The sequence below is a fragment of the Anser cygnoides genome, unplaced genomic scaffold, assembly GCF_040182565.1.
Source record: "Anser cygnoides isolate HZ-2024a breed goose unplaced genomic scaffold, Taihu_goose_T2T_genome scaffold_45_1, whole genome shotgun sequence".
NCBI classification, from domain to species: Eukaryota; Metazoa; Chordata; class Aves; order Anseriformes; family Anatidae; genus Anser; species Anser cygnoides.
Window position 1 is genome coordinate 39,284 of NW_027103069.1, and position 72,089 is coordinate 111,372.

Here is a 72,089-nt window from a genome sequence, read left to right on the forward strand (position 1 = left end):
TTTTATACCCAACAGTACTGCCCCGGATGGCACAGTAACTAGAGCATTGCAAGGGCTTACAACCCTTGCCAGTGAATTGGCAGAATAATTGGGAACAGACACTTCCATCACAGGATGTTTGGAATCTTGGTTTGGTAAATGGAAAGGGATGGTAATGTCCATATTTACATCCTTGATTGTAGTAGCAGGAGCTTTGACAGCCATTGGTTGTTGCATTATCCCCTGTGTAAGAGGACTAGTCCAGTGGTTAATTGAAACTGCACTATTGAAACAAATGACCATGGAGCCACCACCTTACTCAGATAAGATGATGATATTAGAGGAGATGGAAAGCAAAGAAAGTGAAGAAGAGGAAGATATCTACCAAAATAGACCTTAGAGAAAAGTTTTGCAAAAATCAACAATTTATAAAGGAGAAAAGGGGGGAATTGTGGGAATAAAAATGTTGTTTTTGCACAGAGTTACATTGTTTAGAGGGAAGGAATGTGGTATTGAGATATGCTTGCAGTGATAAGAAAGCTTAACAGACAACCTTGTAAAATGCAGACAACCAGACTCCTTAGTGCAATTAGGCAGAAATCACGGTGTCAAGTCAAGTCAGATAAGTGAAGAAACATTACCACCTCGAAGAGTAAAAAAGTCAAAAGAAATTTGACTTATAACAGGCCGGCAACTGAAAGCCATGTATTGTTTGTGAAGCATCGGATAGATTGTGAACCTGGATTACCCAGTCAATGGGGAAACAGGGGAGGGTCCCGGTCGTCGAGAAATAAAGTATACAAACTGTACTGTGTGACTAGTAGGTGCGCTCCTGCTTGTGGGATGCCCGCCATTGTAACCACGAATAAAAATGCTACTTCACTGAGATCCTCGCCTGAGCCTATGTTATTGCCTACAGAGTGTTTCTCACAGGACCTCTTGGGAAAGTTTCTCTACAGCCGAGATGTAGGCCCATAGAGAGGAAGAGAGACTTTCTTCGTACTGCTGGAGTTGGATTAGCCGAAGTGCCTTTTGCAGGAGTTGGATCAGATCCAGAGTCATTCTCTTCAACTTGAGGGTGCTGAATAGCGTTTTAGTTTTTGATAAGCACAGGTGTCCTGGTTTCAGCTAGGACAGAGTTAATTTTCCTCCTGGTAGCTGGTAGGGTGCTATGTTTTGGATTTAGGATGAGAAGAGTGTTGATAACACACTGATGTTTTAATTGTTGCAGAGCAGCGCTTACACCAGGCCAAGGACTTTTCAGCTTCTCGCTCTGTCCTGCCAGCGAGCAGGCTAGGGGTGCAGCAGGAGCTGGGAGGGGACAGACCCAGGACAGCTGACCCAAACTGGCCAAAGGGGTATTCCATACCATCCGACGTCATGCTAAACAATATATAGGGGTGGCTGGCCGGGGTGGGGGGACCAGCTGCTCAGGGATGGGCTGGGCATCGGTCAGCGGGTGGAGAGCAATTGCATTCTGCATCACTTGTTTCGTACGCATTAGTGGTAGTACTATTATCATTATTTTTTTTCCCCTGTCCTAATAAACTGTCTCTATCTCAGCTCACAGGCTTCACTTTCCCGTTTCTCTCCCCCATCCCAGAGAGGGAGGGGGGAGGGTGAGCGAACGGCTGTGTGGTGCTTAGCTGCTGGCCCGGTTAAACCACAACAACAGGCCAGGCTGCAGCACGGTGCAGTGAGATTGAACTCTCTGGCGTTGCCAAGGTCCTGGCATATCTTTTTATAACATTCTACCTGTTTTTTATGATTCCACGCTTGGTCAGTTTTGAAGTCCAAAACCACTGGAGGTGACAGCCATAATAGATAACTGCACATATTGTCCCACATGCCTTGCCACCCATATCTATCCTGACTTAGGGCAGATCTGTATGTGATATTCTTAACGAGTTGTTTAACCTTAGACAAACCCAAAAACACATTCAGGAGACATAGCAATAGGAAGTGATAAACAGCAAAAGAGAGGGGTTACATAAAATAACCTTGTGAACAAATAAATAAACTTTGAAAACAATTAAATCAACATTGTTATTGGCAGCTTTTAAGCAAATATATTACTTATAACAAATTATAAACAAATTTGTTTTAACATGCTCTGGTTATCTCTATCATCATCTCAACCCTTCATGCCCTATGTTGGGCACCAAAAAAGACTGTTATGGTTTAACTCAGCAGGCAGCTAAGTACCACATAGCTCTTCACTTGCTCCTCCCCACAGTGGGATGGGGAAGAGAATCAGGGAAAAAAAAAAAAGGTCAAACTCGTGGGTTGAGATAAAGACAGTTTAATAGGAAATAAAAGGGAGGAAAAAATGAATATACAAAGCAAGTGAAGCATAACACATTTGCTCACCATCAGCCAACCTATGCTCAGACTGTCCCCAAGCAATGGCAGCCCCCCTGCTGAAAACCAGGAAATAAGAGAAGTTCATGCATTGTGGTTTCCATTAACAATCTGATGCATTTATTAATGCATTAATGATGCATTAATACAGGTGCATTCCATCATAATTAAATTTTTGTATTAACTTACTTTGTAAATAAAAGAATCAATCAGAAATGTAGCTCTATACATTTTCTGAATGTAATATGTTGCTAAATAATATAGCAAGGTCTGAAACTGGTGCTCTTGGCTGAGGACCATCCCTTAGCTCCTGTGACATTATTTATTTCATAATTCAGTACTATGCACAATTTCCTTTGAAATATCCTATAAACTTATAAAGTGCATTGAGTTTCATACCTGACTAGCACCAGCTGACTAGTGAAGGTCAAAGCTGAGGAAAATAAATAACGGTGACAAATGTACTTGAAAACAAAGGACTCTAGAGTTGCACAAAAGCCATCTTTACTACCTTAAATAATCTTTTTCTAGACACATGAGAAGATTTGATAATATACAGAACAGATTAAGAGCATACATTCTGACAATTTGTTTTCATAGAATAATAGAAACATAGAATGGTTTAGATTAGAAGTGACATGAAAAATCATCTAGTTCTATTGGCAGGGACACCTTCCGCTACACCAGGTAGCTCAAAGCCCCATCTAACCTGGCCTTAAACACTTCCAGGGATGGGGAAGCCACAGCTTCTCTGGGCAACCTGTTCCAGTGCTGCACCACCCTCATAGGAAATAATTCCTTCCTTATATCCAATCTAAATCTACCCTCTTGTAGTTTAAAGCCATTACTCCTTGTCCTATCACTACAGCCCCTGATAAAGAGTCCCTCTCCAGCTTTCTTTTAGGCCCCCTTTAGGTACTGGAATGCTGCTATAAGGTCTCCCTGGAGCCTTCTCTTCTCCAGGCTGAACAACCCCAACTCCCTCAGCCCGTCTTCATAAGAGAGGTGCTCCAGCCCCCTGATCATCTTTGTGTCACTCTATAGCCTTATTTCTTAAGAAATTGCACATATTTTTGGCCCTCTTTACTTGATATATGAAACCAGATTTACAGATATAACCTTATATAGAACAAATATTTGAGACTTGGCTATGTGCAAACTGTAGGTTTATTTTAACATTTTACAGTTGCAGAAAGTAAAGAAAGATCTTGAGATGGTATTGTCAACAACTCAATCAAAGAATAAAAACTGAAAGAAGATCTGGAAAGGTAATAAAGTAATTTGGACTTAAAAATGATGTAAGCTATTTACTACAAATTATTGTTTTGACTGCTTAGAGAAAACTGTATTTATCGATTGTGCAACTTCCTATTTGTCATGTTTCAAAGAGAACAGCGGTGGCATGAAGGACAGAAGTAGATACTGGGTGTTTTTAACGGAATGGAAGAAGAGATGAAAAATGAAGTTGTACCATGTTCTGAAAAAAAGGTATTGCTATAATGTCAAGTTTTTCATATTGCATTTAAATTTCAAGAGAAGCAAGTGAGCAAACTCTTAAAAACATACTACTTGTTTGTCCTAGTTTTGGCTAGGATAGAGTTAATTTTCCTCCTAGTAGGAACTGTGTTTTCGATTTAGGATGAGAATAATGGTGATAACATAGAATCATAGAATCATAGAATATCCCAAGTTGGAAGGGACCCATAAGGATCATCAAGTCCAACTCCTGGCACCGCACAGGTCTACCCAAAATTTTAGACCATGTGACTAAGTGCACAGTCCCATCGCTTCTTAAACTCTGACAGGCTTGGTGCAGTGACTACTTCCCTGGGGAGCCTCTTCCAGTGTGCGACCACCCTCTCGGTGAAGAACCTCTTCCTGATGGCCAGCCTAAACTTCCCCCGCCTCAGCTTGACACTGTTCCCGCGGGTCCTATCACTGGTGATTACGGAGAATAGGTCACCTGCCTCTCCACTCCCCCTCGCGAGGAAGTTGTAGACTGTGATGAGGTCCCCCAACATGCTGATGTTTTAATTGTTGCAGAGCAGTACACTAAGTCAAGGACTTTGCAGCTTCTCACACCTCCCTGTCAGTGAGAAGGCTGGGGGTGCAGCAGGAGCTGGGAGGGGACTGTGAGAAAAATCTCAATAATTTTCTTCAGACAGGATCTTCTGTGAAGCTATTTTGTTCCTGATTGCAATGGCAGGCATCCTGCAAGCAGGAGCGTACAGTAAAAGATTATATATATAAATTTACATAGGGAACTTATATTCCCTATTACCCGACACCTGATTTCTCCCGTTTCCTCATTGGTTGAGTACTACAGGTTCACAACCTACTCAACACTCTTCTATACCATATATGTACAATTTCATTTGACCAACTATTAATTTCTCCTATTCCTTTTTTTTTCCTTCTTCTCTCATGATTAGAGGGCCTGTGATTTTTGTGTTTACTGATTTCGCACTGCTTATCCTGTTTTTCTTAGCTATCCTCCTTATTTTGGAACAGTGGGACCTTCCCCTTATCTGCTTAACATACTCCCCACTGCTATGCTACTGTCATGCCTGCATGATCACTTTTGAGTACGCAAGGTTAGTGGAATTTTCCACTTCAAAAACACTTCCTATTGCAAAAACACAACTTTGTTTCTCCCAGGACAGCTGACCCAAACTGACCAAAGGGGTATTCCATACCATATGACGTCATGCTGAACAATTAATATGGGGTGGCTGGCCAGGGTGGGGGGAACCAGCTGCTCGGGGATAGGCGGGCCATTGGTCAGCAGGTGGTGAGTAATTGCATTATGCATCACTTGTTTTGTACACACTATTATTAGTAGCACTATTATCATTATTATTATTTTTTCCTTTCTTTTCTGTCCTAATAAACAGTCTTTATCTCAACCCACAAGCTTTTACTTTTTTTATTTTCTTTTTCTTCCCCAATTCTCTCCCCCATCCCAGAGAGGGAGGGGAAAGGGTGAGCGAGCAGCTGAGTGATGCTTAGCTCCCGACCGGGTTAAACCACAGCAGTCCTTTTGGCGCACGCCGTGGGGCATGAAGGGTTGAGATAAAGACAGATCTGACCAGAGCGTGTTAAAACAAAATTGTTATAAGCATTAGATCAGTTTAATAGTTGCTATTCACAATGTTGATTGCTTTGATCTCAGGTCTGCTATGCCTGTTTTCCGAACTGAGATTTATAGCACGACTTACTGTATGTGCTCCCTGTCGCGCTGCTTATCCTTTCCAGGGGCTGGTTTAAGATTATTATTTTACTGTACGGTGTAACACTGGCTTATGATATGATAAAATTACTAGTCATGAGACTAATCTGGTATTGTACTCAGCATTGTTGTCAACTCCATATTTTGGAAACCCTACCTCAGAAACTATTAACAATTACACCTGTTGCCTTTTTTCTTCAGGGAGCCAATCTATGGAGGGGATGGGGGAGATGTTTTTATCCCACTTGTTCACTCTCCCTTTCTCCTTCACCCCCCTCTTCTCCTCCAGGCTAGTTACAATAGCTCTTCATAACTTTGAATATTCTTGGGATGTCCAGACCAGCATGTTCTTATTGTTATGTTAATGCACTTCAGGTTTTGTTTAAGGTTAAACAACTACTTAGGAATGTCATCCAGAGATCTGTCCTGAGGCAGGACAGTTATGAGTGGCAGGGAGTGGGGGAGAATATGGGCAGGCATCTAGAGCAGTGGGCACCTCCAATGCTTTGGAAATTCACCCCTGAACAACTGAAAAATTCTAAAAAACTGGTAGAATGCTTGAAAAAGGTGTGTCATCACCCTGGAAGTACCTGACATACAGAAATCACTGCAACGTGCTGGGGCTTGGCCTATGCTTACTGAGCTGCAATTGACTCCACTATAACTCTGGTGACAGACCCTGTGGCCACTCCAACCCCAGAGATTGGCCCTGCGGCCTGACAGGCCCATCAGCCATTATAGCCCCTACGGCCACTCCAATCCCTATGGCGACTCCAACACCTACAACAGGCCCTGTGGCCATTCCAAGCCCTGTGACCACTCCAAGCTCTGCAGCCACTCCAAGACCTATGATGGGCCCTGCAGCCACTCCAAGACCTGAGGCGGGCCCTGCGGCCACTCCAAGACCTGTGACGGGTCCTGCAGTCATTCCAACCCCTGTGACAGGCCCTGCAGCTGTTCCAACCCGTGTTGGAAACAAAACAAACAGTGCCAGCGTCAGTTGTTCCTGTATCCAAGATGAAACAATGGATGAAAAAGTCAGTTTGGATCTCTTTAGCGGAATATTTTCATAGAATAATAAAGGTTGAAAAAGACCTCCAAGGTCATCTGGTCTTAATAATATAATACTTATAACAATTTTGTTTTAACATGCTCTGGTCAGATCTGTTGTTATCTCAACCCTTTTTTTGCCCCACTTTAGGTGCCTATTGGGTGTTTGGGTGACTTGTGGTTTAACCCGGCAAGCAGCAAAGTACCACGCAGCTGTTTGCTCACTTCCCCCCAGGGGGATGGGGGAGAGAACCAGAAAAATGTAAAACTCATGGGCTGACATAAAGACAGTTTAATAGGACAGAAAAGGAAGGGTGTGTTTTTAATATGTTAATGACCCTTAATGAGCAAAAGGTTAACATAGGTCAGTTTGGAATCTTCCTTTAACTGTTTTTCTCCTTATTGTTTTTTACCTTTCATTCCTTATCTCCCTTGCTTCTGCTAGCTCAAGGCTACCAGTCTCCCTGTTTTCTTTAAGGTTTCCTTGTTTTCTCAACTTAAAACTACCATTTCCCCCCTTTGAGACTATGAACCTCACTTTTAGGCTTCATAGTTCTCACTACATAGTTCTTGTCCATTACTGCTAATTTGAGGAAGTACTCTGTTATCCATATCTCATTTTGCTAGCATTACTCGGTGAGGTTTGCATCGGTAGTGGCATTGCTTATGATTTCTAGTGTTGCAGAAATGTTTACTATTGCCCTTTCAAGTTCTATTATTCCCAATGAAGGGATTAAGGCCCTCCACAAAGCATGAAACCAGGTATTTCTGTTTGAAAGGGGATTATAAATGCCTTGATTCTCCTGAGGCGTCATAAAGATAGCCTGTGATCTTAGCCAACTCCTTAAGTCTGAGTGTTATGGAGTCTAACGTCTGGAACTACAATTCCCAGGGCACAAGTCCCATACCATCCAGGAGGAAGTGCTTTTCGTGCTCATGGAACACATAGCAAATATACTCCTCCCAGGGATATCCACCAATGGAGGCCGATAGGTCCACTTCTATTTCCATAATTTTTTATGATAGTGTAATTGGTAGTTTCAACTGTAATAATTGCTTTACATTATCCAGTTAGATTCCAAGAACCTACATACGATCCCTGGGCCACGTTCTCCTTACTTCTATTAACTGAATATACACATGAAAGATTTTCTCTCTGTCCTGGTTTCAGTTAGGACAGAGTTAATTTTCCTCCTAGTAGCTGGTAGGGTGCTATGTTTTGGATTAGGATGAGAAGAGCGCTGATAACATGCTGATGTTTTAATTGTTGCAGAGCAGTGCTTACACCAAGCCAAGGACTTTTCGGCTTCTCGCTCTGTCCTGCCAGCGAGCAGGCTAGGGGTGCAGCAGGAGCTGGGAGGGGACAGACCCAGGACAGCTGACCCAAACTGGCCAAAGGGGTATTCCATACCATCTGACGTCATGCTAAACAATATATAGGGGTGGCTGGCCGGGGTAGGGGGGCCGGCTGCTCGGGGATAGGCTGGGCATCGGTCAACGGGTGGTGAGCAATTGCATTGTGCATCACTTGTTTCGTACACATTATTATTATTAATACTATTATCATTATCACTATTATTATTATTATTATTATTATTTGCCTGTCTTAATAAACTGTCTTTATCTCAACCCACAGGCTTCACTTTCCCGTTTCTCTCCCCCATCCCAGAGAGGGAGGGGGGAGGGTGAGCAAACGGCTGTGTGGTGTTTAGCTGCCAGCCGGGTTAAACCACAACACTCTCTCAATAGGATACACAAGGATAGAGGGAGACTGGGGTGGAGGAGAAATACTAGCATTGCTCGAGTTTGCTAATTGCCACACATCTGTCTTGTTTACAGTGAGTGGTACAGCATAGATAGGAGTTCCCTCATGTGCTGAGGCGGGTACACGGGTACACACACAACAAGATGATATGTCTGCAAAATGGGTTAACTTTAAAGCTAACTGAACTAGAGTTCTGTGTCGAAGCATTGGAACTGTAAGTCAACCCTGTTAAGGAAATTCTAATCAGAACAGAAATCATTTTGTCCTTTTAAACAGCAATTTCAAGTCCTCGGTCGGTTCTACTTGCCACAAAGTCTCTTTTGCTTCTTCTGATGGTAGGTCTTGCTTCTCCTCTTCTGGTGGTGGTGCCTTCACACGAGTGGAGTGAATCCACGATTTGATCCTTTCCACCTTGACTGCAGTGTAGGTGTGGAGCATGACAGTATAGGGTCCTTTCCACTTTTCCTTTAGAGGCTCATCTTTGCACATTCAAATCAGTACCTAGTGTCCAGGTCGGAATGGGTGTACTGGAACATCCAGTGGAATTGGTAGTCACTCCTGTACATATCTGTAGAGAGAGGACAACACAGCAGACAAAGACAGCAAATATTGCCTTACCCAACCTTCCCCTCTTACATGCATTTGACTCCCTTCTGTCACTAATTCATTTACTGGGTATGGTTTGCCATATAACAATTCAGATGGGCTAACTTTTCCTGTAGCTTTGGGGGCTATCCTAATTCTCAACAAAGCTATTGGTAGGGCTTCCAACCACTTCAGTTGAGCTTCCTGGCAAATTTTAGTTAACTGACTTTTTAGTGTTTGATTCATTTTTTCTGCTTGTCCACTCGATTGTGGTCTCCAAGTAGTATGTAAATACCACTTAATCTGTAATGCTCTTGATATTTCTTGAACTACTTGTGATATAAAATGAGATCCACTGTCTGAGGAGAGTACCTCTGGTATTCTAAACCATGGGGTTACTGATTTCAGTAAAGCCTTTATGACCTCCTTAGCTTTATTAGTTTGGCTTGGGAAGGCCTATGGCCATCCAGCGAGTGTGTCCATTGGTACTAGAAGATATCGATATGATCCTTGTCTGAGCAACTCATAAAGGTCCACTTGCCAATACTCCCCAGGTTTCATCCCTTTTATTCTCTCCCCTGGCAGTGGTTTTGGCTGGATCTTGGGGTTGTTGGCACAGCATACAGGACACTTTCGCACTATTTGGTTTGCGATAGTTTGCATTTTTGGTCCAATTGAAAAGCACTTCAGTCTATCCACTATGGCATCAGCACCAAAGTGTGTCCCTTCATGTTAGTCTTTCATTAGCTGTTCACTCAGTTTCTGTTATTAGGATCTGTTCAATGGGATCTCCCTCCCATCTTTTTGCTTTGTACATTAGTTTTTCTGCTAGTTGGAGTTCTTCAGCGGAATATTTTTGTAGAATCATAGAATCATTAGGGTTGGAAAAGACCTCCAAGATCATCTGGTGCAACCATCCCCCTACCACCAATAATACCCACTAAACCATGTCCCTAAGCACCACATCTAACCTTTCCTTAAAAACCTCCAGGGATGGTGACTCCACAACCTCCCTGGGCAAGCCATTCCAATGCCTAACTACTCTTTCTGAGAAGAAATTTCTCCTAATTTCCAACCTGAAGCTCCCCTGGCACAACTTGAGGCCATAACCTCTAGTCCTATCACTAGTTATCTGCGAGAAGAGGCCGAACCCCAGTGGATTAAGTGAAGTCTTTGCGCAGGGGACTAACATACCTTGTAGGTCTCCCAGTGCACTTCTGGCTGCTTCTTTGGCTGTTAAAGTCAGCTTTCCTGTTCCCTATTATTATGTCATGAACTCCAAAGGCCTATTTAGAATCCGTATAGACATTGAGTGCCTTCTCTTCTGCTAATTCCAAGGGCCTAGTCAAGGAAATTAATTCGTTTTTTTTTTGTGCTGAAGTGTTATGGGGTAGTGACTTTGCTTCTACAGTGTCCCAAAGGGTCATGACCACATGTCCTGATTTATGCTGTCCATTTTCCATAAAACTGCTACCATCTGTAAAATACTCAAGATGTACATTTAGTGATTTAGTTCATCCTTAAGGTCAGCTCTACTGGCATACGTGTGCTCAATAATATCCACAAAATCACGTTGGATTTCTCCTGTCTTCTTGGTTAGAAGAAGCATAGCCGGGTTCAGGGTGCTGACCATGGACAGATTTATGTCTCCTTGGTCTACTAACACGGCTTGATATTTAGCCATTCGACTTGGGGATAGCCAGCGGTTTCCTTTGGCTTCCATTACAGCTAGCACTGCATGTGGCATAAATACCATCAAGGGTTGTCCCAGAGTCAGTTTTCTACCCTCTTGGACTAGGAGTGCAGTCAGTGCTACTGCCCTCAAACAAGATTGTTTCCTCTAGCTGTTTGGAAAAGTAGGCCACTGGTGTTTCCCCAGTGTCCGGGTCATTACCCTGGCTGCCACCCCTCTTTGTTCATGAACAAACAACTGTAAAGGTTTTTCCATGTTTGGCAGCCCTAGGGCTGGTGCTGGTATAAGGGCCCTTTTTATATCATCAAATCCCTTTTGGCACTCAGCTGTCCACTCCAACACATTTTCTGGCCCCTTTGTGGCTTCATACAGAAGCTTTGCTATTAGTCGAAAATTGGGGATCCAGATTCGACAAAAACCTGCCATCCCTAGCAATCCTCGCAATTGTTTTTTTGTTTTGGGAACAGCAGTTCAGCATATAGCTTCTTTTCACTCTGAACCTAATGCTCACTGTCCTTGGAAGATATCGAACCCCAGATACTGTATTTTCTGCTGGGCGATCATAGAATCATAGAATGGCCTGGGTTGAAAAGGACCTTAAAGATCATCTAGTTTCAACCCCCCTGCTCTGGGCAGGGTTATAAACCATTAGAGCAGGCTGCCCAGAGCTGCATCCAGCCTGGCCTTGAATGCCTCCAGGGATGGGGCATCCACAGCCTCTCTGGGCAACCTGTTCCAGTGCCTCACCATCCTCTGAGTGAAAAACTTTCTCCTAATATCTAACCTAAATCTCCCCGTCTTAGTTTAAAACCATTCCCCCTTTGTCCTATCACTATCAACACACATAAACAGGCATTCCCCCTCCTGTTTATACGCTCCCTTCAAGTACTGGAAGGCTGCAATGAGGTCTCCCCAGAGCCTTCTCTTCTCCAAGCAAAAGAAGCCCAGTTCCCTCAACCTTTCTTCACAAGAGAGGTGCTCCAGCCCTCTGATCATCTTTGTGGCCCTCCTCTGGACCCATTCTAAGAGCTCCACATCCTTCTTGTGCTGGGGGCCCCAGGCCTGCACGCAGTATTCCAGGTGGGGTCTCACAAGAGCAAAGTAGAGGGGGACAATCACCTCCCTCTCCCTGCTGGCCACCCATTTTTTGATGCAGCCCAGGACATAGTTGGCTTTCCGGGCTGCAAGCACGCACTGCCAGCTCATGTCCAGCTTCTCATCCAGCAGGACCCCCAAGTCCTTTTTTCACCTTGGTTACGGGTGCAACCAACACTGGTACAGTTTGTTTCCCTGGCTCAGCCTTGGGGCCCGTTTTAGGGCTTGGAGTGGCCGCTGGCTCTGTCTCAGAGGTTGAAGTGGCCGCCGGGTCTGTCACTGGGGTTATATTGGCATTGAGTGCAGCTTGGTAAGCATAGGCCAAGCCCCAGCACGTTGCAGTGATTTCTTTATGTCTGGTACTGCCAGGGTGATGACACACCTTTTTCAAGCACTCTACCAGTTTTTTTAGGATTTTTCAGTTGTTCGGGGGTAAATTTCCAAAGCACTGGAGGTGCCCACTGCTCTAGATGCCTGCCCATATCCTCCCACTCTCCCTGCCACTCATAACTGTCCTGCCTCAGGACAGATCTCTGGATGACACTCTTAAGTATTTGTTTAACCTTAGACAAAACCTGAAGTGCATTCAGGAGACATAGCAATGAGAACATGCTGGTCTGAACATCCCAAGGATATTCAAAGTTCTGGAAAGCTACCGTAACTCGCCTGGAGGAGATTAAAGGGAGAGTGAACAAATGGGAAAAAACATCTTCCCCTGACCCCTCCATAGACTGGCTCCCTGAAGAAAAAGCATGAAAGGTGTAATTATTAACAGTTTCTGAGGTAGGGTTCCCAAAGTATGGAGTTGATGACAATGCTGAGTACAAATACCAGATTAGTCTCATGGCCGGTAATTTTATCATATCGTAAGCCAGTGTTACACAGTATAGCAAAATAATAACCCTGCCGACACTGCCGACTCATGTCCAGCTTCTCGTCCAGCAGGACCCCCAAGTTTTTCTCCGCAGGGTTGCTCTCAAGTTCCTCTTCTCCCAGTCTATATAAATACCTGGGATTATGCACTGTGATTATGCAAAACACACTGGCGTTCCTGATGCTGAATGTCAACAAAAGTTGTGGTTAAGTTAGGGCTTCAGTAATAAAATAAGATCTCATTCTAAGGACTATGAGATTGCATCAGTTTTGTATTTTGATTTCAGTGCACAATATACTATAATCTAATTAGTTAGCTTAGTCTTAGTACAGTATGATTCGTTTTTCATTTATAAATGAATCATGCATTTTCCTTTAGGAAAATGTTTCCAAAAGCCATTTTCTTGGCCGTGCTATATGAGTTTTTCTTTCAGGTGAGAAAATCTAGATGCAATTCCCTGTATTGCCTTCACGAGATACTGCAAGGAGCTGCTATTAAGACACGGAGGTAGCCCTTTGTTTCAAGGTATTTTTAGCATTGTTTTGTTTTGTTTTGTTTCCGCCGCCACCCCCACCCCCCACCCCCACAAGGAGGATGGTTATAAGTTTTAAAAGTTTACATTCTCAAACTTCCAGTTTTATAAGGTACTATAAAATATTGACAAAAAGCAAGGAAGCGATAAGCCTATGACACAAACACGTTGAGAATGAGCCAAAAGATAAGAACCTGGGGTAACAAGAGCTTTCAGAGCTCATAACGAGAGGCAAGAACATCTAGCACACAGCTATAGAGCTTACTGTTCCTCCAAAGCTAGCTCAGAACAGCTACTGCTAGTTGCCATTAAATGAAATCACAGAGATCAGCACAGAAATCTGTACTCATTTATTACTGAAATGTTTAAAATGCTTCTCAGTTTTTAATATCTAGATGAAAAAAAGTATTAAAACAGTATAAAAAAAACAGTTTTAAGAAATATTTTTTCTACATTTCAAGGAACCATTTTATACAGAAGCATCACAACAATTACTTTGATATTGTCAGATAAAACTATTTTGAACTTATCCCTCTTTCAGTGATCTTTTCACTCAATTTATCTACTATATTTTCCAAACTTACTGATAACAAGGTGCTTTTTATAACTTTGGAACATGCTGAAGTTTTGGTGTTTTATCTATTGCTACTATCTGTCCAGGATAGGACAAACAGTCTGTTTAAAATGAATGCCTACCCAAGAAGCGATAAAGAACGTTTTAGTATAATTAATCAGTGTTTGCACCAAGCTTAATAATGTAAGACACTATAAATTCTAGCAGGAATTTTATTTTCCACTTTATATATCCAATCCAGAGAAAACCATGTTTTAAAGAAAATTTCATCTCTAAATTAGTTAATTTGCTGCATAACTTGCTGTATATACAACAGTGTAAGAAGTCATTGAGATTTGTTTTTCCAATCATTTTCTGGCTACTGCCCATCGACATAGCCTCAGTGTCCTTAAATCTATGTATTTTGATATACGATTATCCTTATGGTATGCCCAGACTGACCTAGCAGAAGTTGTCAGCCGTCTCGCAAATCACACAGCAGAGTGAACAGCATCTCTACAGTGCTGGGTGTTGTGACTTGAAGCTACAGAGCAGTCAGGGCTTTGCTTAAGATCAGTTTTCTTGTTTCCAGAAAGATCATGACAATTTGATTATTAAAAACAAAAACAAACAAAAAAGTAAAACTTCATTAAATTCAGTCATAAATACTCACCAGCAACATTATAAAGTGAAGGCCTTTGAAAAAGATATCCAAATTGTTTGTAAAATATCTTTCAAACCAAACCCAATGCATCTGAGACGTGATTTCACTCTACACAGAGAATCAAGAACTGTAGAAAATTTTCACAAGTTTTCCATGGAAAACTTGGCTCTTCTTTAGTTAGATATTTTCATCGGCTAACAGATGTTCAGTGAAATGAGTACTCAACATTTTCCTCTCACCTGCAAATGCAGCTTTATTTCTTTTACTTCATGGATCATCGATTCACCTAACAGAGAAATCAATGTCCTATATAAAACAAATCTTAGTAGAAATAACACTAATTTAAAACTTTATTACAGCATACTGTAACAAGCACTAAACTTGAGATTAGCTGTGTCATAATTTGAGTCTCACAGGCCATGCCATCTTTCTCTTGCTTTGCAGCTCTATTAATGTTTTTCTTTTTGTAACAGAGATCAAAGCTAGAGACATCTGAGAAATCTGCAACATGCAGAGAATCACTGGGATGTGCTGCAAAGAGCAGGAGGAGGAAGAAGGAAGGGGGACCTCCAGTTCTTTTGACAATGGCACAGGTGTCCACACCCCATGCTTCTTCAAGGAAAAAGGCATGTAAATGAAATACGCAATTGATATATTTCTGGTCAAAATATAAGGATTCAACATCATCCATGGAACAAATTCTGTTTAAATGTTGCAAATACATCGTGGAATGCTTCCATGATTTACAAATTCTGGCCTCTGAATGTATTACGTGAAAGACAATATGCAATGCAGCAATGTTTGATTTTAAAGTTTCCAAACTTAGAATTTGCTTTAAGCTAGCTCTGTAATCACATTAATACAAATGCATTAAAATAACTAGTGAAGTTAAACTGTTCTTCACATTTGACAGTTTTGCACTAGCAAACAGGTTACTTCTGCAGTTGTGTCGTCCTTCTACGCGGATAAAACTTTTTCTCATCTGAATGTACTTCATTTTGCAAAGCTTTAGGAAGGCAGAAGCGTTTGTTTTTTAAAGTCAAAATATTCTCCTGAAATGTATTTATATTCTTTATTCCCCTCTATCTCTGCTCTAACAGCTTTTAGCTTCTGTTAAGTAAACACAAATGAGGAATCTGGCAAGGCTGACAAAGTCCCTTTCATGCCTTACTCCTATCAATTTTAAAGCAGTAGAATAGAGTACAAAGAGCACCTCCTAAACATCAAGTATTGATCCTGAACTGCAGAAATATTACTAAGTAGAAGCCTGTGACACTTTCTCAGATTAAAACTTGCTAGTCTTTCTTCCATTTAAAAAAAAATCAAGCTTAATGAACTTTCACTGAATTATATAGATAACCTACTGAAGCATCGGTAAAGGCTTCCTCTACCTGCCTGAGACTGATGAGTCTGGGATGAGGCTGAAGTTCTGAAAACTCAGTTTCACAGCCCAAATTACGAGCAGCGCTGGACCTGGCAATCTTCCGGCCCAAGGGTTTCATTCTGTTTCAGACTAAAAGCAATTAAAATAATAATCACACAATAATCACGCTTCTATAATAATAAAGAAGAAGATTTCTGGTGGTTTAAAAACTTCAGTGTTAGACCAATACTGAAGTCCTTCACTTCAAGGCTAGCCATATATGCTTAGCGATCCAATCTATGTGCCTTGCTTTCTTTTTTTTTTTTTTTAATAATGATGCAATTTTCTACTTAATATCAGAAAATTAATTCAAAGATTAATAAAATTCAGCAGTTCTGACTCCTCATTTTTATACAACTATATCCTGTACCTAAAAATTAGAAATTTGCATAATTTCAGACTTTTTCAAACATGGCAATATTATTTGATAATAAGTCTATTTGGTTTTAGCCAAAAATCTCCTACCATAACTGCTTGAATACATCTGCTGGTTGCAGTTGCTTTTCCTCAAGAGAAACTTATTAAACTACAGTAGAAAGAATTAAAGCCTGAATTATACTCAACCTTGGGTGAGAGCAGAATACTTCAGAGAATCACAGAATAATCTAGGTTGGAAGAGACCTCCAAGATCACCTAGTCCAACCTCTGACCTAACACTGACAAGTCCTCCACTAAACCATATCACTAAGCTCTACATCTAAACGTCTCTTAAAGACCTCCAGGGATGGTGACTCAACCACTTCCCTGGGCAGCCCATTCCAATGCCTAACAACCCTTTCAGTAAAGAAGTTCTTCCTAACATCCAACCTAAACCTCCCCTGGCGCAACTTTAGCCCATTCCCCCTCGTCCTGTCACCAGGCACGTGGGAGACCAGACCAACCCCTACCTCTCTACAGCCTCCTTTAAGGTACCTGTAGGGTGCGATAAGGTTGCCCCTGAGCCTCCTCTTCTCCAGACTACACAACCTCAGCTCCCTCAGCTGCTCCTCGTAAGACTTCTTCTCTAGACCCCTCACCAGCTTCTCCTGGCAGAGCTCCGACACTGCACAGGAATGCCCCCACCTTTTTCCTCCTTTCTTCAGCCCTGCTCCTTGGCAAAAAAAAAAAAACAAAAACAAACAAACAAACAAAAAAAACATGCTAGTGCTTCTGTCCAGATAGCTATCAATTGGGGAAAAAGTGCTGGCAAAGAGTCAGGACACACAAGTGAGTTTGCTGCTGGAAAAGGATGAACCTGTCTATGCTGACCTGTATGCTAATCAAAACAGAAATATTTCAGATCATCAAAATTGCTTCTGTACCAATATGCCTCACAGCACAAGTAATGCATCTTCCCCAGATTCACCCCCCTCTGTTCAGATTGTTGTACCATAGCCTCTCTTTTTTTTAACCAATTCAATCTCCCAACTACGAGTGTAATCTTTAAAGTTTCTGCTGATAGAGAAAAGTCTACTTATCTTCAGAGAAGGAGCAGGAGAATAGACGATGGGGAAGGCATTTCTTAGTAGCTACTGATACATCCCAGTCATGAATATCGGTGAGGACACTGGCCTGTGACCACCAGATGAGTTGTGACAATTAATTTTTTGAGGTGAATACCTCTGACAATAAAAACAAGACTAGGAGCATCAACTTGGTGCACGCAAGACACCAAGATTTCTGGTATTTGACATATACTAACAACTCAGTTCTGATAATCAGGTGAAAAACATCTTTGCACATACAACTGTACAAAGATATAGTACAAACTGACAAGCAGCTTCAAACAAATTTTCAGTTAGCAGAATATGGTGCATCATTTCTTGGAAAAGTTTATTGCAGACAAGACAGGGTACTATGTTTGAACTAAAAATATAAGGTAGTCTTCAAATTTAAGGAAAAAACATGAGAAAAGGTTTAGAAGAACCACAGATAAGTATGAAATGAATGAATGGATTACACATGCAGTCTTTTACTCCTATATCATGAGTAAAAACAAATATACACAACTGAATATTTATACACATCTTACGTATCTACACAGACATACAAGGTTCTAGTGCAAGAATAAGTAATCAAAATAAGTATTGAGAATGTAACAATATGTTCAACCATTCCTTTAAAATAAGTGGAAGTACTGTTCTAAGGATCAGTAGTTTTTTTTATTGTAATCCATGAATATCACATGCTGCAGTAAATCATTTGCTTCAAAAAGGTACTGTATCTCCTGAAGTGAGATACACTGTTGACATGTTCTCCTTTGTCTGAACAAATATAAACTAGAGCAGAAACCAAAACCTTCTCCCCAGGTAAGGTAGCCACTAGACCAGAATGACTCAGAGGCAATATTGATATTGAAAGTATCCATGTCAGAAGTGAAATGCAAAGAAAATGCACAGGTTCAAATCCTCTCCAGCAAAGGACGGAAACTAGCCTGTACTTTCAACATCCGGGCTGATGGTTTTGATTCTTGAGCTGATGAGTGAATGTAAGCATTCATATACATGCTCCAATATATGGGTTGAAAACTGCATTGATATTTTGTTAACTGAATTTAGTGTATCTATTTATTTATATTGCTAAAACATCAATTGAGAATACCATGTGTACAACAATATTTTAAGTTACAGAAGTATTCTTCTACAAGCCAGCTTAAGCTTTTCCCCATGTCTCCTCCTTATGATACCCTGTTTACATGGCAACGCACCTTGCAAGTTCTGTGCTAATGAGTGGGTAGGAAGACAAATGCTCAGTTAGGAAGTTTCATATCAAGTTTTACCATTATCTCTCAAAACAAGTTCATACTTCATACACTGAAACACCTGTCCCTACCATGAAGAACAGCTTTTGTAGATTTATCCTCCTCACACCAACCATATTCAGACCCCCCTCCCTTTTTTTTCATTATTCAACTTGTATCCAGATCCCTCTGTTAGCCATTTGCCTTCCATAATATTTAAATGGATACAATGCAATTCTAACATTTCTTTAATAATTCCCAATTTGCATACTGTATGCTCCAATCCTACCATCCTTTTGACAGCATAGCACTCTGCCTGCACCACCAAAAAAAAATCCGCTCATTATGTTGCTAGACATAGCTGTGATCAGATAGACCTGATATTCACTTGTTTAAAACAAAAAGGAAAACCCAAAACAGCAAAGCAAACAAGAGAATATATGATGTTCAAAGATGTTCTAGTTACTGACCTAAATACCCGTTATCTTATTAGTTTTACCTATGCTCTTCTTGTCTCCTTTTCAAGCTATTTTACCCTCTAATGCTCCATCAAGCTTTGCACAGGTAGGACTGAACAAAACCTCTTGTAATGCAGTTACAAGAAGCTCAGCCAAGGGTAGATGTTTGGAACACAAACCAAGCTTCATGGGATGATTTAGTGGTTTTATCCTGCTACGCAGCTGAACTCCACCACAACCACTCTCTCACTCCCCTTCATCAGAGGAAAAGGGGGAGAAAATACAATGGAAAAGACTCAGGGGTTGAGATAAGGACAGGGAGATCACTCAACAATTATTGCCACAGGCAAAACAGACTCAGTGCAGGGAGATTAATGTCATTTATTCCCTATCACTAGGGGACTAGAACAGCGAGAAACTAAAAGCAAACTTAAAACACCTTCCTCCCCATCCACCCTCCTCTACATACTCCCCCCAAGCGGCACAGGGGAATGGGGGTTGCAGTCAATCTGTAATGCTTTGTCACTGCTGCTCCTTCATGGTCACTCTTTTCGCCTGCTCCAATGAAGGGCCCCTCCCACAAGATGCAGTCCTTCCTGAACTGATCCTGCACGGGATTACCACAGGCAGCAGCTCTTCAAGAACTGCTCCAATATGGGTCAGTACAATGGGGTCCATCCATCAGGAAGAAATTGCTCCAACATGGGTCCCCCACAGGCGGCACCTCCTGCCAGATCACCTGCTCCTGCGTGGGCTCCTCTCCAGTGGCTGCAGCTCCGGCCCAGAGTCTGCTCCAGCGGGGGCTTTCCATAGGCTGCAGCCTCCTTCATGCCAGATCCACCTGCTGCACCGTGGGCTCTTCCACGGGCTGCAGCATGGAAATCTGTTCCACCATGGTCCTCTTCACAGGCCGCAGGGGAACTTCTGCTCCAGTGCCTGGAACACCTCCTCCCCCTCCTCCTTCACTGACCTTGGTGTCTGCAGGGCTGTTTCTCACTCCTCTCTCCCAGCTGCTGTTGTGCAGCAGTTTCTTCCCTTTCTTAAATATGCTGTCAAAGACTCACAACCAACATCGCTTATTGGCTCTGCTCTGGCCAGCAGCGGGTCCCTTTGGAGCTGGCTGAAACGGGCTCTTATTTAACACGGGGCAGCTTCTGGACTCTTCTCACAAAGGCCACCCCTGCTACCAAAACCTTGCCATGTAAACCCAGTACAGATGAAAAATCCATCTCTTGGATTTATGAACATTGCTTAGTGCAATGGAATGCTATTGCTGAACAGCCTTTTTGCAATTTAAGTCAATATAAGGAAGCAGAAGTTTTTGTTTGTTTGTTTGTTTTTTAATGAAATGTCCTTGGTTATTTTAAAAGAAAAAAAAAGGGGGGGGGGGAATCAACCTCCCTTTGTACACTTATTAGGTATTTTTCAATCTGCCAGGCAAAAAATAACTTGCAATGTCAGGCACTCCAGAGAGATTGCCTCAACACACAACGAAGGCTTTTGTCCTTCCAATATACCTTTGCCAGCAGCAGTACTGCTTGGGACATCCCTCCCATGGTTGTAATTTAAAAAAAATGAGTTTCCATTGTGGTTTGTCACAGGTATACGGAACACTGCAGTAAACTATTGCAGCTTTTCAATACTTAAAGGAGGCTTATAAAAAAGACGGAGAACAACTGTTTGCTCAGGCAGATAATGGCAGGACAAAGGGGAATGGTTTTAAACTAAAAGAGGGGAGATTTAGATTAGAGGTTAGGAGGAAATTCTTCAGTCAGAGGGCAGTGAGGCACTGTAACAGGTTGCCTAGAGAAGTAGTGGATGCCCCATCCCTGGCAGTGTTCAATACCAACCTGAATGAGGCCCTGGGCAACCTGATCTAGTGGGTTGCATCCCTGCCCATGAAAGGGGGGTTGGATCTAGACGATCTTTAAGGTCCCTTCCAACCCTAGCCATTCTATGAAATAGTCAACATCTGTTTCTAAAAAATTAACCTGTATTAAATTTACAAACCTTTGTGTTGAAAGTACTTTCTGAATCATGGCAGGTTATAGGCTTGAAATATACTTGTTAATTATTTTTATATCCAACAACCATATGAAATGGTTGTTTAACCACTGGAAGATATTTGTTACCACTATATAAATTAATATAAAATATGTTTCTATTCTATATTCATTGAGAAAGAACCATCCAAAGTGAAGTTGTTATATAAAATATATTAAAGCTTTTTTCTCAAAAGCAATTATTTGGAGCTGCAGAGAAACATGTCAGTTCTCAGCCTGAAAAAATAACAGACTGATGGAATTATTAAGATCTGAAAAATTATTCAAACTTAATCACAGGCTTTGTTATATGCTTCACCTATAAATACTTATTAGAAAAAGATACGAAAGGGAAATATTTAATAGTCTACTTCTCCACCAGCAAGCTTCGTATTTTAGTAGAGCATTTTGTTTTTCACAATTGACTTTGAAGTTTCTCCATTCAGAAATTCTCCGCCTCTGACCTTCAGGAGCTCAAACGAAGCACTCCATCTTATTCAGGGACCGTGCAGCCCCTGGGCTGGCTCTGGGGATCAGGCACGCCACGCAGGTTAAGGGTGACAAGGGAAAGCACGCACCTGCAAGTGAAGCTGCCTATAATAGTAGCCACTGATAAGCTGCTCTAAGTAAGAAACTTTGGTCAGGGACCTATGACCTGAACTATAAACAACAACAAAAGTAATGAGGAAGCTATTTACTACCGTGCAGACAGATGACTGTTACTTCGAGACATCAAAACAAAAAGAGCTTCCCTTTACTGTTGAAAATAAAACACAAGATGTTCATCTTTCTTTCATCCATATTCATACAAAATTAAGTTGTCTAAATATAATAAATAGGTTTCTGATGTTCAGGAAACGAAAACATTTTACTTTGGAGATCTCAGAAGAGGTTTTAGTCATAAATCAGAAAGAGGAAATTAAATTTAGCCAAATATTTGTGCTTAATTTTTGGAGGACAATGAGTTATGAACTATTCAAAGAAGTTTAACTTAAAAATGTGCAATAATTAGAAAAACCAAATAGATGTTAAAAATTCATTGGTGGAGAACAGCAAGAAATTTAGGATTAAAAATGATTGATAGAATTTCTCATCAGAATCTTAGAAAAAATACTGATCTGTAAACAGCAGAATCAAAATATATAATCTACTGAAATGGAACAAGAAGCATATACAAATTATTCTGATACAGTAATTCTGAGAACACACAGAACCCATGGGTGGCATTTAAAAAATAATAATAAAAGCAGTTTTGCCATTAATAGCTCCTCATGGCTTGAGTTGTGAAAGGTATTCAGCTATCAAGTCCAAATGCTTACAAGTACCTGACCCGCGGGGGAATGAGGAATGCCTGTGATGTGTCGGATACCCCAAGTTTGAAAAAAGGTTTGAAGGGAGTGACTACCATAGGCGGGGCGATTGTCGGTTTTTATTTCCGTTGGGATGCCTAGCGCTGCAAAAGCGACACGGAAGTGAGCCTGGACATGGCGACCAGTTAAACCCTCCGCAGCTGTCGCCCAAATAGCATGAGAGAAAGTATCTACCAATACGTGAACATATTTCAAGCGACCAAATTCTGGAATATGCGTTACATCGGTCTGCCATAACTGTAGGGACCGTAGACCTCTAGGGTTTACCATTAAAGACGGGGTCGAAACATGTTGTTGACAGTCAGGACATGTTTGGACAATCAATTTGGCGTCAGTGATCGATATAGCGAATTGTTTCACCAAGACTTTGGCGGATTGATGGAAAAAGGCATGGGTGCTTGCTCCAGCACCTTAGGCACCAGGGCAGTCAGGGTCATATTAGTTAGCTGGTCAGCGCGTGCATTACCCTCTGCAGAAATACCGGGTAACATGGTGTGGCTTCGCATGTGAATAATACAATATGGGTGCACTCGCTGCTCTACCAAAAATAACAGCTCTTTAAATTTTAGAAACAAGTTTTCCTTTGGGATATGTCTCAAATGTGCCCTCTCAATGCGCTGAGCAACACCTACAGCTTATTGCGAGTCCAATACAATATTCAAAGGTAATGTTTTCTTTTGTGTTTTTTTTTTTGGTTGGTTTATTTTTTGTTTGTTTGGGTTTTTTTCTGTTTTCTGGCTGCAAGGAGCCCATGTCCTCGATCACCGCATTGATTCATCACAAATCATGCAGTAATCTCCATTGCCCGCTCTTCTTCTTGATGACAAACACTGATGAATTCCATGAGCTGTTTGTCGGAACAACATGTCCTTGTTGGAGTTGTTCTTGAACCAACTCCTGCAGACTACTGCTCGGAAAAGAATCAATTGAGCAATTCTAGTTCCCTTTTGTATTGACAATGGTGGAGATGGTGTCCAAGCCATAGCTTGGATTTGTCCATTGTAGTCAGCATCAATTATCCCCGGCAAAACAAACAATCCGGTCAAAGTTGTACTTGATCGTCCTAGCAGCAGTACACTACAGTCATTCCCAACTGGTCCTTTCACGTTCAATGGAATTTTATGAACGTGAGTACCGCACAAGGTGGCGTCTATTACTGTGGAGACATCCACTCCAGCACTCCCTCTGGTTCTTGCTGAGAGGGTGTCCACGGTGGTAATCGTGGCAGCGGGGCTGCAGCGGGGAACCCTGCTCCACCGTGGTGACTTGCGGAAAACGGACTCCACAATCAGTAAGATTGTAAAGTAGGTATGTTTATTCAGCGCTGGGCAGCACGGGGGGTAGTCCCGCCAAAGTCGTGCGCACCTGACGCGGCAACTTGCCTTGGTTATATGCAGTAAAGAGTTACATATGCGTGAAGTTTCACAGTACGCCTATACGTATTCATAACCTGTCCCCACTTCGTATTAAAATTAGTTCCAAGGAGTCATTTCCATAAACTCCTCCCATCTGCGCTTGCGCAGTGTATTCTGGTGGTGGTCGTCAGGGGTCGTGGGGATGAAGATTGATGACTTCCTCATCAGCGCTAGTTGACCTCTTGTCTTTGCGCAGACTCAGTTGCTCCTTGGCTCTTGTCCATCTGCAGGACCAGTTTCTACCAGTTTCTTAAGATAGGCTCACTCTCTTATTAGGAGACTGACCTTGGTAAGGGGCCCAAGGCTTCTTGCTTTAGTTAATTTGCACAATGCACCATAGTTAGCAAAGACACTAAGTAGCATCCTAGTTTAATGCCGTCAGCGCTCTCTCTCTACTTGATAAGATTCTCCTAACTCCCTCTCTCAGTCCCCCCTTTTCTAAAAAGTTAGTAAATTCTTTTACTATTTCTAGGTTCAATATAGTGTTTCTCTATCTATCACTCTTTCAAAATATCTGTTAGACTCCAGTTTCCGTCTGAGCTGTTTTTTTTCCACTTGCTGTAGGAGTTTCCTGTACTCTTAAGACACCATAAGGTACATCGGATCACTACACAAAGAACCATGGACAAAACCACGACCACGATTACTGTGATAAACAACTGTTTCAGCCAGGTTAGGTTTGGCAACCAGGAAGTTAATTTTTCTACCAAGTCTATAAATCCCCAGGACGTGTCATCCTGAGCTACTGCATGCAAAATTTTATTCTTTTCCAAAATCTTCTCCAGGTCAGTCTCAATCTGTTTTTGTTGACATATACACAGCAAGTTTGGTTTATGACTGTACACAATCCTCCCTCCTTGGCTAAAAGTATATCTAATCCCATCCTATTCTGAAGCACTACTTTGTGTAGGGAGGAAATTTCTTCCTGTAATGCCGAAAGAGCATCAGCTGTGGCTGAGATATTTACGACAGCTTTTTCTAATTCACTTATTCCCAGAGATGGAATCAACCACCTTACAAAACTATGGAATCCCGTGGGTCTCATCACGAAGGGGTTATTTGAATATACCCCCTCGAGGGCTAAGATAGCCCCCGATACAATGACCCTTCCAATTTAAGGGTAAGCTTTTTCTAGCATGATCATCTCCACATAGCCAATAGAAACCTTTTTGTAGCTTGCAGATTTGCATGAGAAAATTGAGGCCGTGAGATCCTGAGTTCGTTGACACCTACACCATAACCTCTAATTTTAGTAAGATTAAAAGTTCCTACATATTCTGCCATACTACAGTTGTCAGGTTCCTGGGCTAAATAACTAAGCGGACCTGTACCTACGCATGAGGTTTTATTGTTTAAGCATCTGGTGTATATGTTAACATTTTCGTGTGGGAGTAGTTCAAATCTCTCCGCTAGATGTTCACGATCATCCTTGCCAAATGGACATGTTCCATTTTGTTGTGGTTTAACCCGGCTGGCAGCTAAACACCACACAGCCGTTCGCTCACCCTCCCCCCTCCCTCTCTGGGATGGGGGAGAGAAACGGGAAAGTGAAGCCGGTGAGTTGAGATAAAGACAGTTTATTAAGACAGGAATATAATAATAACAATAATAATAATAAGAGTGATAATGATAATAGTATTAATAATAATAATGTGTAAGAAAACAAGTGATGCACAATGCAATTGCTCACCACCCGCTGACCGATGCCCAGCCTATCCCCGAGCAGCCGGCCCCCCACCCCGGCCAGCCACCCCTATATATTGTTTAGCATGACGTCAGATGGTATGGAATACCCCTTTGGCCAGTTTGGGTCAGCTGTCCTGGGTCTGTCCCCTCCCAGCTCCTGCTGCACCCCCAGCCTGCTCGCTGGCAGGACAGAGCGAGAAGCCGAAAAGTCCTTGGCCTGGTGTAAACACTGCTCTGCAACAATTAAAACATCAGCATGTTATCAGCGCTCTTCTCATCCTAATCCAAAACATAGCACCCTACCAGCTACTAGGAGGGAAAATTAACTCTGTCCTAACTGGAACCAGGACACATTTCTTGGTTGCGCAAAGGTCAATGTCCAATTCATACTGGGTATGCCCCATACGGGGAATTCTAGGTTGCCTCTAGGCAGCACTGTGCACACCCAACAGTCAGAAAGGTTGAAGCTATCACTCACTGCCTGGGTGAGTTTCACATAGGTATCGTGCACCCACTGTTCAGTTTCCTTGACCAATGATACCATTAGGACTGTGAGAAATGTAACCTTCCAGGTCACACCTGAGTAACCTTCCATGGGGTCTTGGGTGCCTTTTTCACACTGTTGTGATAGATCCAGGCATTCTGCTCCTTGATTCTTGTCGCTGTGACCTGGAACAGTCCTTCCCAGTGTGGTTTCAAGGTCTTCTCTGCAAGAGACTTTACATACACATAATCTCCAGGTTGTATATTGTGCACTGGTCCATCTAACCCTCTACCCCGAGTCCCACTCACATGCTGTCCAATTTCATCGAGCTGTTTACCTAAGGCCACCATATAGGAGGTCATAATTTCATCCCCAGCTTGCATGGATATCCCTCTTTGTATTCCATAGGGTCGTCCATATAAGATTTCAAAGGGGCTTAACCCTTCCTTTGCCCTTGGTATACGCAAAAGGGCTAAAGGAAGAGACTGAGGCCAGACCAAATTTGCATCTTGTCCCAGTTTCACAATTTGCTGTTTGATTAGGTGGTTCATTTTTTCTACTTGGCCACTCGACTGAGGGCGATATGAAGTTGCCAGTCTATACCCAAATGGCAGCTAATTTCTTGTACCACTCTTGAGATAAAGTGTGGTCCCCTGTAAGAGGATATAGTTGCTGGAACTCCAAAACGTGGTATTATTTCTTATATCTTAATTACCTCCCGAGCCTTGGCTGTTCTAGTTGGGAATGCTTCTGGCCATCCTGAAAAGGTGTCAATTAATACCGATAAATACTGATACCTCCCTTTTCTTGGGAGTTCAAAAAAATAATTTGCCACTGTTTGGAGCTTGATTACTTTTATACCTGTCTAACAATGGTATACAAATTAGGCCCTATCCATTTTCTATTTAAAAACTCTTATACTACTTCAGCTCCCCAGCATGCTTTATTATGTTCTACAATTACCATTCAATTTAATATGGTATCACAATTCTCCCATCATTTATTTACATTAAACCTGCAGGCAACATTTTCCATTTACATCTTAGAATATCCTACTTCATTTTCTAAAGCTTTTGTTAATGCCTGATTTTCTGTTCTTGGTACTAGTGCCAAAATTTGACTCTCAGGGGCCCGTTCTGCCACCCCTTTGGCTCCTACATCAGCCAACCTATTTCCCTCTTCAATATCAGTATCCCCTAGTTGATGTCCTTTAATGTCAACTTTAGTAGGCAGGTATACTGCTTGGAGTAATTTCAGTATCTCTTCTGCATGTTTAATTGAGGAAGATAAAAGTCCTCTCTCTCTTTCCAAATTGCCCCATGTGCATGCACCACACCAAAGGCATATTTCAAATCTGTCCAAATGTTTGCCAGCTCAAAAGCTCTTATCAAGGTGATGATATCCACCTTTTGGGCTGATGTTTGTTACCGCATATCCTGTGAGGCGAAGTCCCTGGTGGATGAAGCTGCTGCCATCTATATACCAATCCTCCGCATCTTCTAGGGGTGTATCCTTTAGGTCTGGTCAGCTGGAGTATACAGTGTCCATGGTCTTGATGCAATCATGAATGGGTAATCTGGAAACTCTGTTACTAAGGAAAGAGGCTGGGTTCACAGTATTAGTGCCGAAAAAAATCAGTAAACTAATAGTCCATTATACACATTCCTTTTCTTCTTCATATTGCAACAGTGTCCCCTTTTCCCGAAGGGGACTTTCAAGCTTCAAGATCACAGGCTAGTTGTTTCCCAAATATGGTGGGGCTATTCTTGAACCCCTGTGGTAACACTGTCCAAGTAAGCTGAGTTTTCCGTCCTCTAGTAGGATTTTTCCCATTCAAAGGCAAAGAGTTTCTGGCTTTCAGTTGCCACGGGCAGGCAGAAAAAGGCACCCTTTAAATCTAGTACCATGAACCAAACTCGACTGTTTTTCTCAGTTTGTAATTCCAATCATTTTTCCCAATTTAAATTTCAAGCATTGCAAAAAAAAACCCGCCTTTTCCTGTTGGCCAGTTGCTCCTATTACATTTACTGACTAATTAACACAGAGAAAGAAGCTCCCATAACCAACAAAAATTCAAGCCTCTGTCTTCGTTTCCTAGCTTTATTTCAACTGGTGGACCTGCTAGGGTAGATGCCCCATGTCCCCGTCATTCCTGACTGTTGTAAGTTTGTCCTGCAGCCTAAGACAATTTCTTTCTGATATCAGGGGCCGATTGCCCTAGAAAGAGGCTAGCCAATTGCCTCTGTTTGTTTTCTGAAGCCAGGTCCAAATTTTTGTCTGTTTGTTTTAGTTTTTTTCTCTTCGTTGCATTTCAAAGTTGGTCCAAAAATTCAAAAATTCCATAGGGGTTTCTTTTGGACCTTGTTGGGACAGATTCTCAATTCCCAGTTTAACCAGATTTTGGTATTTCCGGGGTGATTAGGGTCTCAGTGAGGGGGTCGGTCAGGGGAATGCAATCGTTGACAGTTCCCTGAGCGGTCCCATTGGCAATCTGAGCTCACACATGAACTCAGGTTGTTTTAAGAGTTAGCTGCTTTTCTGTTTCCATGACAACTCTCTCGGACCCATCACGGTCCCTCTGCCCCAGAGGGCTCACACCCGTGATTTAGAGATCTCAGCCTCGGGTTGAGGCGGAACTATTAGCATTCCTACATCCTCTTTCCCTGCTCATTCAGCTTCAAACAGCTCTGTTAAATACTACATGCCACACAACCTTTAACACCTTCAACAACCCTTTTAACACTTCCTTTATCTTTCTCCAGCCTGTACTTTTCTAATGCCAACACCAAAAGCTCAGTCAGGGGCCAACTTAATTCCATACCCTTTTCCCTCCAAGATGCTGAAACAACATATCAGTATACAACATTTCATCCTATTTTCCTTCTCTCCTCAAAAACAACATTAATTGCAAGACACTGTTATAGTCGATTGATCCATAAAGTGGCCATTTAGCTTATATAGTGGCCACCGTTGATTGCAATACTTAGTGAAAGTCCTCTTGCTTTCTGTGCCCCCATTTCTAACAATATCCTTCCAATGTGCCAATATGCACCCAAGGAGGCTTTTTTTTTTTTTTTTAGGACGTCTTTGTTTTGGATATTACCCATTTCCTCGATTTCCCATTCCCTTTTATTTATTTATATTAGTTACTGTCCCTTGTTTCAATTTCCACGCAAACCTTTTTATTGAAGGTTTTTACTATCTTTTCCTAATCTTCTTCCCAAATGTCCCAGTTCTCTGGGATTAAACTCTTCTTTCCACATACAAACTTCACTATTTCAGATTATTAATGAGCCCCGTTCCAATCATAAATCCACAGGACTTCGGAAAAACACCTGAAGCACTCAGCCTTCCGTCTTCTAGACAAACAATACCACCTTTTTCACAAAATTTACATTTCAACAGGACCGAATTTCAAGCCGAATGCTAATTTTTCTCATGCACTTTGTTAGTAAGCCCACACAAAACAAGGAATCACTCCTGTGTATCCGTCAAGATGGGGGTTTAAAAGGTATTGAGGCCTAAATAAATTCGCTCTCCCCCTTCTTACCAAATTCCCAGGGCTCAAGCCCGAACCACCAAAGAAGTGACTCTCCATTCTACCGCTTTGATAATCAGTCAGCCCCCCTCCCCCCATACTTGGGAAACTGACCAAACACCACCGCGAATATACCAAAACTTCTAAACTGTTACTTAGATAATGCTCCTGTTAGCGTAGCAACCACATAACCACCAAGTGATTATATGAAGGTGCTTTATTCAGCGCTGGAAGCCGGGGCAGGTGCCCAAATCTGGCTTCAAGTCCCGTTACTTCCCAGCCGTTATTTATACATACAACATTGCGTCAGGTATACATATTCATTACAGGTTGCAACATCAGCCTCGCTTTTCATTCTAATTAGCTCCCCTCCCCTTTGCACATGCGTGGCGCACTCTGGTGGTCGTCCAGGTGGTCGTCCAGATGAAGTAAGGAGTCTTCCTCTTCGCTAAACTTTTCACCTTTCTATTCGACGCATGCTCTCTCCGCTCCTCTGTTCTACTTCAACTCACTTCATCATTTCCAGGCCCTTATCCAAGGTCAGGTTGTACCTATTCCCTCCCGGGGTTCCCCTCCAACGATTCTTTTGATTGTTCAATGTACTCCCTAAGTTTCCAGTATACATAGATTACTTGATAATGTAAGTACATTTAATAATATTTAATTATACCGTATGATCCATCACCTGAGAAACATTAATAGAACATCCATTCGATTCTCCCCAACACTAACATTTCCCCCCTTTGAAAATACTTCACTCATACCAAGAGCAAGTATTTTCATTACTATTAAAACATAATTATATACATCCTGTTTACCGGTAACATGCATATTCGGGTTCGGTTCAGGAGACTCATAAGGTTTTCCATACATGATTTCATAGGGACTTACTGACATCCCACTTCTTGGCTTTATTCTAATTCTTAGCAAGGCTATTGGTAAGGCCTGTGGCCACTGTATCTTAGCTTCCTGACAGATTTTGCTTAATTGTCCTTTTAAAGTTTGGTTCATCCTCTCTACTTGACCACTAGATTGAGGCCTCCATGGGGTATGTAAGTTCCAGGTAATTCCTAGTAACCTACTAACCTCCTTAACCACATTGGCAATGAAATGTGGTCCCCTGTCTGAAGAAATACCCAATGGTACACCAAATCTAGGGACTATTTCCCGTAGTAACCATTTTACCGTTTCTTTAGCTTGGTTGGTTCGACAGGGAAGGGCCTCCGGCCATCCTGAAAAAGTATCAACCCCTACCAATAGGTATTTATAACCTCTTGCTTTAGGCAGTTCCACGAAATCTATTTGCCAGTAATCTCCAGGCTCTATTCCAGCTCTAATTCTCCCCATCTCAGCATGTTTCCTTGCTACCGGGTTATTCTTTAAGCAAAGCTCACATTTTGACATTACTGACTTTGCCATTGTTAACATGTGTACCGAGATGACACCTCGTTTCAAATAGGTCACCATTGCTTCTGCACCCCAGTGACATTCATTATGTTTTATTTGTAAAATTTCTCGCATTATTATAGGAGGCACTATGAGTTGTCCTGTCGTAGTCACATACCACCCGTCAGGATTCTTCTGGGCCTTCATCAAATTTGCAAGTCTCTCATCTTCCGCTGAATACATTGGGTTTTTAGGTAATTTGAAACAAGAGAGGCCTACCTTCGATGGAATTAGAGCCATTACTTTCCGTACTTCACGCGCGACCTTCCGGGCCGTCAAATCTGCCAATCTGTTACCTTCTGCAATCTCTGACGTCCCTCCTTGATGGGCTTTACAATGCATTATGGCCACCTGTTGGGGTTTCTGTACAGCTGTTATTAATTTCAATATTTCTTCCTGGTATTTTATATTAGTCCCTTGTGAGGATAGCATTCCCCTTTCTTTCCATAATGCCCCATGTACATGAACTACCCCGAATGCATATTTTGAATCTGTCCAAATATTCACGTTCTTACCCTCGCTTAGTTCCAGGGCTCGTGTCAGGGCAACTATTTCTGCTCGTTGGGCTGAAGTCCCCGGAGGTAGGGAATTTGCCTCAATCACTACCTTTGATGTAGTTACTGCGTATCCTGCATAACGAGTCCCATTTTCCACAAAGCTGCTTCCATCCGTGAAAAGTTCCCAATCTGGTCTCTCCAGAGGCTGATCTTTTAAGTCTGTTCTGCTGGCATAGGTATGTTCGATGATCTCCACGCAATCATGACTGAGGTCTCCTTCCTCCGTAGTTGTTCCTAGAAACACTGCTGGGTTCAATAGGTTAGTAGTTCTTAAGATTACATCATCTTGCTCAGTTAGTATAGCTTGATATTTCATCATTCGGCTGGGCGATAGCCAATGGCCCCCCTTTTGCCCCAATACCGTAGTCACCATATGTGGCACGAACACCTCAATTCGTTTCCCTAATGTGAGCTTCCTGGCTTTCTGTATTAAAAGGACTGTGGCTGCCATGGCCCTTAAACACGAGGGCCATCCAGCGCTTACCGCATCCAATTGTTTAGAAAAATACCCCACAGGTCTTTTCCAGCTCCCAAGTCGCTGGGTCAGTACTCCTAATGCCAATCGTTGTCTCTCATGCACAAACAGCTGGAAGTCCTTTGATAAGTCTGGCAAGCCCAAGGCAGGCGCCTTTATCAGGGCTTCTTTTAATTTTTTAAAGGCCTCTTGTTGTGGCTTTCCCCAGGTGAATGTACAGGCCTTTTGGGTTTCATAGAGGGGCTTTGTTATGAGTCCATAGTCCATTACCCACAGTCTACACCACCCGGCCATACCTAGGAAAGCCCGTAGTTCATGCAAATTTCGCGGCTCGGGGATTTCACAAATAGCTTGTATTCGGTTAACTCCCAATTTTCTTTGTCCTTGAGAAATTTCACATCCCAAATAAATTACTGTTGTGCACGCGATTTGTGCCTTTTGTTTAGAAACCTTGTACCCATTTAGTCCCAATTGATTCAAAATATCAATAGTTACCTGAATACATTCTGACTCTCCTTCGGTAGCTATTAATATATCGTCCGCATATTGTAGCAGCAAGTATCGGTCCTTTGGTACCTGAATCTGTTCTTGGTTAATCCAGTCTTCTATTTCTTTAGCTAGTTGACTGCCGAAGAGGGTCGGGCTATTCTTGAATCCTTGAGGCAACCTTGTCCAGGTTAGTTGAATCTTTCGTCCGTTCCGTGGATTTTCCCATTCAAAAGCAAAAAGCTTTCTACTTTCCTTGTCAATGGGTATGCAGAAGAAGGCGTCTTTTAAATCAATTACCGTAAACCACTTATATTTCTCTTTTACAGATGTTAACAATGTATAAGGATTAGCCACCACTGGGTGAATATCTTTTGTTATTTCGTTTATTGCCCTAAGGTCCTGCACTAGCCTGTATTCCCCATTAGGTTTCTTTACTGGGAAAATTGGGGTATTATATTCAGATTTGCATTCCTCCAGAATGTGGTAGCTAAGAAATTTATCTATAATCTTTACTATCCCTAGCCTAGCTTCTAGCTTCAATGGGTACTGTTTAATCCGTACCGGTCGGGCCCCTTCCTTAAGTTCAATTTTTACTGGCTGGGCTACTTTTGATTTTCCAGGCACGTCCGTTTCCCAAACAGCAGGCATTACTGCATTTTCTACCTCTTTTGGTATATGAGGAACAGCCTTCTCTTTAATCATTAATATTTGTCCCACTTTTGATTCCGGGATTCTCATAATCAATTCTCCATCTTCAAACATTATGGTAGCGTTTAGTTTAGTTAGCAAATCCCGTCCCAAAAGAGGAATAGGGCACTCTGGTACATATAAAAATTTATGCGTAATTTCTTTGCCTCCAAACCGTAAATCAAGGGGTTGTAAGAACGGCCGTATTTCCTCCTTCCCCTGCCCCTTAATCCTGCATGTTCTCTCCCTTGAATTACTGCTAATAAGTTCTGTTGTTGCCTTTTTGTCGTTTCCTTTTCTCTGTTATTATACACTTTCCAGGTTATTTCCAACAGCCTATCCAAATTTCTCAAATCTGCACCTTCTAACTTTTGCAATTTCTTCCTAATATCCTCTTGGGCTTGTCCCAGGAAAATGAGTGCTAATTGAGCTTTAGCTTGCTCAGTCTCTACGTCTAAATCTGTATATTTCTTAGCAGTTTCTTTCAATCTCTCTAAAAAGGCGGAAGGTGATTCCGCTTTTTCTTGCCTGACATTATACAATTTTGACCAATTTATGGTCCGGGGCATGGCATTCTGTACCCCGATTTGTACCCAATCTTGATATCTCTTCAGCCTCCTTATTCCATCCCCTGTGTTATAATCCCATTGGGGATCCTCGGTGGGGAAGTTTTGATCTAGATTTCCAAGCACTAATCCATTTCGTATATCTTCTCGGGCTCTCTCTCTGGCTGCCCGCAATACCATGTCCTTTTCTGTTGAATCCATCAAAGTATCCAGGATCACCTGGAGATCATCCCAATCGGGATTTTGGGTTTTAATTATCATTTTCATTACCCTGGCTACTTTATCTGGGTTTTCCCTGTAGGTGCCGGCTGCTTGCTTCCATATCATTAAATCCCCAGCTGAAAAAGGCACCTTGACATATACCGGTCCTTCTGTCCCCACTCCTTGCCTGAGGGGAGCGATTATTTTCCCTCCCTCTTCATTTATAGTTTCTCCTGCCCTTCGCTGTTGCCAGGTCCTATGTGACACAGGGGAGACTAAAGTCGGGGATTCTCCATCACTACTGCTATCTTCCTTTTCTTTTTTTTCCTCCCTGTCCTGGCTCTTCTGGCGGAGCCGACGGCGCAACTTCCAAGTCAATATTTCCATTATTCATTTCCCCATAATACTTATTATTCTCTATTGCCTGATGCTGTATACAGCGTCCCTCCTTAGTACATGCACAACAACGTTCCTCAGTTGAAACCTCAAGCACCATTATTCCACAAGCATGCTGCCATTCAGGCTTTCGGCGCAAATAAAAGAATAATTCCACATACGGCAGTTCATCATATTTTCCTTCCCACTTACAAAATAGCATTAATTGTAAAATTGTATTATATTGCAATGTTCCATTCTCAGGCCAAGTTTCTTGGTCCTCTAGTTTATACTGTGGCCACCAAATGTTACAATAATCAATCAGCTTTCCTTTCCGCATTTCTTGACCAAAACCTCCCTCTTTCCAGTGTGCTAGCAAACACCCCAGTGGGGATGTCCGCGGGATAGGTACATCTTTTCCCAGAATTCCTTTAATCTTTTTCATTTTGAGCTTATGATACAAACCCAAAAGCTGCCGGAGCAGCAGCACACTCCCCCAGAAGCTGCCGGAGCAGCAGCGTGCTTACCACATACCAATAATACCAGGTGCTGACCCTTCAGCACAAACCAATACAATTACCAATACCAAACCACGAATGCCGAACCTGCAGAGCTTTCGCTCTGTCTAACGGACGGCGCCTAGGCTTACCCCGGGAGCTCCCTGCCCAACCGAGCGTGGCTTTCGCCGCGTCTGACCGGCAGGCTTTCCCAACCAAATCGGTACCGAATACTCAAAGTTGAAAGCACCTTTGCTTACCACTCCAGTGGTACGTCGTGAGCAGCGGAGGTCGGTCGTGGTCGACTGCTCCCCGAGAATCCCTCGGTGCCGGCTGGAGCGAAACCGAGACACGATCCGCCTCAGCAGTGCCCACGCTGTCCCATCTGGGTCGCCAAAATGTTAGCGTAGCAACCACATAACCACCAAGTGATTATATGAAGGTGCTTTATTCAGCGCTGGAAGCCGGGGCAGGTGCCCAAATCTGGCTTCAAGTCCCGTTACTTCCCAGCCGTTATTTATACATACAACATTGCGTCAGGTATACATATTCATTACAGGTTGCAACATCAGCCTCGCTTTTCATTCTAATTAGCTCCCCTCCCCTTTGCACATGCGTGGCGCACTCTGGTGGTCGTCCAGGTGGTCGTCCAGATGAAGTAAGGAGTCTTCCTCTTCGCTAAACTTTTCACCTTTCTATTCGACGCATGCTCTCTCCGCTCCTCGGTTCTACTTCAACTCACTTCATCATTTCCAGGCCCTTATCCAAGGTCAGGTTGTACCTGTTCCCTCCCAGGGTTCCCCTTCAACGATTCATTTGAATGTTCAGTGTACTCCCTAAGTTTCCAGTATACATAGATTACTTGATAATGTAAGTACATTTAATAATATTTAATTATACCGTATGATCCATCACCTGAGAAACATTAATAGAACATCCATTCGATTCTCCCCAACACTAACACTCCCACCTTCCTCCTTGTCAGACTCAAAACATTTAAGAACAAAATAGGATTACAAGATGCCCCGCCGGGCCCGTATATTGGGCACCACCAATCAACACTTGGATAAAACAGCACTTCTTTTCGGTCTGTCATGCGCTTCATTCGTCTCCGGCCGCTCCCCTCGCGGAGAATACGGAACCGCGGATCGGAACTCCGCACTCGCTTCGCAGCAATGCTGCGTCTCACTCACACAGCACAATCACGCAATCACACAGAGAGGCCCCTTGCACTTCTCGCTCATACCACAAGAATATTTCACTTAAAACAATAACCACACTTGTTTGTATCATCTCCGGCCGTGTTCCTTGTGGAGTAATTCACTTCACAACAATACTTTGTCTCAAACATGTTATAAGTGAGACCATACAAATTTCTTGGTCTATCAGAAATATTTTATTAATTAAGTAAGCAGGCACAAGCAAAACAGCGCTGGGCGGCTGGGGAGTCTCCGCTCCACCACAGCACGCAACTTTCCCTTTTCAGTGTCGCCGTTTTATAGCATCCAATTTTCGGCTTGTCAGGACTTGTTGGACCTTCTGAAGCTGCGCAGTTTGTTGTTGGGGGTCGTTGTTTTTCTTTCAATGATCATGCGTTGTGCTCGTGTTCAAGGGGGAGGGTAGTGAAGCGGGAAACAGTATTTCACAGAGTCTTTGTTTTACCAAGGATGTTTATCCAACACCCCCTCCCCACTATCTACTTGCTTAGTCTTCCCCCTTAACAAGGTCGTAAATTGCAAAACCTTATCTTCTCAGCAGATCCTCTGAATTCCTTTTAAAGACAATGAACAAACACCCGCTAATTTATCACAATCCCTCCTTTTTCTTTTTCTAACATATTTTGTTCATTGATGAATTTTTGAAGCACTTGTTTGCTCAATATTAAAGTTTCTGCGTCATCCTCCTCCTGTTCAAGAGATTCATATTTCGCACGCACAAGCATAAGGTGAGCTGCCTCTAATCGGTTTTTTTACAATCGCGATTATTCGATTGAATATACATGGTACAAAAGTTAGTGTTAATATGAGCAGCAACAAAGGTCCTGCTATAGTTGATAGCAGTGTAGTGAGCCAAAGTGAGTAATTAAACCAGGATTCATACCAGTTCTGGTGGGCTTCATTTTCTATTTTTCGTTTTTCTAGCCCTTCTCTCAATTTAGTCATTGTATCCCTTACTACTCCAGTATGATCTGCATATACGCAACACTCCTCTCGTAGGGCTGCACACAATCCTCCTTGTTGTAGAAAAATCAGATCTAATCCCCTACGATTTTGTCGTACAGATTTCTCTAAAGCTGATATGGATTGCTCGATACGGGCCAAATCCTCATCTACAGCAATGCGTAGAGAGGTAAATTCTTGGCTTTGTTTTACCAGAGAGGTAATTTCAGTTCCGGCTCCTGCAGCCCCCAGAATCATCAGAGTGGCTAAAGTGACAGCCGTAATAGGCTCTCTCTTCCTTAAGTGTTTTTTTTGCCATAGCATGTTGGATGTACATATACTCCTCAGAATGGTAAAGAATCCTAGGTATAATTACTACCTGTACACAAAAATCATGAGACGAGTTGAACAATTTCAAAGATAAGCATGGAGTTACCCCCAGAGACGAACATACCCATCTGGTGTTATCTGCTGGTATTAACCATTTTTCTTTGTCTAATTGTGTAACATTTTCTGTAATATTGCATAGATGGAACTTCTCACCAGGGACCGTGCCTACGCACCTGCCATTCCCAGTTACTTCCGTTAACGTTATTCCTACATCCCTTCCCCAATTGCATTGTGGGGGATCGGTTTCGTTTGAACGGGTGGTTTCTCCCAGATCCCCAATGGCGTCGTAATATGAGGGCCTTATATCAAGACATAACCAGCAAGGTCTAGGCACGTCTGGATTTGGTTGATTCAACAACTGATAACTAGCATTCATGATTCTCCATATGTTATTCCCGGTCACCCCTTCATTTCTAATCCCATACTCCGGGTTTACTGATTTATTAGCAACCTCCAGTGGTTTAGGGCTATTAGGAGTTAGCATTCTAAAAGCTTGTGTAGGCTGAATCCTCAAAACACTCCCCGACAGTTTCTGATTTGGTCCCACCCGTTGGGGACTCTTAGTCTCTTCCTTCTTTATATAGATGATGCCTTCCCTATCAGTCCCCCAGCAGTAGTTATCTGCTGAACAACATGGTGATCTTCCCATCTAATCAGGCTCCATTTAAAAGGTTTGTGAGGGTGCGCAGACCCAGGAACAGTGTAAACAATCGTACCCATTACTATGTATCGCAAAAAAAATGGCTAGGGCCCATTTTCCAGAGTTCTTTACCTGGCCACGTAATTCCCCACCGTTTCACTCTCTGCCTCGCTTGTCAGTTCGGTTGCAGCGAACTACAAGGTGCAAGTTCTTCTTGGCAGCAGCAGTGTTCTTCAGGGGAGTTTCTCAGGTAACCGCGACCTTTTTCTGATCAAACAGGGTCCCCTTTCCTCCTTTTTTTTTTTTTACGATACATAGACAGTTAGACCATACTTATCGAGTTCGTTTCAACGTGAGCTTTAAGTCATCAGGGCCTGCGACCGCTTCCCATTTGCTTTTCTGGATCGGTCCTTTCACGCGACTGGCATGCGTTCACCCCTTCTCAGCCGTCCGGATAGCCGTCTCTGTGATAAGTAAAACAACATAGGGGCCTCCCCACCGTGGTGTTAAAGACGTTTCTTTCCATGTCTTAATTAAAACCCTATCTCCAGGTTGTATCCTATGGATTGCTATATCTAGCCACCAAGCCTTTCGCTTGCAACTCCCTCCGTTGGTTCATAAGCTGTATTAAATAAGGTTTTAATTGGATATCCTGTACCTGGGGGTGATCAGATGGCATCTCTAAATCATAAGGCATACCATACAGCCTTTCAAAAGGTGAGATTCCGACATCGGCTCGGGGCTATGTCCAGATATTCAATAGTGCAAGCGGTAAACATTTCACCCAGGAGGTTTTAGTCTCTATCATAAGCTTTGTTAGTTGCTTTTAATTTCACCATTCATTCGTTCTACCTTTCCCGAACTCTGAGGATGCCAGGGAGTGTGATATTCCCATTTAATTCCCAGAGCCTTCATCGTGTCTCGGGATACCTTTGACACAAAGTGTGGGCCTCGATCAGAGTCAATTGCTTCTATTACCCCGTATCTGGGTATGATGCTTTCTAATAATATCTTTACCACGGTTTGAGCTGTGGCCCTTGCCGTAGGGAATGCTTCAACAAAGTTTGTGAGGTGGTCTACAATAACTAATAAGTATCTATATCGCCCCGTTTTTGGAAGTTCAGTAAAATCTAATTGAATCTTTGCAAAAGGTCGATGTGCCAATTCTCGTCCTCCTCCCGGGACCCTTTTTCTCATGTGTTGAGCATTTACCCTCCGACAAGTTATGCAATCATTTACGATCCTCTTTGCTATATTATAAATCCCTATACACATATAATATGTGGCAAATTGATCCACCAACGCCTGAGTACCCCAGTGCGTCTGTTCATGAAATCTCCGTAGCACCCTCATAGCTACTGATTTTGGTAACACTTCCCGTCCATCAGGCAGTACCCATTTCCCTTTATCGTTTTTTTTTTTTTTTTTTTTTTTTTTGAACCCCCATTTGTGTCATCTTGTCTTCTTCTGTATTAGTGAAACAGAGTAAGGGGAGGGGAATGGGTCCATTCGACCACAGGGAGTTAGTCGGCCCGCACTTGTAGCAGTTTTTATAAGGCGGGCTTTCTTCCTCTGAACAATTGCATTCAATCCCATCAACTCCCCATTCACTCCAGCAATCATAACATGGAAATTCCTTTAAGCCTTTCCCACAGTATTAAGTATTATATTAAGCATTATTATATATTATTATATTATTAATTATTATATTAATTATTATATATTAAGTATAAGTATTAAGTATTTCCCACAGTCTGGGCAATCTTCCCTCGTTCTTATAATTCTTATACTCATTAATGCTGCCCTTTTTGCCTCCTGATCTGCTAGATTATTACCCCTAACCTGAGGGGTGAGGCCTTTTTGATTCCCTTTTATATGTACTACAGCAATTTCTTTGGGCTCTCTGATAGCTTGTAAAACCTGGGTAATCAATTCCTGATGTATTAAACCCTTTCCTTGTGAATTGATGAGCCCCCTTTCTTTCCATATTTTACCAAATGTATGTACTACCCCATAAGCATATTTTGAATCTGTATATATTGTACCGCTTTTATTTTTCAACAATTTTAGGGCCTGCAATATGGCATATAGCTCGCAAGCTTGGGCAGACCAGCTAGGGCTCAAAGGTCCAGATTCCACTATCTCAAATGTTTTCTCGTTTACTAACGCGTATCCTGATTTTTGCTTTCCCTCGACTACTCTCGAGGAACCATCCACATATATCTGTTCACCAATGGGTAATTCCACTTCCTCTAGATCAGGTCTCAATTTCGTTTGCTCTTCTATATTTCGGAGGCAATCATGTCCTAAGGACTCATTTGGTTCCCCATAAAGAAATTGAGCAGGGTTCTGTAGGGAGGTTGTTCCTAAGGTTAATTTTGGAGAGGAAATCAAAATTCCTTCATATTTTAATAATCTGGCGTCAGTGATCCATTTCTCTGCCTTCTGTTGCAGTACCCCGCATATATTGTGTAGAGATATTACTTTGATTTCCCCCCCAAAAGTGATCTTCTGTGCTTCTTCCACTAACAAGGCAGCAGCTACCACTACCTGCAAACAGTTTGGCCAACCCCGGCTAACCGGATCCAATAATTTAGACAAATAGGCCACAGGTTTGTTTTTTTGTTTTTTTTTTTTTACTCCCTGCCCATTCTTGGGCCAGCACTCCGTATGCTGTGCCTTCTGCGCTGTTCACAAAAAAAAAAACAAAACAGCCTCCTTAAATCTGGTAAGCTTAACACTGGGGGGGGCGTACTAGTTCCTCCTTTAACTTGTTCAGTCGTTCCTCATCTTCTTTTGTCCATTTGAGTAATCCATCCTTATTCAGCTTGTTATATAAAAATTTAACCTTTCCACTATAATCTTCTATCCATTGTCTACAGTATCCGGTCAACCCTAACAGTTGCCGTACCTGCTTTTTAGTTCGCAGGGATGCTAAAGCCAATATTCCACTGATTCTGCCTGGGTCTAACTTCTTAGTCCCCTTACTTAACTGGTGACCCAGGTACTTTATCTCTTGCTCCACAATTTGTAATTTTGCCCCTCCTTTTTCTTTTAAAGGGTACAGAGGGTACAGATTAACTCGATTCTCTGAGCCAATCCAAAGGCTTGCATATTCGCTCTCCTCTAAACAAAAAGGTTCCTTTGCACTTACATAAATGCTTAAGGCTTGGCAAACCCAGTCTTCAAACGACCCGAATATGGGCCAATAATTTGCCTACCTCCCCAAACTTCAACACAATAATGAATCATTTTTACTTTATCCTTTCCCCGCCTAAAAGGGGAATCACTCCAATTCTTAATCATTAACCCCAGTGGACTATCTGGGGGAATAGGGGGCAACCTAGCACTAGGCATTACCCCACCCATGGGACCAGAAGGCTTACTCTTCTTCTGTCCCATCTTCCGGAGTGCCTTCACACACACACAGAGCCGCTTCCCCCTGGTCATGGCCCAGTCCCTCGCGGGATGTGGGAACCGCACTACTGAGGGGTCCGCACTCACTTCGTCCGCAATTGGACGTCTCACACAGACGCACTCCGGGATCACCAACCCCAACCGAACGGATCACCGGCCTATACTTACCCACCCCGTGGGTCTTCGTTCGGTCTTCGTGCACAAAGATTGCTTGGGGTTACCGGTTTTATTTGCTTGTGCCTAATTTTGGGTTCGTCGGTGAAGGGCTCGAGCGGGATTTCCCGTTCCCGGGGCCGCCGAAATCGGCGGGGCGCCTCCCCTAGAGGGATTCCCAGTCAATCCGCCTTCATCCGAGTCACGGCACCAAATTTGTTATAAATGAGACCATACAAATTTCTTGGTCTATCAGAAATATTTTATTAATTAAGTAAGCAGGCACAAGCAAAACAGCGCTGGGCGGCTGGGGAGTCTCCGCTCCACCACAGCACGCAACTTTCCCTTTTCAGTGTCGCCGTTTTATAGCATCCAAGTTTCGGCTTGTCAGGACTTGTTGGACCTTCTGAAGCTGCGCAGTTCGTTGTTGGGGGTCGTTGTTTTTCTTTCAATGATCATGCGTTGTGCTCGTGTTCAAGGGGGAGGGTAGTGAAGCGGGAAACAGTATTTCACAGAGTCTTTGTTTTACCAAGGATGTTTATCCAACACCCCCTCCCCACTATCTACTTGCTTAGTCTTCCCCCTTAACAAGGTCGTAAATTGCAAAACCTTATCTTCTCAGCAGATCCTCTGAATTCCTTTTAAAGACAATGAACAAACACCCGCTAATTTATCACAAAACACATACACAAATGCTTTCAACATGAGATACCCAGACATCCACAAATAAGACATACAATTATCAACACTCCAAATTATTATCCCTACAGCAGCTGCAAATATTACCCAGATAACCTTGTCACAATTTTGAGAGGCCCGCTTACCCTTCTCCTGCTTCGTATACAGTCATTAGCAGGTCCGTCCTGGCTCCCAAAACTGGGATGCAGCGGTAACCTCGGATTTGCTCGATCTACTTCCAAGATCGCTAGCGGCTGCTCTATCAGTCAGCAAATCCCCCTTGATTCTATCGGTCAGCAAATACCCCTTGACCACTCCATTGGTCACCAAATCTCCCGTGACCGCTCTATTGGTCAGCCTGTAGGGTACCCTTCTCCCACATGGGGACTATGCTGCACGCCAGATGTCTCTGCGCGATTTACCAGCCGCCCCAGCCACGCGTACGACTTACAGGCCCTTCCTGTACTGTAAAACATACCGTTTGTCTGCAGCTTCAGGAGGTCCTTGTCTGCTCCCGCGGTGAGTGGCTGAGAGTGGAGGCTCCTCCGAGGAAAATACTCGGGGTGCACCTAGGGGCATCCGCTCCGCAGTCGATCCCGCAGCCGAGCAGAGCGTCTCCTGCCTGGCTCGCCAAACTGACTTGTGGAAAACGGACTCCACAATCAGTAAGATTGTAAAGTAGGTATGTTTATTCAGCGCTGGGCAGCACGGGGGGTAGTCCCGCCAAAGTCGTGCGCACCTGACGCGGCAACTTGCCTTGGTTATATGCAGTAAAGAGTTACATATGCGTGAAGTTTCACAGTACGCCTATACGTATTCATAACCTGTCCCCGCTTCGTATTAAAATTAGTTCCAAGGAGTCATTTCCATAAACTCCTCCCATCTGCGCTTGCGCAGTGTATTCTGGTGGTGGTCGTCAGGGGTCGTGAGGATGAAGATTGATGACTTCCTCGTCACCGCTAGTTGACCTCTTGTCTTTGCGCAGACTCAGTTGCTCCTTGGCTCTTGTCCATCTGCAGGACCAGTTTCTACCAGTTTCTTAAGATAGGCTCACTCTCTTATTAGGAGACTGACCTTGGTAAGGGGCCCAAGGCTTCTTGCTTTAGTTAATTTGCACAATGCACCATAGTTAGCAAAGACACTAAGTAGCATCCTAGTTTAATGCCGTCAGCGCTCTCTCTCTACTTGATAAGATTCTCCTAACTCCCTCTCTCAGTGGTACTCCATGGGCTGCAGGGGGACAGCCTGCTTCACCATGATCCTCACCACAGGCCGCAGAAGACGTCTGCTCCGGTGCCTGGAGCACCTCTCCCCCTCCTTCTTCACTGACCTTGGCACCTGCAAGGCTGTTTCTCACTCTCCCAGCTGCTGTGTGGTGTAGTGTTTTTTTCTTTTTCTTTTCTTTCTTTCTTTTTTAAATATGCTCTCGCAGAGGCGCAAACAACATCGCTTATTGGCTCGGCTCTGGTCAGCAGCGGGGCCCTTACCTAACATGGGGCAGCTTCTAGATTCTTCTCACAGAAGCCATCCCTATGGCCCCCTGCTACCAAAACCTTGCCACATAAACCCACTACATTCCACCCCTCGCCTCTGTGAAAAGTATATTTAAGAATAATCACAATATACTCTTACTTTACAGTCATCACAATCTTCACAAACTTACATCAAAAAGAAAAAGAATTCCCCACACCAAAATAAACATAACATCATCACAACACTGACGAGGTGGACAATTTACACACACACCACCCCTCGTCCCTTCACCACACTAATATGAAACATATTCTTCACAATTGTTGCTTTCTTAAATTCTTCACAACTACTACATTCATAACAATCATCCAGTCCATGTTTTGCCCGTTACTTCTCTCAACTATCATCCTTATCTCAAATTCCTTGAGCCCCACGTTGGGCAAGTAAAAAAACATAAGAAGTTATCATGGATTTTTTTCAGCTGCTAGGATTTATTGAGTTTCTTGTTTTCACTGCTGAGATCTGTGGCTGCCTTTTCAGGGGATCCACCCACATCCTTGGCCGAGCTGCCGGCGGCGGCCCGCAGCGCCAGCAGAGGGGCCGGCGGGCTGAGGGGAGGCCGGCCCGGCGGGGGGGGGGAGGTGGCGGCGGGGGGGCAGGGCGGGGGCCCGCAGGGCGGCGGGCCCGGGCACAGCAGCAGGCGGAACATGGCAGCGCCCGGTGCGTGCAGGCGGGCACTCAAACTGGAGAAACGCAGCAGCTGGCGGCGGGGCGGGCGGGCAGGTGCCCGGAGCTGACAGCGGGGCGGGCGACGGCGGCGCTGATGGCCGCAATGGCATCGAGCGCGAAGTGGCCGCCATGGGTTGGGATATTGTCTCTGCCTCTGTTCCCAAGTCTATCAGGTTTACTTCCTCTGGCGGTACGCAGTCACCGCTTTTTATTTCACCCGCCTGTGTAGCCTGAGCGGCCGCTGTCTGTACCCTTTTTTCCGTTTGCCATGATCTCAGTGTCTCAGTTGCTAAGCGCCACGTCATCGTCACCTCAGTAGCTGTTGTATCTCCCCGCAAGGCAGTGTCCCATATAGATATCCCAGCATTTTCCCAAGTTTTTAAATCAAACATCGCCAAAACTGTCAACGGGGCCCCATTCTTTTGTAAGAACTTTGGCAATAGTTTCACTTTATACGGGTCATATTTCACTCCTCTTTTTACCAGGAGTTGAGTCAGTAGCTTAGCTATCGCCTCCTCCTCGGCCGATAGATTACCTCCCATAGTTAATGCCCCAGCCGCTCACCTGCTTCTTGAGGTGATGTCCCAGGATTAAAGCCATGGTCCCGCCGCCAGCATGAGTCGTTCAGCTGGGGTCCCTTCAGACGCTTCTCTCAGCGTTGCTCTCTTCCGATCACATCGGGGTCACCATTTGAAGGGATGAAAGACACGGACTCCTGATGGCTCTTGAACATAAGGCCTTTATTGCCATTTTTCACCACTACATATACTTTCCCCGTAGCCCCATGCGCTGTCCACGCGCCCGAATCTGTCATACAATTGGTTAGAGACCCTCAGACACACTCCTCAAGCCAGCCAGCAATTGGCCACTGCCCAAAGCTCATCTTTAACACTGTAGCCAATTTACTTTATCTCGACCTTGCTCAAGTTTTTGGTTCTACCGCTGTTTTCCTCATTATCTCTAACTCAGGGACGTGTGAAACAGCGCAAAGCCACCTGCGAATTCCTTTCCCACACATGGGTGGCATTTAAAAAAAAATAATAAAAGCAGTTTTGCCATTTATAGCTCCTCATGGCTAGAGTTGTGAAAGGTATTCAGCTACCGAGTCCAAATGCTTACAAGTACCTGGGTCCCTAGCTTCTTCACAGAATCATCTAGGTTGGAAGAGACCTCCAAGACCTCCACCTAGTCCAACCTATGACCTAACACTAACAAGTCCTCCACTAAACCATGTCACTAAGCTCTACATCTAAACGTCTTTTAAAGACCTCCAGGGATGGTGAAGGAGGACTTTTCTTAATGCTGCCCAGGACACAGTTGGCCTTCCGGGCTGCAAGCGCGCACTGCTTCTCATCCAGCAGCCCCCAAGTCCTTCTCCGCAGGGCTGCTCTCAAGTTCTTCTTCGCCCAGTCTATATAAATACCTGGGATTGACCCAGCCCAAGTGCAACACCTTGCACTTGGCCTCGTTGAACCTCATTAGGTTCTCATGGGCCCACTTCTCCAGCCTGTCCAGGTCCCTCTGGATGGCATCCCTTCCCTCTATTGTATCGACTGCACTACTCAGCTTGGTGTCATCTGCAAACTTGCTGAGGGTGCACTCGATTCTGTCACCTATGTCATTGATAAAGATGTTGAAGAGCACCGGTCCCAAGACCGACCCCTGAGGGACACCACTTGTGACCGGCCTCCACCCAGACATAGAACTGTTGACCACAACCCTTTGGCTGCGACCAGCCAACCAATTCTTTACCCACCTAACAGTCCATCCTTCAAATCTATACCTCTCCAATTTAGAGAGAAGAATGTGGTGAGGGACCATATCAAAGGCTTTGCTCAAGTCCAGGTAGATGACATCCATTGCCCTCCCTTTGTCCACCGATGCCGTCACTCCATCATAGAAGGCAACCAGATTGGTTAGGCAAGATCTGCCTTTGGTGAAGCCGTGCTGGCTGTCTCGGATCACCTCTTTATCTTGTGCATGCCTGTGCTGGGTCTGTCTGGGATGAAGTTAACTTCCCCTGCAGCAGCTCATACAGTGCTGTGCTCTGCACTCGTAGCTAGAACAGCACTGGTATCACTCCAGTGTTGTGTCTATTGCTGCATAATACTGCCACCGCATCAGGATTCCCACCAAGCCCCCAAGAACCAGCAGGCTGGAGGTGGGCAAGTGACGGGGAGGGGACATCACCAGGGTAGCTGACCTAAACCGACCAAAGGGATATTTCATACCATATGATGTCACACTCATCAATAAAAAGGGGGGCTCTCGTGGTGGAAGGGCCTGTCCTCCCGAACAACCGTTACGTGTACTGAGGCCCTGCTTCTCAGGACGTGGCAAAACATCACTCGTCGATGGGAAGTAGAGAGGAACATTTTTTTCCTCTCTCTCTGTGCTTCCGCGTGGCCTTTTTTTGTTGTTTTTGTTTTGGTTTTTGTTTTCCCCTCTCCCTTTTCCCTTTAATTAAATCATCCTTATCTCAAACCTTGAGCTCTGTGTGTCATATTTTCTCCCCCTTCCTCTTTGAGGAGGGGGAGTAAGAGAGCGGCCGTGGTGGAACTCAGCTGCCCACCCGAGTAAAAGCACTAAAATGCCTTAAAATGTCTTCCAGGAGGATCTGCTCCACGATCTTCCCAGGCACAGAGGTGAGGCTCACCAGCCTGTAGTTCCCCAGGTCTTCCTTTCTCAAAAATGGGAGTAATGTTTCCCTTTTTCCAGTCTCCAGGGACTTCACCCGACAGCCATGATTTTTCAAATACGATGGAGAGCGGCTCAACAACCACATCAGCCATCTCTCTCAGCACCCTGGGATATATACCATCTGGCCCCATGGACTTATACACATCCAATTTCATTAGGTGGTCCCGGACTTGTTCCACTGTCACAGTGGGATAGAATCTGCTCCTCTCACCCTCTCCTCGAGGTTCAGGGTCCTGACAGACATAGGAAACCTGACCACCAGTGAAGACTGAGGCAAAGCACTTATTGAGTACCTCAGCTTTTTCCATGTCTGAGGAAGCCAGTTCTCCCGTCTCGTTTATCAGAGGGGGAACACTCTCCTTGGCCTGTCTCCTCCTGCCTATGCATCTGTAAAACCCCTTCTTGTTATTCTTCACATCCCTTGCCAAGTTCAGCTCCATCTGTGCCTTGGCTTTCCTGATCCCGTCTGTACACATCCCGATGACACCCCTGTATTCCTCCCAGGCTACACAACCCTGCTTCCACTTCCTGTACATTTCCCTCTTTTCCCTCAGTTTAAGCTGCAGGTCCTTGCTCAGCCATGCCGGTCGCCTGCCTCCTCTGCTCGATTTCTTCTGCTGGGGGATGGAGAGCTCTTGCGCTCTCAGAAGGGTGTCCTTAAAGAGCTGCCAGCTCTGTTCCATTCCTATGCCCTTAAGGACAGTTTCCCAGGGGATCCCAGCCAGTAATTCCTTGAGCAGCCGGAAGCTTGCTCTCCTGAAGTTCAGGGTCCTGACTCTGCTTTTTGCCAGACCCATATTCCTCAAGATCACAAACTCCACCAGGGCATGTTCGCTACAGCCCAGGCAGCCTCCAGTCTTAACCTTTCTAATGCTCTCTTCCACACTGGTGAGCACCACGTCTAGTAAGGCTTCACCTCGGGTTGATCCGTCTATTACCTGGACCAGGAAGTTATCCTCAACAGTCTCCAGGAATCTCCTGGGTTGCCTGGAACCTGCCGTGCCACTACCCCAGCAGATATCTGGGTGGTTGAAATCCCCCATCAGGACAAGAGTTTGTGAGCGTGACAGTTCTTGCAGCTGAAGCAAGAAGGCCTCATCAACAGACTCCCCCTGATCAGGTGGCCTGTAGCAGACCCCAATCACTAGATGTCCTTTACCAGACCAATCCTCAATTTTCACCCACGAGCTCTCAGCCTGGTCATGGCTGTTTCTCAGGCACAGCTCTTCACAATCTATCCACTTCCTAACATAGATGGCAACTCCTCCTCCCCTCCTTCCTCACCTATCCCTTCTGAACAGTTTGTAGCCATCAACAGCCACACTCCAGTCATGCGAATCATCCCACCAGGTTTCCGTGATGGCAACTACATCATAGTTTCCTACTAGCATGGTGGCCTCCAGCTCCTCCTGTTTGTTACCCATACTGCATGCATTAGCGTAAATACACCTCAGCTGGGCCACCTTTTGGGAGGGAGAAGCCCTAATACCCTCTTGACCATACTCAGGTGTTTCCATAGTAACCAATCTCTCACCAACCCTTGTGTCCTTCCTGCAAAATGTTATGTCATCCTCCTCCTTCACCAAGACACAAGACTGCAAGGTCTTCCTAGCGCATTCCTCACCCACAAGAACTGGCATGTTACATTCAGGCTCCTTCATAGTGTCCCCGGTTCCACCCCCACCCCCCTTCATACCTAGTTTAAAGCTCTGTCAATGAACCCTGCCAACTCCCATCCTAAAACCCTTTTCTGCCGGTGGAGTAAGATATTCCTGTCTGTTGTCAGCAGGCCTGGTCTCATGTAAATTGACCCAAGGTCAAAAATCACAAACCCCTGCCGGTGACACCAGGCTCAGAGCCAATTATTAATCCGCTGGCTCATCATGTCCAGTCTCTCATTATTTCCTATAACTGGAGGGACAGAGGAGAACACGACCTGTGCTCCCGAACCCTTGACCAGTCTCCCAAGGCTCTTAAGTCCTTCTTCATAGTCCTTAGAGGAGTTCTTCCTATTTCATAACTGCCTACCTGAAACAACAAAAGAGGATAATAGTCCGAGGGCCGTACTAGCGAAGGAAGTTTCTTCCTTACATCTTTAACCCGGGTCCCCAGAAGGCAGCAGACCTCCCTGCGTAGCGGGTCTGGTCTGCATATCGGGCCTTCCGCTCCCTTCAGCGGTGAGCCACCAATGACAATGACCTGTCTTTTATTCTTTACTGAGGGGGTTTTAATGCAGTGGGTAGCCTGATTAGACTTTGGTGACACCTCCAAGTAGGAAGAACCATCACCCTCACCATTGTCCAGTTGTCCTCGCAGAGCAGTGTACCTGTTCTGCAGGGGCAGCTGGGGAGGTAGGGGAATCACCGGGCAGGTGCACCTGCTACACTTGTAACACCAAGCAGGGACCTTTTGCCATTGCCCCCTGTCCCCCAATTCATCACCATCATTGTTAGGGGGAGGAGAGGAGAGGGGGTTCACTGTAGCAGGAACTCTGCCTGCCTGCTGGTCCCCTCCTATTACCTACTGGCAAGGTGGTAGGTGGGGATGATGTGTTTCTCATGGAGCCTCTGCTGGCTGCCTAAGTCTCAGGGCTGGTAGGGACTGGCTCCACCAATCTATCTCACTCTCACTCTCCCTAATGCTCCTCAGCCTCTCCACCTCTTCCTTCAAGTCAGCCACAAGACTGAGTAAATCATTCACCAGGTCGCATCTGACGCAGGTGTTATCTATGTCACCCTGCACTGCAAGGGCTAGGCTCTGGCACAGGCTGCAACCAAAGACCTATACACTCACATGTTTGTGTGGGGCCTCTGTCTGGGTCTCCCCATTTTCTTGACAACAGCCTTTCGCCTGGGTGCAACCATGGCAAACCAGCAGGATTGCCAGTACTCTCTACGGTAGCTTCCTTGCTAAAATTATAAGTTGTAAGAGGCAAAGTTCCCAGAGAAGAGGAAAGGAAGTTGGGAAAGGGAGGAGGTGATCCTCCCTACCCCACCTGAACTGCCTGCCCTGCGCAAGCTGCCTGCGTTAACTGCCAAGCCAGCCCTGCTTGCACATCCTGTTTGCAGCACTCCTGCTGACTGCTTTTATACAGTGAGGGGGTAGCTGCCTCAGCAAGTGGCTGCAAAACGGTAGCGACACCCGATTTAAATGGCCTGCCGCTGCTACTGCTGGCTCCGCCCATGCCTTGTCAGCCTCCCTCGAGTAGCCTCGAGGCCAGAAAAAAAAGCCCTGCCCGCCTCGATCCCCTGCTCTGCTACAGAACGCTTCTGCCCCAGATACGATTGCCTTGTCAAATAACTGCAAAATGGCGGCGACGCCCGATTTAAATGGCCTGCCGCTGCCGGCTCCGCCCACGCCTCGTCAGCCTGCCTCGCGAGGGCTGCCGGTCCTGGCGGCTCCCTCGAATGACCTCGATGCTGGAACGAAAGCCCTGCCCGCTTTGATCCCCTGCTCCACTGCAGAACGTGTCCGCCCCGGAGCTGATTGCCTTGGTGAGACGATCTGGTCCTTTTTCTGGGATACTCGGTATCTGGCTGTTCCCAGGTAATTTAACAAGCTAATATTCAACTGTAAACATTTTTCTTTGGTTGGGGCTCCTAGCAGCAAGTCGTTGACGTATTGCAATAAGATCCTTTCATTCTTGCTTTGCCAGTTATTTAAATCTGCCCCCAAGGCAGTCCCAAATAATGTGGGGCTATTCTTGAATCTGAAAGAGGGAGTTAGGAGAATCTTATCAAGTAGAGAGAGAGCGCTGACAGTATCAAACTAGTGGATGCTGCTTAATGTCTTTCCTAACTATTGTGCATTGTGCAAATTAACTAAAGCAAGAAGCCTTGGGCCCCTTACCAAGGTTAGTCTCTTAATAAGAGCGTGAGCCTATCTTAAGAAACTGGCAGAAACTGGTCCTGCAGATGAACAAGAGCCAAGGAGCAACTGAGTCTGCGCAAAGACAAGAGGTCAACTAGCAGTGATGAGGAAGAGTCACCAACTTTCATCCCCGCGACCACCACCAGGAGACACTGTGCAAGCGCAGATGGGAGGAGCTTATGGAAATGACTTCTTGAACTAATTTTAATATGAAGCTGGGACAGGTTATGCATATGTATAGACGCATTGTGAAACTTCATGCATATGTAACTCTTTACTGCAAATAACCATGGCAAGTTGCTGCATTGGGCGTGCACGACTTTGGCGGGACTACCCCCCGTGCTGCCCAGTGCTGAATAAACATACCTACTTTACAATCTTACTGATTGTGGCGTCTGTTTTCTGCAAGTCAAATCCTTGTGGCAATACTGTCCAACACATTTGGGTCTTTTTCCCTGCCATGGGATTTTTCCGATTCAAAAGCAAATATAGTCTGGCTATCAGGCTCCAGGGGTACGCAAAAGAAGGCATCTTTAAGATCCAAAACTGTGAAGTAAGAATCTCTTTTGGATAGTGTTGTTGGAAGGGTATACGGGTTTGGCACTACTTGGTGGATGGCCTCAGTTATTTTGTTTATGGCTCGCAAATCTTGCACAAACCTATACTCACTGCTATTTGTTTTTGTGGGTTTTTTTTGTTTGTTTGTTTGTTTTACTGCCAGTATTGGGGTGTTGAAACTAGATTGGCATTCATGGATTAATCCATAAGATATGAAATTGTCTATCAGAGGCTCCAGCCCCTTCCTTGCTGTAAGGCTAATTAGATATTGTGGCACTCGTACAGGTATAGCTCCCGGTTTTAGCTCAATCCAAACTGGAAGTGCATTTTTTGCTCTCCCAGGCTGTTTTCCTGCCCATACAAAAGGGGCTACTGCATTCAACACCTCTTCGGGGATCTGTAGCCTTTCCTCTGCCATTGGCTCTGTCAATAAACAAATTTGGGCCTTCCATGCATTCTCAGATGGAATTTTAACTTTTATCCCATTTGTGGAGAAGGTTACCTGTGCACGCAGTTTGCGCAGCAGATCTCTTCCCAACAAAGGGAGAGGACATTCAGGCATATATAAGAACTGGTGTGTCAAAACCTTCCCTCCGATCTCATAATCCATAGGTTGTAAAAAAGGGTCTTAAAGTCCTTTTCCCAGTTGCTCCTACAATTGGGACTTTTGCTTTAATTAAAGGTCCTTTGCAATCTGTTACTACTGAATGGGTTGCTCCGCTATCTAAAAGGAAATCAATTATTTCTTTTCCCAGCTTCACTGGAACCAAGGGACCTGCTGGGGAAACGAAATTAATTTCCCAGTCCCCATCAGTCTGAGTCCTCCAGCATAATCAAAGCACACTCTTGTTCCTCACTGCCTGCTTTATTTTTCTTCCTCAGCAGACATTCTTTCTTCCAGTGCCCCTCCTTCTTGCATATAGCACACTGATTGGGGCCCAAGCAAGCAGTTCTCTGTGCTTCCCTTGCCTGTCCTCATCCTTGCCTCCCTGAAAATTCATTTCTTTTACCCCTACTCCTACCGCTGTCTCTCACAGCCGCTGCTATCAGTGATGCCTGTACTCTCATTCTTTCTCTGTCTCTCTTTACTTCCTGGTTGTTATCAACCTTATAGGCTTTGTCAATCAGCTGTGAGAATGACATTCTTCTCATCCTCCTCCTCTATCTTTTGCAGCTTTTTTCTAATGTCTGGGGCTAATTGCCCTATGAACAGAATGGCAAACACTCTATTATTCACCTCTTTATCAGGATCTAAATCTGTCCACTTTCTGGCTGATTGACAGAGGCGTTCAAAAAAAAACACAGATGGGTTCTCATCCGGGCCCTGGTGTACCTCATATGATTTAGACACATTTTTTGGAACAAATTCCATGTTGAATACCATATAGGATTAATTGCCGATATTGTTCTGTTAATTGCTGACCCCTACTAGTATTTGGGTCCCACTTGGGATCTTTCTTAATAGGTAACACTTCCTCTACCTCCTCTCTTGGGGTACCTCTTTGTTTCTGCCTGAGCTTTTTCTAAAACCATTCTTCTTTCCTCTGCACTCAAGAAGGTGTTTAATATGACTTGAATACCCCCCCAGTTAGGGTTATGGGAAATCATAACAGGTTCTAACAACTGTTGCATTGCTGCCAAGTTCTCTCTATAAGGTCCAACACAGTGTTTCCAGTCTAATAAATCAGATGTTGTAAATGGAACATGAACAAAACCAGGTTCTCCTTCTGGTCCCACCGCCTGCCTTAACGGAGCCTCGATAACTGGCCCTACCCTTTGTCGGGTTGGAAGCGCTATTGGGCTAAAATTAGAATCATCCTGGGCCTCAGGAGAGGTCTCCAATGTTCCTGCAGAAGCCTCTACAGCTTGAGCCTCAGGAGAGGACTCTGATGTCCCCATAGAAACCTCTGCAGCCTGAGCCTCAGGAGTGATCTGTCCCTGCAGAAACAACTGCAGCCCAAGCCCCAGGAGCAATCCCCGTCCCCGCAGAAATGCCTGCAGAAACACCCGCAGCCTGAGCTTCAGGAGAGATTTCCAATGTTCTAGTTGAAACCTTGGAAATTCACCTGCTACGGGAGGCTTCTGACATCCCCACAGAAGCCTCAGAAATAGGGGAAACGTCTGGTTTATACGGTGGTGGTGCCAAGGGTACCAAAAACTGAACTTCTTGTTCTAGATCCGGATAGATTTTAGGGTGTTTATCACTCCCTTTCTTCCTTTTCTTTTTGGTGCATAACATAATATGATCTTCCCACAATCCACACTCCATCTGACTTCTCAAGTCCTGATACAATGATATGAAAGCACTAACATACACCACTTCGTTCCATTTTCCTTCCGAATGGCAAAATAACATTAATTGCAACATGGTATCATACTTAAAGGATCCATTTTGGATCCCTGATGGGATGCATCCCCGTGTGCTGAGGGAGTTGGTGGAGGTGATCGCCGAACCACTACCATCTTTGAAAGGTCTTGGAGAACAGGAGAGATGCGCTTAGACTGGAGGATAGCCAATGTCAGTCCGGTCTTCAAGAAGGGCAAGAAGGAGGATCCGGGAAACTACAGGCCAGTCAGTCTCACCTCTGTCCCTGGAAAGGTGTTGGAACAGCTTGTTCTGGATGCCATCTCCAAGCCATTGGAAGAGAAGAAGGTTATGAGGAGTAGTCAGCATGGATTCACCAAGGGGAAGTCGTGCTCGACGAACCTCGTTGCCTTCTATGATGGCATCACCAGCTGGGTAGATGGGGGGAGAGCAGTGAATGTCATCTACCTTGACATTAGCAAGGCTTTTGATACTGTCTCCCATGACATCCTGCTAGCAAAGCTGAGAAAGTGTGGGATAGATGAGAGGACAGTAAGGTGGGTTGAGAACTGGCTGACTGGCCGAGCTCAGAGGGTGGTGACCGGCGGCGCAGAGTCCGGCTGGAGACCTGTGACTAGCAGTGTTCCCCAGGGGTTGGTGCTGGGCCCGGTCTTGTTCAACATCTTCATCGACGACCTTGATGAGAGAATAGTGTCCACCCTCAGCAAGTACGCCGATGACACAAAGCTGGGAGGAGTGGCCGACATGCCAGAAGGCTGTGCTGCCATTCAGCGAGACCTGGACCGGCTGGAGAGCTCAGCAGGAAGAAACCAAATGAGGTTTAACAAGAGCAAGTGTAGAGTCCTGCACCTGGGAAGGAACAACAGCATGTATCAGTACAGGCTGGGGGATGACCTGCTGGAGAGGAGCTCTGCGGAGAAGGACCTGGGGGTCCTGGTGGACAACAGGTTGGCCATGAGCCAGCAGTGTGCCCTGGTGGCCAAGAAGGCCAATGGGATCCTGGCGTGCATAAAAAGGAACGTGGCCAGCAGGTCAAGGGAGGTGATCCTCCCCCTCTACTCTGCCCTGATCAGGCCTCACCTGGAGTACTGTGTCCAGTTCTGGGCTCCCCGCTACAAAAAAGACAGGGATCTCCTGGAAAGAGTCCAGCGGAGAGCCACAAAGATGATATGGGGCCTGGAGCATCTTCCCTATGAGGAAAGGCTGACAGACCTGGGTCTGTTCAGCCTGGAGAAGAGAAGACTGAGAAGGGATCTTATTAATGTTTACAAATATCTTAACTGTGGGAGACAGTGGGATTTGGCCAACCTCTTTTCAGTGGTTTGTGGGAACAGGACAAGGGGCAATTGCCACAAAATGGATCAAAGGAAGTTGCACACCAATATGCGAAAGAACTTCTTCACGGTGAGGGTGACGGAGCACTGGAACGGGCTGCCCAGGGAGGTTGTGGAGTCTCCTTCTCTGGAGATATTCACAGAATCAGAATCATAGAATCATCTAGGTTGGAAGAGACCTCCAAGATCACCGAGTCCAACCTCTGACCTAACACTAACAAGTCCTCCACTAAACCATATCACTAAGTGCTACATCTAAACATCTCTTAAAGGCCTCCGGGGATGGTGACTCAACCACTTCCCTGGGCAACCTATTCCAATGCCTAACAACCCTTTCAGTAAAGAAGTTCTTCCTAATATCCAACCTAAACCTCCCCTGGCACAACTTTAGCCCATTCCCCCTCGTCCTGTCACCAGGCACGTGGGAGAACAGACCAACCCCCACCTCGCTACAGCCTCCTTTAAGGTATCTATAGAGTCCGATAAGGTCACCCCTGAGCCTCCTCTTTTCCAGGCTGAACAATCCCAGCTCCCTCAGCTGCTCCTCGTAAGACTTGTTCTCCAGACCCCTCACCAGCTTCGTTGCCCTTCTCTGGACTTGCTCGAGCACCTCGATATCCTTCTTGTAGTGAGGGTCCCAAAACTGAACACAGTACTCGAGGTGCGGCCTCACCAGAGCCGAGTACAGGGGGACAATCACTTCCCTGGACCTGCTGGCCACACTGTTTCTTATGCAAGCCAGGATGCTGTTGGCCTTCTTGGCCACCTGAGCACACTGCTGGCTCATATTCAGCTGACTATCAGCCAATACTCCCAGGTCCTTCTCTGCCAGGCAGCTTTCTAACCACTCATCTCCCAGCCTGTAGCGCTGCTTGGGGTTGTTGTGCCCCAGGTGCAGAACCCGGCACTTGGCCTTGTTGAACTTCATACAGTTGACCTCAGCCCATCGGTGCAGCCTATCCAGATCCTCCTGCAGAGCCTTCCTTCCCTCGAGCAGATCGACACACGCACCTAACTTGGTGTCGTCTGCAAACTTACTGAGGGTGCACTCGATCCCCTCATCCAGATCATCAGTAAAGATATTAAAGAGAACTGGCCCCAGTACTGAGACCTAGGGGACTCCACTAGTGACTGGCCTCCAACTGGATTTAACTCCATTCACCACGACTCTTTGGGCCCGGCTATCCAGCCAGTTTTTAACCCAACAAAGCGTACGCCAGTCCAAGCCACGAGCAGCCAGTTTTTTGAGGAGAATGTTGTGGGAAATGGTGTCAAAAGCCTTACTGAAGTCAAGGTAGACCACATCCACAGCCTTTCTCTCGTCCACCCTGCGTGTCACTTTGACATAGAAGAAGATCAGGTTAGCCAAGCAGGACCTGCCTTTCATAAAACCATGCTGACTGGGCCTGATCGCCTGCTTGCCCTGCAAGTGCCGCGTGATGACACTCAAGATAATCTGCTCCATGAGCTTCCCTGGCACTGAAGTCAGACTGACAGGCCTATAGTTTCCCGGGTCAACCTTCTGGCCCTTCTTGTAGATGGGCGTCACATTTGCTAGTTGGCAGTCGACTGGGACCTCCCCTGGTAGCCAGGACTGCCGATAAATGATGGAAAGCGGCTTGGCCAGCTCTTCCGCCAGTTCTCCCAGTACCCTCGGGTGGATGACCTGTCCGGATGCCTACGTGGGTAACCTGCTCTAGGGAACCTGCTTTGGCAGGGGGGTTGGACCCGATGATCTCTTGAGGTCCCTTCCAACCCCTACAATTCTGTGATTCTGTGTTTCCTGGCCATTGTTCACCATCATCCATTTTGTACTGAGGCCACTCCTGATTACAATATTGCCTCATTTTACCCTTTGTCATGTATTCAACATAAAATTTAGATCAATTTTTGAGGATGCGTCCAAGGGAGAAGGAAGGGGGGATTCTGGGCTGACAGCTTCCCATTTTCTGTTTGGCGGCTGCTCACACTCGGCTTTAACCCACCAGTCAGGTCAGGTAGGTCACGGGGCCATCTCCTGTTCTTGCTAAACCACAGCATCTACATGTGAGGCTGACAATCCACTCTCTAAATACCCATAGGAAGATATAAATCGTACTCACCAGTCTGGTGACTTCCCCTTTATCCCCAGGCGTTTGGTGGATTCCTCAGAGTGTTCCGAAGTTGTATCACTTGCTGGCCCTGGACTTTCGGAAGGTCGAGGCCGGACCCCAATAAAATCACCAGTGCGTGCCTGGTCTCTGGCGTACTCCCCTCCAACTTCGATGATGGCAAGTTGGACTGGGCAAGGCTAATTTAGGGTCCCATCTGGGGTGCCAAAACTGTTATCCATAGGTTCGTGCCCAGTGCGCTCTGCCAATAAGCACACAGAGTTGGAATCCACACGAAGGTCTTTTAATGATATAATTCATTAAATAACTCTGCAGAGTCAGGTGCTTGGTGATCTTTCGGAAAGCAAACACACCTCTGGCTTGAATTACCGTTATTCATACACAGCAAACTTGTGAAACTATCTCTCTGGCTACTTTTAATTGGCTGTTTCAGCTCGCCTAACTTATCTCTACTGAGTTTGCACATTACAGAGGACCAGCAGGACCCCCTGCCCCAAATCCAGCATTAGCACACATTATCTGTGTGTTTTTTAATATGTTAATGACACTTAATGAGCAAAAGGTTAGCATAGGTCAGTCTGGAATCTTCCTTTAGCTGTTTTTCTCCTTCCTGACTACACAAAGCTACCAGTCTCCCTGTTTTCTTCAAGGTTTCCTTGTTTTCCCCAGCTTAAGACTACATGCTGGTAATGAATGCTCTGCACCCTCTTCCTCCCTACTCAGTTTTCCCCAGGCTTCTTTTCTCATTTTTGCTTCTTAAGATAAATTGTCTCGGTTATGTGAAACCTCAGTAGAAAGGGCAGACCTGTACAGTGGGTTTAAGTCTACCACTGAATATTAAATCTGTCATTTGAGTATGCTGTCTGGCTTTGTGGAAAAAAATTCTTATTTTGCATGTGGTTCAGTGTAGATTCTATTGTACATGCCTTTTTACCAAGAGCCCATAAACTCCTGAATAGCTTTTTTTTTTTTTTTTTTTTTTTTTTTAAGCTATATACATACCTTATGTGTTAGTACAAGGGAAAGGTCGGGATAGCATTGAAACTCTTACTCATGGCAAGGAGATGTGGTCTGAATCAGCATAAGTTCAAACCCTATCTTTGAAGAAAAAGTAACATTTCCTTTCATAAGTATTTTTCCTGGTTATTTTATACTCTTCCTCCCCCAAATAAGTTAGAGAACACTCAGGAATAGACACAGATATTCCCCTCACCTTCAGCTATCAATAATGACTAGAATTGGTCTTACATAACTGTTTCACATCATCAGTCAACAAATGTAGCAGGTAAATCTTCTCCCCAATGAGAGGACACATTCCTGACAAATACTGTACCCATTGTTCTTGCTCTCTTTCATCCCACACCTGAATACTCAGATACAGCACTGTTCTGATCTGTTACTTTCCTTCAGCCAAAATTTAGGAAACTTTAACAATTACCCTTTCATCAGCATCATCTCTGTGACAGACAACACATTTTCAGTTTCACATACCTAGTGCCATATTTATAAATTAATACAAATGCATCCAACTTATAAAGAAAAGCCAAACCAAGCCAATTCATTAAAACATTTGTGGAACAATAACAAATGACAGTGATAATAATTTAAAAAAAAATATTTCAATGCTGACACCAAACATACCAGCCTAGATAAATTCTTCCTGGTACCAAAGTATCTTTGAAAACACTTTGTTCATCTTCATTTAGCAGACATGGTAGTAGTAATCACAAAACTAAAATCCAGAAAGCATCCCATAGTGAGGTCCAACACATGAACAATGGCAAAGACCACCCGTGGATTGCTGTAACTGTTGGTATCCTTGAGATTTTGCTTTTTTTAAGTCCTGAACTGAAGATCTGACACACATTTTGGAAAAAAAAAATAAAACACCTACATTAAAACAGGTTGTGTTTATGTTGATGTCAATAACTTTGACTTCATATGAATCATCTGTGTAACAAAAGAGTTTTTAGTATGCTTGATCCATGGCCACAGGAGTCACAATTTGGAACACTATTTAGAGGTGTCTGGGATTCCAGCCGGGGAAAGTGTCTCATCTGTTCTTAAAATAATTGATTATCTTGTTTACAGTTCCATGACATGAGCATGAATCACATTAAAACCATCCTGGATCTGACTGTTGGAAAGCTGATTTCCAATGGACGTGATCAGAGATTACAAACAGTAGATGTTTTCAGCAGTGGTAAACATCTTATGCTCCTATGGCGATTTTTGCACCTCTTCGATAGCTCTTTTCAAGGAAATTATTATAAAAGATGTGGTTGCTTTGAAGAAGTGCTTTACTTTGGAGTTGTAGGAGAGATTATGTAGAAGTATAAGCAGAAATTCTTATTTCTCTATTCTGAAGAAGAGGAAACTTCAGAATATCCTAGATCAAAGGAAACCGAACACTATGTATGTTACCACAAATACTGAATGGCAATACTTCTTTCCATCATTTCAGAGTCATGTTTTTGACTTAAAGGTTGTGTGAGTCAGCACAGGCAGGCATCAGGAACAACCACAGAACCATGACTGAAATGCAAACACTACATTTTTTTTGTTACCTTGTCAACCAGGGGATCCCCGAAGCAATGCTCAGGTAGAGGCACACAAGCTGGGATGCAGGCCCAGCTGAGCTTGGTCCATGTGTATTGGATTTACACGGCAAGGGCTTGGTAGCAGGGGGCTGCAGGGGTGGCCTCTGTCAGAAGAGGCTAGAACCTGCCCCATGTCAGATCAGAGACAGTTTCAGCCAGCTCCAAAGGGACCTGCCGCTGCCCAGAGCCGAGCCAATAAGCGACGTTGTTTGCGCCTCTGTGAGAGCATATTTAAGAAAGGAAAAAAAAAAGAAAAACACACACACAAAAAAAACTGCTGCACAACAGCAGCTGGGAGTGAGGAATGAGAAACAGCCTTGCAGACACCAAGGTCAGCGCAGAAGGAGGGGGAAGAGATGCCCCAGGTGCCAAAGCTGAAGTTCCCCTGTGGCCTGTGGAGAGGCCCATGGTGGAGCAGGTTGTCCCCCTGCAGCCCATGGCGTACCATGGCAGAGCAGATTTCCATGCTGCAGCCTGTGGAGGAGCCCACAGTGAAGCAGGTGGATCTGGCCTGAAAGAGGCTGTGGCCCATGGAGAGAGCCTCTGCCAGAGCAGACTCTGTGCTGGACCTGTAGCCCGTGAAGAGGAGCCCACGCAGGAGCAGATGATCTGGCAAGAGCTGCTGCCCGTGAAGGGGCCCATGTTGGAGCAGTTTGTTCCTGATGGATGGACCCTTTAGTATGGACCCATATTTGGAGCAGTTCTTGAAGAAGACTGGGCCTGTGGCAAGCCCATGCAGGATCAGTTCGGGAAGGACTGTATCCCATGGGAGGGACTCCACATTGGAGCAGGGGAAGAGAAGTGACCATGAAGGAGTGGAAGAGACAAAGCATTATGAACTGACCCCAACCCCCATTCCCTATTCCCCTGTGCTGCTCAAGGGAAGGATGTAGAAGAGGGTGGATGGAGGAAGGTGTTTTTAGTTTACTTTTATTTTCTCACCGTTCTAGTCTGCTAGTGATAGGAAATGAATTTTATTAATCTCCCTATGTTGAGTCTGTTTTGCCTGTGACAATAACCGGTGAGTGATCTCCCTGTCCTTATCTCAACCCTTGAGCCCTTTCCAGTGTATTTTCTCACCTTTTTTTCTTCCAGAAGGGAGAGTGAAAGAGTGGTTGCGGAGGAATTCAGCTGTCCAGCAGGGTAAAACCACCACACCATGCTAGAGGATCATCGACCTTCTGTTTATGCCTGTTTATCAAGGGTTCATGCAGGTGTAGTTTATCACTGTGTATTGATCTTTACTGTTCTTTGATCTTTACCAAGGCAGGGAGTTCAAGCATGTCTGATAGGGTGCCTCCAAGTCTACCAAATACCTATGTTTTCTATACACAGCTGTACTACTTGTGAAACGCACAAAGGATAAACAACAGTAAGTATATGTGTATTTTCCTACATGACTACTCTCCAGGCTCTAGGTCATCCCAGCTGCAAGGTCAGTTGATCGTATTCATAATCCTCCTCACCAATTTTCTGTTGTTAACCCACCCCCCTTGCCAATCTTCCACTTTTTACCCATTCCTCCCCACAGAAGTTGTCATATTGCTGTCCATGTCAGCTTTGAGAATTGTACCTGTGACTCACAGTTGAGCCAATTTTACTACTACACAGAACTGCCCTTGGACTCTGAGATCTTAATTAAAACCTTGTTATCACCTAATATCTGTGGAGAACAGACTTGTTAGCGTCACTCATAAGCACCAGCCTTGGGCAAAGGGGAGTTGAGCAGCTTGCTCCTGCTTATCTCTTATACAGACTTTGTGGATGGAGGTCCACAAGCTTGGTATGAGAGGTTGCTGAAGGAGGGAGTTTGGCATTGGTGGGACGGTCCTGTTTTGGTGGCAGAAAATAATTTTAAGGGCCATGGTGCCCGAGTGAAACCTTTTGCTTCATTATGTGTAAAATGAATATTAGAGTTAACGGCCCTGAATATGATAAGGGGCTTAAATAAGTACACACTAAACGTATGTGACTATAGTACTCAACTCTTTACCCAAATCACGATAAACATCACCTAGGGAGGGAACAGATAAGGTTAGGCTATAAAAGAGTGTTATGAGTCAGTGTAAAAAGAAAATAAAGAAGTTAGTGTTAGGAAAAGAAAGTTAGAGTGATGGAGTGATGAAAAAGGAAGAGAAGGAAGAGCTAGGGGAGGGAGAAAGAAGAAATTGGAATCCTATAAGAAGCAGTCAATGAACTGTGGTCCTTGTCCTTCACCAAGACAGGGATGCCTTCTTGGCAAGCTCTGTGCCTTCACCTTTTGGTGAGGAATACCTGGGATAGAATTTTTGCTAGCACTATTATCATATATTAGTGCTATTGCAGTAAGTATATTTATCAACGGCAACTCTGAGTCTGTTATATCTGTTGCCTTATTAAAGACGTTCAACTTTGCAAAGTTGTTTCAGTGAAAGCCCTCAGCAGGGCTCTGAAACAAGCAAATGTTTGACTTAGATAAGTCCCCTTTAATGCAACAATATCTAGACAATTGGCTGCTCATAACAGGAGAATCTTGAGAAGTGTCGACCAGGCTTCTTAATAAACTAAAATGAAACTTTTTGTTTTCTATAGTAAGCAATAGTGATCAAAATAGATGCCATGACAGCAACAAGCAGTAAGGACAGATTTCCTCAACTTCGATTGTTTCTGACTAGGGTAATATTGTATTTGGCAGGGTTAATTTGATTGAGCCTATGTCTCTGGAGTATTGACACTGCTTAAAAACCCTCAGAACTCTGACTCTGCTAAGTATCAAATAAGCAGGAGGCTTCTCCATCTACCCCCTATCATATTCTCCCAGTACTGAGCTGGTGGCTGTACCTCTAATATCTACAACAAAAAGATGTCAGTCACAATCTTGTCACCATCCAGGACATAATTAATGGATAAATAAATGATCACCTGCTGATTCAGAGGCCAAAACCGTGAGGTTTTGACTGTTTCAGTAGAAACTCTCAACTTGAGCGTGCACTATTTGCCATTCAGCTTTGATGGGATCCAAACTGACAAACACATGAAGAGGAAAAAATGACTCATCCTACGGTAGCAATTCTTCTGGACTGGGCATATGTGGTGTAATTGCCTAAAGTAACTAGGAAAATTAAACTAATATTTACATTTTAAAGAAAATGTACAGCATTGAAGAGGCTTTCAGGGTAGGGCATAGCTGCATTACCTGAGCGTTCCCTAAGTTTTCAACCTTAGATGCTATTGCACTGGGGGAACCTGGTGTGCTGATTCTAAGGAACAGTACGGAGCATAGAGTGGAGTGGAGACACCGCGGCTAGGCTCTGTGGCCAGGTAGGGACTCGACTGTTCTTGTGCACACCGAGACTGATAATATGCACAGTCACTACCCTGAGCCAACGACCTGTCATGTTTTTGACAAAATGCTGTACTCTAGTGTACTTTTGCTCATTATAATATCATTATAATACTAAAACACACCTCCATCCCAAAAGCTACCCGCCTCCAAGTTGCGACCACCCCTCACTGAGCACGCGCTGTGAATTTCTCAGAGCCTATACCTTTAAACGAAAGTGAGAAAAATTTTCACCAATCATAATTAAGATATGCTTGACTATGTGGTGGTTTTACTCGGGTGGGTGGCCGAGCTCCACCTCAGCCGCTCTCTCACTCCCCCTCCTCAAAGGGAAAGGGGGAGAAAATATGACGCAAAGGGCTCAAGGGTTGAGATAAGGACAGGGAGATCACTCAACAATTATAGTGATGGGCAAAACAGACTCAGCACAGGGAGATAGTAAGATTTATTGCTTATTGCTAACAAGCTAGAGAAGTGAGAAACAAAGGAAAGAAACCAAAACCGCCTTCCCCCCCATCCACCCTCTTCCACCTCCTCCCCCTGAGGGGCGCGGGGGAACGGAGGAATGGGGGTTATGGTCAGTCTATAGCGCTTTGTCTCCACCGCTCCTTCTCAGTCACTCTCGTCCCCTGTGCTGTGGGGTCTCACCCACGGGATGCAGTCCTTGCTGAACTGATCCTGCGTGGGCTTCCCACAGGCAGCAGCTCTTCAGAACTGCTCCAGATATGGGTCCGTACCACGGGGTCTATCCCTCAGGAGCACACTGCTCCAACCTGGGTCCCCCACAGGCAGCAGCTCCTGCCAGGTCACCTGCTCCTGCGTGGTCTCCTCTCCACGGGCTACAGCTCTGGCCCGGAATCTGCTCCAGCAGGGGTCCTCCACAGGCCGCAGCCTCTGTCAGTGCAGGTCCGCCTGCTCCACCGTGGTCTCCTCCAAGGGCTGCAGCGTGGAACCCTGCTCCACCGTGGGTACTCCATGCCCCCCCCCCCCCCCCCACTGGGATGCCTTTGGGTGAGATTTGAACACTTGGTTATATCAGGTGTCTCCGCGGAAACTTAGAAATCTTTATAGAGTCTTTGTGCCTTTTAACGCGCTAATAGCCAGGCTGTGTACCTGTGTATTTCATGCATGCTAGCTTGCTTTTGCCTACAGTAAATTATTGCCGGCAATCCAAAAAACCTGTGTACCTGTTGCTGTAATAAATTGCACTTAATTGCATTGTTCCTAGCCATGATAGTTCTCATTGAATGCAACAAGGCCAAGTGCCGGGTCCTGCACCTGGGGCACAACAACCCCAAGCAGCGCTACAGGCTGGGAGATGAGTGGTTGGAAAGCTGCCTGGCAGACAAGGACCTGGGAGTACTGGTTGATAGTCGGCTGAATATGAGCCAGCAGTGTGCTCAGGTGGCCAAGAAGGCCAACAGCATCCTGGCTTGCATAAGAAACAGTGTGGCCAGCAGGTCTAGGGAAGTGATTGTCCCCATGTACTCGGCTCTGGTGAGGCCGCACCTCGAGTACTGTGTTCAGTTTTGGGACCCTCGCTACAAGAAGGACATTCAGCCTGGAGAAGAGAAGGCTCAGGGGCGACCTTATCGCACTCTACAGGTACCTTAAAGGGGGCTGTGCAGAGGTGGGGGTTGGTCTATTCTCCCACGTGCCTGGTGACAGGACGAGGGGGAATGGGCTAAAGTTGCATCAGGGGAGGTTTAGGCTGGATATTAGGAAGAACTTCTTTACTGAAAGGGTTGTTAGGCATTGGAATAGGTTGCCCAGGGAAGTGGTTGAGTCACCATCCCTGGAGGTCTTTAAAAGACGTTTAGATGTAGAGCTCAAAAATGATAACCTAGTTTGCAATGTTTAATTTTTAACCTGACAGTACAGTACTCATTAATTGCTTGAAATTCCTTTAGCTGTCTATTCCCTGATTCTTTCCCAGGGGCATGGTTTAATTTTAAAAATCATAGTGTATTCAGTTCTAATTATTGCAGGGCTCGTTCTAGACACATAGTAAGGTATGTTAATGACCATAAAGCCTGAATAACATGACTCTGGCAGGATTATACACACCGGTTTCACTTGCTGTATCAATAATATAGCCTCAGAACAATTTATGCCCAGCATACATTGACCCTGAGTTTGCAACAGTCACATCTAGTGAGTACAACAGGGTTTAGTTTGAGCTACACTGACTTCAGCTTGGAGATCATTTTTGTTCACACAGAAAAGAATCAATAAAATCTGAATTATACTTGATTCCTCTTCAAATCTTGGCATAGCTCTGCTCCTGAAAAAAATAAATGGCAAAGAATTATGACATATGCCCAAATCTTTTTTTCTGTAGCATATGCCAGATAGTAAGACATGGGTTCCACCTCCTGCTTCAATTATAGTCTGCAGCAAAATTCCCATGGGTACAAAATCACATTGTGTGGTACCTCTTTCACAATATATAACGATGTCCAGCATGCTTAATACACTACATATTTTGACATCTGAGCCGCAATTGCTTTTAGACATCCGATCATCTGATTCTCTAAATCTTGCTGTGCTAGTGTAAGGACACTTTAATATGGACACTTTTCCTGGAGGCTGGTGCATGATAGGGGATGTGATACACCCACTCAATACCATGTTCTTTGGCTCAAGTGTCTATAAGGTTGTTTGGGAAATGAGTCCCATTGTCTGACTCAGTTCTTTCTGGGGTGCCATGTCGCCACAGGACTTGCTTTTCAAGGCCCGGGATAGTGTTCCAGGCAGTGGCATGGGGCACGGGATATGTTTCCAGCCATCCGGTGGTTATTTCCACCATTGTAAGTACGTGGCGCTTGCCGTTGTGGGTTTGAGGCAGTAGAAGGGCTAGCATTACTCCTGACCCTGACAAAGAGACCTCTGCTTCAAATTTGCAAGAATTAATTGACAGATGCTCCAACCAGGACTAGTGGGGCCCTGCCTCTGGCCAGGTAGAGGAGAGGGACAACCGGATTTACTGGTCTGTGTGGATCCGATGGCCTGGCACACCTGAACCGCAGAAATATAAAGCTCTAGTGGACACAGGCGCACAGTGTACCCTAATGCCATCAGGCCACCAAGGGGCAGAACTCATCTGTATCTCTGGAGTGACAGGGGGATCCCAACAGCTAACTGTATTGGAAGCTGAAGTGAGTCTAACTGGGAATGAGTGGCAAAAGCATCCCATCGTGACTGGCCCGGAGGCTCCATGCATCCTTGGCATAGACTACCTCAAGAGAGGGTACTTCAAGGATCCAAAAGGGTTCCGGTGAGCTTTTGGCATAGCTGCCTTGAGTACAGAGAAGATTAAGCAGCTGTCTACCCTGCCTGGCCTTTCAGAAGACCTTTCTGCTGTAGGATTGCTGAGGACTGAAGAACAGCAAGTGCCAATCGTGACCACAACTGTGCACCAGCAGCAATATTGCACCAACCGAGACTCCCTGATCCCCATCCATGAGTTAGTTCATCGGCTGGAGAGCCAAGGAGTGATCAGCAAGACTCTCTCACCCTTTAATAGTCTTATATGGCCAGTGCGAAAGTCTAATGGCGAGTGGAGGCTAACGGTGGACTATCGGGGCCTGAACGAAGTCACGCCACCACTGAGTGCTGCAGTGCCGGACATGTTAGAACTCCAGTACGAACTAGAGTCAAAGGCAGCCAAGTGGTACGCCACAATTGATATTGCTAATGCATTTTTCTCCATCCCTTTGGCAGCAGCATGCAGGCCGCAGTTTGCTTTCACCTGGAGGGGCATCCAATACACCTGGAATCGGCTGCCCCAGGGGTGGAAACACAGCCCTACCATTTGCCATGGACTGATCCAGTCTGCGCTGGAACAAGGGGGAGCTCCTGAACACCTGCAGTACATTGATGACATCCTTGTGTGGGGTGACACAGCAGAAGTTGTTGAGAAAGGGAAGAAAGTAATCCAAATTCTCCTGAAAGCTGGTTTTGCCATTAAACAGAGTAAGGTCAAGGGACCTGCACAGGAAATCCAGTTCTTGGGGGTAAAAAGGTAGGATGGACGTCTCCATATTCCGATGGATGTGATCAACAAAATAACGTCAGTGTCTCCGCCAACTAGCAAAAAAGAAACACAAGCTTTCCTAGGCCTTGTGGGATTCTGAAGAATGCATGTTCCAGGCTGTAGTCAGCTTGTGAGCCCTCTACATCGAGTGACTCGAAAGAGAAACTGTTTCGAGTGGGGCCCCGAGCAACAACAGGCCTTTGAACAAATCGAACAAGAAATAGCTCGTGCAGTAGCCCTTGGGCCTGTCCGTACAGGACCAGCTGTGCAAAACATACTTTACACTGTAGCTGGGGAAAATGGCCTCACCTGGAGCCTCTGGCAGAAAACCCCAGGAGAAACTCGAGATCAACCTCTGGGGTTCTGAAGCTGGGGCTATCGAGGATCAGAAGCCAATTACACCCGAACTGAAAAGGAGATATTAACAGCATATGAGGGGATTCGAGCCACTTCAGAAGTTGTGGGTACAGAAGCACAGCTCCTCTTGGCACCACGGCTACCTGTGTTACATCGGATGTTCAAAGGGAAAATCCCCACTACACACCATGCAACCGACGGTAGGTGGAGTAAGTGGGTAGCGTTAGTTACACAGCGGGCTCGAATGGGGAAACCCAACCGCCCAGGAATCCTGGAAGAGATCATGGACTGGCTGGAGGGCAGGGATTTCGGAGTACCGACAGAAGAGGTAACTTGTGCTGAAGAGGCACCACCATATACTGAGTTGCCAGAAGACAGAAAGCAGCATGTGTTGTTCACTGACGGATCCTGCCGTTTGGTAGGGAGCCATCGGAAATGGAAAGCTGCTGTGTGGAGTCCCACACGACGAGTTCTGGAGGCCAAGGAAGGGGAAGCTGAGTCGAGTCAGTATGCAGAAGTGAAAGCCATACATCTGGCCCTACAAATTGCTGAAAGAGAAAAATGGCCAGTACTGTATCTCTACACTGATTCACGGATGGTGGCAAATGCTCTGTGGGGGTGGTTGCAGCAATGGAAACAGAGCAACTGGCAGCGCAGAGGTAAAGCTATCTGGGCTGCTACCCTGTGGCAAGATATTGCTGTCCGGGTAGAAAACCTGGCTGTAAAGGTATGTCATGTAGATGCTCACATGCCCAAGAGTCGTGCCACCAAAGAACATCATAATAACGCAGAGGTGGATCGAGCTTGATTGAAGTGGCTCTGGTGGACCTGGACTGGGGACGTAAGGGTGAGCTGTTTGTACATCGATGGGCCCATGAAACATCAGGACATCTGGGGAGGGATGCTACATACAGATGGGCTCATGATCGAGGGGTGGACCTGACCTTTGAGGCCATCAGACAGTTCACCCATGAGGGTGAGACCTGTGCCGCGATCAAGAGATCCATGAGGGTAAAGTCTCCCTGGAACAGGGGGCGGGGTGGCTAGGATTTCAATATGGTGAGGCCTGGCAGATTGACTATATCGGACCACTCCCACAAACCCACCAAGGCAAACGGTATATACTCACCATGGTAGAAGCAATTACTGGGTGGCTGGAAACATACCCCGTAAACCATGCCACGGCCCGAAACACTATCTTGGGCCTGGAAAGGCAAGTGCTGTGGCGTCATGGTACACCGGAGAGAATCGAGTCCGACAATGGGAGTCATTTCCAAAACAATCTTGTCACCTCCTGGGCCAAGAGGCATGGTATTGAGTGGCTATATCACATCCCCTATCACCCACAAGCCTCTGGGAAGGTTGGGAGGTACAATGGACTGTTAAAGACCATGTTACGAGCATTGGGTGCTGGGACATGGAAACAATGGGACATAAATCTACCAGAGGCCACTTGGCTAGTTAACAACAGAGGGTCTGACAACCATTCTGGTCCTGCTAAAACAAAGCCCCTACATGCTGTGGGAGGAGATGAAGTCCCCGTAGTACATGTAGGGAAGTGGCTGGGGAAGGCAGAGTGGGTTGTTCCTGCCTTGGGAAAAGGCAAACCCACTCGTGGGATTTTCTTCCCCCAACGAAGGGGTGTCCTGGTTCCAGTTAGGACAGAGTTAATTTTCCCTCATAGTAGCTGATAGGGTGCTATGTTTTGGGTTAGGATGAGAAGAGCGCTGATAACATGCTGATGTTTTAATTGTTGCAGAGCAGTGTTTACACCAGGCCAAGGACTTTTCAGCTTCTCGCTCTGTCCTGCCAGCGAGCAGGCTGGGGGTGCAGCAGGAGCTGGGAGGGGACCGACCCAGGACAGCTGACCCAAACTGGCCAAAGGGGTATTCCATACCATCTGACGTCATGCTAAACAATATATAGGGGTGGCTGGCCGGGGTGCGGGGCGGCTGCTCGGGGATAGGCTGGGCATCGGTCAGCGGGTGGTGAGCAATTGCATTGTGCATCTCTTGTTTTCTTACACATTATTATTATTAATACTATTATCATTATCACTATTATTATTATTGTTGTTATTATTATATTCCTGTCTTAATAAACTGTCTTTATCTCAACTCACCGGCTTCACTTTCCCGTTTCTCTCCCCCATCCCAGAGAGGGAGGGGGGAGGGTGAGCGAACGGCTGTGTGGTGTTTAGCTGCCAGCCGGGTTAAACCACAACAGTCCTTTTGGCGCCCAACGTGGGGCACGAAGGGTTGAGATATCGACAAATCTGACCAGAGTGTGTTAAACTAAAATTGGTATAAGTATTGGACCTGCTTAATAGTTGCTAGTCACGATGTTGATTGCCTTAATCTCCAGTCTGCTGTACCTGTATTCCAAATTGAGTTTTATGGTGCGTTACTTTCTGTATGTGCTCCCTGTTGCACTGTTTATCCTTTCCGGGCCCTGGTTTAAGATTGTTATGGTACTGTGCGGTGTAACAATGGCTTATGAAATGATGAAATATCTGGTCACGACTTTAACCTGGTATTTGTACTCAGCACTGACGTCGACTCTATACTTTGGAACCCATATCTCGGAAACTATTAGCAATTACACCTATTGCCTGTATTCGTTAGGGAGCCAATCTGTGAAGGGGACAGGGGAAGACATGTTGCCCTACCTGTTCACTCTCCCTTTCTCCTTCACCACCACCCTCTTATCCCCCGAGCTAGTTACGGTGGTTCTCCGAGATGTTGAATATCCTTGGGATACTCAGACCAGCCTGCTCTTGTTGTTATGTCTCCTGAATGCGCTTCAGATTTTGTGGAGGGTTAAACAACTACTTAGGAATCTCATCCGGAGATCTGTCTTGAGGCGGGATAGTTGCGAGTGGCAGGGAGTGTGGGAGGATATGGGCAGGTTTCTAGAGCAGTGGTCACCTCCAGTGTTTTGGACATTCACCCCTGAACAACTGCAAAACCCTAAAAAGCTGGCAGAATGCTTGAAAAAAAGGTTTCATGACTCTGGCAGTTCCAAAGTGACACAAATCACTGTAGCGTGCTGGGGTCTGGCTTGTGCCTATCGAGCTGCAATTGATGCTACTAGCAACCTAGCGACAGACCCTGCAGCCGCTCCAGCTCCAGCTCCTGCAGCCGCTCCAGTTCCAGCTCCTGCAGCCGCTCCAGCTCCAGCTCCTGCAGCCGCTCCAGCTCCGGCTCCTGCAGACGCTCCAGCTCCTGCAGCCGCTCCAGCTCCTGCAGCTGCTCCAGCTCCAGCTCCCGCAGCCACTCCAGCCCCTGCAGCAGCTCCAGCTCCTGCAGCTGCTCCCACTCCTGTGTCTGGGTCAGAGAAACGAGCTGTAGCAGTGCAAGTTGACCCTGTAGACAAGGTGAAAAAATGGTATAGAGGCTCAGGTCGTTTAGAACGCAGACAGTCTTCTGCTAAGTCTTGGCATAGTGAAGACGAGGCTGGGCCATCAAAGGTGCAGGAGACTGAAGATGAGGATGAGGATGTCGAAAAATCAACAGTAACTACCCGGACTCTATACCAGCGTGAGCTACGAGATGTGCGAAAAGATTTTGGTCGCTGTATAGGTGAGCAGCTTGTCACCTGGCTGCTCCGGTGCTGGGACACGGAAGCCAATTATGTGGAATTAGAGGGCAAGGAAGCCAGGCGGCTGGGATCCCTTGCTAGGGACGCATGCATTGACAAAGCAATTGGAGATGGAGCACGACCTCGCAGCCTCTGGAGGCGTCTCCTGTCAGCTGTGCAGGAAAGGTATCCCTTCAAGGAAGAACTTGTATGTTTACCAGGCAAATGGACCACCATGGAGAAGGGAATTCAGTACCTGAGGGAATTGGCCGTACGGGAAGTCATTTATAAGGACCTAGACGACGCACAAACATCCGCAGATCCAGATGCAGTCCAGTGTACACCACCCATGTGGCGGAAGTTTGTACGGAGTGCACCATCATCATATGCCAGCTCATTGGCAATAATAGCCTGGAAAGCGGAGGAGAATCCCCCAGTGAATGAAGTGGCTAAATTACTCCGGCAGTACGAAGGAAATCTCTCCTCTTCCCTAAAGGCCTGTGTCTCGGCTGTGGAGAAACTCTCTGAAGAGGTCCACCAACTTAAAGAGAATTTATCTTCCCCTCCACCTGAACGAACCAGTGTCCACCAGCTAAAAGAGAATGCTTTGGAGAAACTTTCTGAAAAGATCCACCAACTTGAAGAAAGATTATCTTCCCCTCCACCTGAACGAACCAGTGTCCACCAGCTAAAAGAGAATGCTTTGGAGAAAATTTCTGAAAAGATCCACCAACTTGAAGAGAGATTATTTTCCTCCCCACCTGTACAAACCAGTGTCTCAGCTATTAGGGGTAAACGTTCATCTATGCAAGGAAGACAATATGGTGGGCACACACACCGCGCCACCCT

The 72,089-nt window shown here is 45.0% G+C and overlaps 1 long non-coding RNA gene and 1 pseudogene across 2 annotated transcripts; one reads left to right on the top strand and one right to left on the bottom strand.

Moving 5' to 3' along the window:
- The first annotated feature begins 5,070 nt into the window (after positions 1 to 5,070).
- On the top strand, positions 5,071 to 16,239 carry LOC136789448 (uncharacterized). Of its 2 annotated transcripts, XR_010828190.1 has the most exons (4): positions 5,072 to 5,131; positions 13,065 to 13,156; positions 14,854 to 15,006; positions 15,736 to 16,239. It is a non-coding gene; the product is annotated as an uncharacterized lncRNA (long non-coding RNA). The 2 variants fall into 2 exon arrangements; XR_010828189.1 differs by lacking the exon at positions 15,736 to 16,239 and having other exon boundaries at positions 5,071 to 5,131; positions 14,854 to 15,678.
- Positions 16,240 to 22,370: 6,131 nt separating this feature from the next.
- On the bottom strand, positions 22,371 to 42,247 carry LOC136789442 (endogenous retrovirus group V member 2 Env polyprotein-like; annotated as a pseudogene).
- Between the last annotated feature and the right edge of the window lie 29,842 nt (positions 42,248 to 72,089).